The sequence below is a fragment of the Coregonus clupeaformis genome, chromosome 15 (genome assembly GCF_020615455.1).
Source record: "Coregonus clupeaformis isolate EN_2021a chromosome 15, ASM2061545v1, whole genome shotgun sequence".
Classification (NCBI taxonomy): Eukaryota; Metazoa; Chordata; class Actinopteri; order Salmoniformes; family Salmonidae; genus Coregonus; species Coregonus clupeaformis.
Genome location: NC_059206.1, coordinates 6,203,641 through 6,275,729, shown reverse-complemented (window position 1 = coordinate 6,275,729; position 72,089 = coordinate 6,203,641). Strand labels below are relative to the sequence as shown.

Genomic DNA, 72,089 nt, shown 5'->3' with positions numbered 1-72,089 from the left:
TGGTGGACATCTCTAAAAAAGGAAAAATAGCTGGATAGGTACATGGGGGCTGAGTCTGATAATTATGTGGACCAGACCATGTTGATTTAATACTACTATTTTTCCACAGATAGCCAGCCTAGCTGCATAAAATGCTCAACCTCCAGATGAGTATGAGGGGGGAGTTTAAGTACAATTCTTCCAAGCTTGTTTTGGCTGGTCTGTAGCTTATTCTTTAGATATTTGAGTCTGCTGGTGAACCATGACATGACACTGGACTAGGCCACTTGCCAGATTCTTTAGGGTGCACTAGGCTTGGTTTACATCCAATTGGTGACAGATTTTCAAGCAAATATTCTAAAATCTGCATAAACACTATGTGCATTTTTCCATAAAAGTAATTTGTGTAAATAGGTAGTGCACATAAAAATTACTTTTGAGGTTACATTCCCATGTACTGAATACAAATTAAATGAGTTTACATCCCATTTTCAACTCTAGGCCTGGTTTTGTCACAAAATGGCTGCATAGGTATAGGGCAGGGTTCTTCAATTCCGGTCCTGGAGGGCCGAAACACCTCTGTTTTTCATCCTCTCCTTCTAATCAGGGGCTAATTCAGACCTGGGACACCAGGTGAGTGCAATTAACTACCAGGTAGAAATAAAAAACAGAAGTGTTTCGGCCCTCCAGGACCGGAATTGAAGAACCCTGGTATAGGGTATGTGCCCACTCTGGTATTGGCACGTGCGCTCTAGCCAACAGCTCGCAGATACAGTGCGGGTATAGCGATTGTTATGGACAAAAGTGCAAGATTATTTTAAATTTGTCAAACTGCAGCCATGCATCGATCATCATGTCACCAGAATAAGACTCTCGAAATATAAAGGAGCATCAAGGTCATCACCGTGCACTTTCACCACCGTGTGAAGTTCATCATAATTAATTTAATCTGTAGCTTAATAAACTGCATGCTTTCCCATAATGTCGTGACATTTTTTATCCGACATGTACTTTACTCGCAAGGTTGAATCGAAAGGTTGCATGTGCGAGTTTGCTGATTCTCTCTATAGCCCTATGTGTCCATTCAGAACGTTTCCTAAAGTAGCCTGTCTGGACTACATCTCTTCAATAAGAATCAAACGCTCCTATCATTATTTCATTTGGTAAAATACCTATTTTCAGTAGCTTAGGCTACATTATTTCTCTCATTACGGCGTCCTGTCTTTGAAGAACGGTAGCAGCAGCAGGGTTTGTGACATTATGCGAATATTTCGGGAACAGTGGGAGAAAGTCGGAAGGATCAGGTGGGATCATTATAGCCAGTGAGAGGGCAGATACGCGTGAGATAGCACAGCCACAATGTCAAAATTGGCTATATCGTAAAAAAAAAAAGGTCTTAATTTAAGGTTAGGCATAAGTTTAGCAGTATGGTTAATGTTAGCTTGAAAATCACATTTTAAGAAGATACATTTTAGCAATAGGCGGGGTTTATGCCTTTTTGGCTGTGGTGAACAACAGGCACAACTCCAATACAACGGGTTTTTTTCTCAAAGCTGCCGGGATGTCACGTGTCCGATTTGTGTCAGTACACTCGTAACAACCTAATCATTACGAAATTTATATAAGATTAAATAAGCAATTACATTTTTTGTTGACCAAATTCGACACTCCATACAAAAACTCCTCCCTTGGTGAGCAAAAAAACACAGAAAAAACGCAACCTGCTCGAGAAGATTGATTATCCCTCAGTTATCCCTCTCGCGTCGTCTCGTCCTCTCGGTTTGTGATTTCGACGCATGGCCTTGAGCTCGGGTATCAAATGTAACATCACTATCCAGAAGAGACAGACCTGCGCATTACGCAGCGCCTCGGCCTTGTTTACGTAAGACCAGTGGTGTAAAGTACTTAAGAAAAAAATACTTTTTAAAGTAGTTTTTTTGGGGTATCTGTACTTTATTTATATTTTTGCCAACTTTTACTTTTACTTCACTACATTCCTAAATAAAATGATGTACTTTATACTCCATACATTTTCCCTGACACCCAAAAGTACTCGTTACATTTTGACAGGAAAATGGTCCAATTCACACACTTATCAAGAGAACATTCCTGGTCATCCCTACTGCCTCTGATCTGGCTGACTCACTAAACACAAATGCTTTGTTTGTAAATTATATCTGATTGTAAATTATATCTGAGTGTTCGAGTGTGCCCCTGGCTATTCGTCAATACAAATTCATAAAAAGACAGTTGTGCAGTCTGATTTGCTTATTATAAGGAATTTGAAATGGATTATACTGTTACTTTTGATACTTAAGTATATTTTAGCATTTCCATTTACTTTTGATACTTAAGTATATTTAAAACCAAATACTTGTACTTTTACTCAAGTAGTATTTTACTGGGTCTCTTTCACTTTTGAGTCGTTTTCTATTAAGGTATCTTTACTTTTACTAAAGTATGACAATTGAGTACTTTTTCCAACACTCGCCAATGTTATGTTGAAATAACACTTGGCCCTAAGCCCTTTATGGAGTGGCCACTTGCTGATGTGTTTGATAGTGATCTCTCGAGTCAGACACTTTTTGGGGCAAAATGAGAATTGAGATGATCAGAGTGCACTTGTATCCCAGCTGCAACTTTGCAATATTCCAAAACACATTTACGAGCATCTTGTGTCCCCCCGACTTGTTTTGTAACATGATTCGATATGAAACACTGCCAGACAGTGTAGCTTGTGCTTTATTTACGATAATTTGACAGCTTGCAAACAATGAAGTTGCTGACATGTTTTTGTTCTCAGAAATAAGTCCAGAGCGAGCAGCCAGACTTCCCCGACTCAAAAGACTGTATGCAGTGCACTGACACATTTTTTTACTTGAAAAATAAAACACAAAACACCTTAGCTAGATGTAAAATTGAGCGACTAAGATCTCCTCGGTAAAATGCCTAAATTACAGACTTAATTCTGACTATTTTGAGGAACATAACACACCCACATCAAACCACACCACAAAGACAACTCTCATTTGGCTTTGGTCATAGCTGCTAGCATTTCTTAATGAGCAATCTTAAAAACAGGGCCAAATCAGCAAACGCAGTTGTCCTTTAAAAGGAAAGATTCACCCATTTTGAATGCTATATTGATTTAATGCATCTCTGAGCGATGTTCTATCGATTTCCGTGGTCATTTCATGTTTTCATGTGTACCTGAGCTATTGCCGTTCAAGCAGGCAGAAAGTATGCCGGTATGATGTAGCATTGCAATAAAGTTGCCCTCAATACACTGGAAGTTAATAGAAATACGACTTTTAGATCACGAAAACGTCTATCATACATGTCAGATTTCAACACTGGCCGATGTCCTATGTGGGAGGTTGTCTTCTCTGGAATGAGTCATTGATCATATTTTTGCGTTATTCCTAACTGGAGAAATGGGTCCACCACATTTCTCCTATTTGTCTGCCTCTTCAGTCCAGGGTGCACTGCATGGTGCCTTTGCTAATGTCCCCACTCTGCGAGGCACATCGATCTGCAGGTTGAGATTGTAGACTCACCATGCAGTTTGTTTAGGCGATTTTACAGCTAACTAGCTAATTCACATGCTGATATTGACTTTGGCATTGTTGTGTGCTAGCTCGCTACCTAGCCAGCCCATAGAGAGACTTTAGCTACAACAGATTTCCACAACGATTTTCACATTGCTACCAACCTTATTATAATGACAAAATGAAACATTTGTTCACAAAAAATATGTCTCACATATTAGTGTTATTTAACTCTGTAAATTATAGGAATGAGTGGTTTTGGGTGGATTTTTCCTTTAAGGGAGTATGCGAGGCAGACATTCACTTCGCCTAGCCGAGTTCTGCTCAGGCCCCCAGTGTCCGGTCAGGATCGTGAAGTCACAAGCTCTGCTGGTCAGCTAATGCGTAGCAGCCTAGCGATGCCAAAAGCCCTGGTCTGCTCTTGAAAGCTTATGTAAATTACGATCGCCAGGACAGCCCCAAAAACATTTCAATGGCTGTTTTGGGCTTTAAAATTCGTGTATTATGATCAAGTTCGAGCCCCAAGGTGAATTTTAAAGTTTGCTACAAATAGAGATATTTTATTAAATAGTGATCCATTCTGACTACATTTGTCGTCACACAGGACCACATGCTGACACAGACCAATCACGGGCTGGCAGGCTACGAGGAGGCTCGCACCCTTATGCACGCTCTTTGCACGTGCACCTAAGGGGGCGTGGTGTGCTATCCAGATGAGAGTGCGGAGTCAACAAGCTGTCAAGTGGAGATGGAGGGCCTGACCAATGCCTATGGGACTGACAGAGGATGACAGAGCGGAGAACAGAGGATGGACATGGAGATGGAGGATTGGCTCACACTATGTTTGAAATATCAATTTAATATATATATATATAACTGAATACATTTTGAATTCCAAACTACAGTGAGGGAAAAAAAGTATTTGATCCCCTGCTGATTTTGTACGTTTGCCCACTGACAAAGAAATTATCAGTCTATAATTTTAATGGTAGGTTTATTTGAACAGTGAGAGACAGAATAACAACAAAAAAATCCAGAAAAACGCATGTCAAAAATGTTATGAATTGATTTGCATTTTAATTAGAGAAATAAATATTTGACCCCTCTGCAAAACATGACTTAGTACTTGGTGGAAAAACTCTTGTTGGCAATCACAGAGGTCAGACGTTTCTTGTAGTTGGCCACCAGGTTTGCACACATCTCAGGAGGGATTTTGGTTTCGAGGCTGACGTTTGGCAACTCGAACCTTCAGCTCCCTCCACAGATTTTCTATGGGATTAAGATCTGGAGACTGGCTAGGCCACTCCAGGACCTTAATGTGCTTCTTCTTGAGCCACTCCTTTGTTGCCTTGGCTGTGTGTTTTGGGTCATTGTCATGCTGGAATACCCATCCACGACCCATTTTCAATGCCCTGGCTGAGGGAAGGAGGTTCTCACCCAAGATTTGACGGTACATGGCACCATCCATCGTCCCTTTGATGCGGTGAAGTTGTCCTGTCCCCTTAGCAGAAAAACACCCCCAAAGCATAATGTTTCCACCTCCATGTTTGACGGTGGGGATGGTGTTCTTGGGGTCATAGGCAGCATTCCTCCTCCTCCAAACACGGCGAGTTGAGTTGATGCCAAAGAGCTCAATTTTGGTCTCATCTGACCACAACACTTTCACCTAGTTCTCCTCTGAATCATTCAGATGTTCATTGGCAAATTTCAGAAGGGCATGTATATGTGCTTTCTTGAGCAGGGGGACCTTGCGGGCGCTGCATGATTTCAGTCCTTCACGGCATAGTGTGTTACCAATTGTTTTCTTGGTGACTATGGTCCCAGCTGCCTTGAGATCATTGACAAGATCCTCCCATGTAGTTCTGAGCTGATTCCTCACCGTTCTCATGATCATTGCAACTCCACGAGGTGAGATCTTGCATGGAGCCCTAGGCCGAGGGAGATTGACAGTTATTTTGTGTTTCTTCCATTTGCGAATAATCGCACCAACTGTTGTCACCATCTCACCAAACTGCTTGGCGATGGTCTTGTAGCCCATTCCAGCTTTGTGTAGGTCTACAATCTTGTCCCTGACATCCTTGGAGAGCTCTTTGGTCTTGGCCATGGTGGAGAGTTTGGAATCTGATTGATTGATTGCTTCTGTGGACAGGTGTCTTTTATACAGGTAACAAAATGAGATTAGGAGCACTCCCGTTAAGAGTGTGCTCCTAATCTCAGATCATTACCTGTATAAAAGACACCTGGGAGCCAGAAATCTTTCTGATTGAGAGGGAGTCAAATACTTATTTCCCTCATTAAAATGCAAATCAATTTTTAACATTTTTGACATGCGTTTTTCTGGATTTTTTTGTTGTTATTCTGTCTCTCACTGTTCAAATAAACCTACCATTAAAATTATAGACTGATCATTTCTTTGTCAGTGGGCAAACGTACAAAATCAGCAGGGGATCAAATACTTTTTTCCCTCACTGTACATCGTATGTCTGAGGTTATTTTTTATGATGACAAAATGCAGTTAAAGATAGTCTACAATCATATAAAATACAGAATCGAGATTATACAATTATTTTAAGTCGCTCTGGATAAGAGCGTCTGCTAAATGACGTAAATGTAAATGTAAATGTTATATATATAGTTTTTCGTGGGGTAATCCAATCTATCTTAACCGAGTTGTGATCAGTTGTTGTGATGGTAGCCCATTAACTTTTTATTTTCAGGTGGAAGGATCATGGTCATATGATATCTTGACTAGATACGGTACTCTTTGGCACTTTGCGCCAATTTGAGTTTGATTTTACAAGAATCACCGGCATGTTCTGTATTTAACTGTACTAATCGTCACTCGAAAGAGTCTAATCTTAATTTATCCAGTAAATCAGTCGTAATTCTGATTATCATTGTTAATATTTGCTGTCCGTTTTGTTTTCCAATGTTGACCTTGCTAGGTTCTAGGTAACGCTGCGCTTTCAAATTAACTTTCTGCTGCAAAGGTTTAACAGTAGGCTAACATCAGGTTATTGCATGATTGTGCAGGTTATGGGCATACCTGATCAATTTAGCTAACTTAATTTGGTCGTTTTAAATTATTACTACTGTTCAAACGTTTGGGGTCACTTAGAAATGTCCTTGTTTTCGAAAGAAAAGCAATTTTCTTGTCCATTAAAATAACATCAAATTGATCAGAAATACAGTGTGGACAATGTTAATGTTGTAAATGCCTATTGTAGCTGGAAACGGCTGATTTTTTGTGGAATATCTACATAGGCGTACAGAGGCCCATTATCAGCAACCATCAGTCCTGTGTTCCAATGGCACATTGTGTTTCCTAATCCAAGTTTATCATTTTAAAAGGCTAATTGATCATTAGAAAACCCTTTTGCAATTATGTTAGCACAGCTGAAAACTGTTGTGCTGATTAAAGAAGCAATACAACTGGCCTTCTTGAGACTAGTTGAGTATCTGGAGCATCAGCAATTGTGGGTTCGATTACAGGCTCAAAATGGCCAGAAACAAATAACTTTCTTCTGAAACGTCAGTCTATTCTTGTTCTGAGAAATGAAGGCTATTCCATGCGAGAAATTGCCAAGAAACTGAAGATCTTGTACAACGCTGTGTACTACTCCCTTCACAGAACAGCGCAAACTGGCTCTAACCAGAATATCGACCATGATCCTTTGCTAGTTACGGCCACTTTCACTATTATCCGTAGCAATTTTTTGGTGCCATTCAGCAACATGGCGCGCTTCAAATTCAAATACTTCATCGGGAATTTTCCATAGGAATACATGGATGACTTCAGCGCTATCACTATTTACTGGCTTTAATGGGCGTGTTCGAGTGGATCACTTTTGATAAGACGTTGACCAACGTTGGTCATCGCCTTTCAAAGTGTGTTGCATTATGGGTATAAACATTTTGCCTTTCAAAGTGTGTTGCATTATGGGTATAAACATTTTCAGACATGCGACTACATGCCGACTGCATGACCTTTACAAGAACCATGTGATCAAAGGCCATGAACTTGACTGCAGTCGAATGGAAATTTCTGCAGTTGCTCCTCACTAGGGTTGAATATTTTCCAGGGATTTTACAAATGTTTCATCCCGAGAATAAATCACTTTTCTCACGGGTAACCCGGTATTTCCCGTCAAAATCGGAAGTGTCATTCAAAAGCAATTATAAAGCATATAAATGTCTAGATTCGATTAGAGCTTTGATCAGCATGAAAATTTAAACCTAATGCTACCTGAGCCTGATGAGCCATATATTAAATAGATTTTATGAGCCTTACATTAACGACATTTAATGAGCCCAAGCCAAAATGATTGTGCCGTTATCCAATAGTTAGCCTATATGATATAGGCTACTGCACATTACACACGACAGAAAAACATAAAAGCCCATAGATGTAGCTAGCTATATGCTCTCTTGGGTAAATAAATGAAACTAGCTACAGTAGGCTAATCTTTGTGTGTGGACTTTACTACTGTATTGTATTCTATTATACTGTATTATATGGACTAGAATTACATACATCGTTCAAACCATGATAAAGCAAAAGAGAAGATGCGATCGCATGCGATCGCATCACATGCGGCCTACAAAGTTACAAGTATAGGTTAGCGAATTAGATTTTCATTTTGAAATATAATATGGCCTATTTGTATAATTAGTAGGCTGACGCATATATACCTTTCATAATATTTCCCTAATGTTATTAGTCTACCTCCTATTTCTCTCTCTATTGTTGCTTCATTCCTTCCTCGCTTTCAACAGTTAAATGAAATTAGTTTTGTTGTCCTTATCGTAATCATTCTAATGACATCCTTGAATAACATAGGACTAGAATTAGATGCAGAAGGCTTTCGCTTTTCTTCACAAAGACTGAATGGTTACGGGCCTGAATAAATAACTGCTATAGCCTACCGTCATCGCACGTTCGCTCTTCTTTCAAACTACCCATGAGTTCTATTGGCTGCTGTATTTAACATTCAGCAAAAAAGAGCTTGTGTCACTCTTTGAATAGTCTATCAGTATAAGAAATGCACAAAAAAATTAAAGAATAGCATGCTGGACAACTATCTTTTCCTGCATGGGACTCCAAGAGCTGAGGAGTGTTTTTTAAGGAGCAGTGCACAGGTGCTTACATATTGCGCAAGAGACAGAGGCTATAAGTTAGAACCTTATTGTGCATAACCTCTCATTAATTAGCTAAATATAAAGCTAATACTGCATTGAATTTATTACCTGAAAGAGGTAGGCTAGGACATTGATATATAGGGCTATACAGTGCATTCGGAAAGTATTCAGACCCCTTGACTTTTTCCAAATTTTGTTAAGTTACAGCCTTATTCTAAAATGAATGAAATAAAAAAATCCTCATCAATCTACACAAAATACCCCATAAGGACAAAGCAAAAAAATGATTTTAGAAATGTTTGCAAATGTATTAAAAATAAAAAACAGAAATATCACATTTACATAAGTATTCAGACCCTTTACTCAGTACTTTGTTGAAGCACCTTTGGCAGCGATTACAGCTTCAAATCTTATTGGGTATGACGCTACAAGCTTGGCATACCTGTATTTGGGGAGTATTTCCCATTCTTCTCTGCAGATCCTCTCAAGCTCTGTCAGGTTGGATGGGGAGCGTTGCTGCACAGCTATTTTCACGTCTCTCCAGAGATGTTTGATCAGGTTCAAGTCCGGACTCTGTCTGGGCCACTCAAGGACATTCAGAGACTTGTCCCGAAGCCACTCCTGCGTTGTCTTGGCTGGGTGCTTAGGGTCGTTGTCCTGTTGGAAGGTGAACCGTCGCCCCAGTCTGAGGTCCTGAGCGTTCTGGAGACGGTTTTCATCAAGGATCTCTCCGTACTTTGCTCTGTTCATCTTTCCCTCGATCCTGACTAGTCTCCCAGTCCCTGCCGCTGAAAAACATCCCCACAGCATGATGCTGCCACCACCATGCTTCACCGTAGGGATGGTGCCAGGTTTCCTCCAGACATGAGGCTTGGCATTCAGGCCAAAGAGTTCAATCTTGGTTTCATCAGACCAGAGAATCTTGTTTCTCATGGTCTGAGAGTCCTTTAGGTGCCTTTTGGCAAACTCCAAGCGGGCTGTCATGTGCCTTTTACTGAGGAGTGGCTTCCGTCTGGCCACTCTACCATAAAGGCCTGATTGGTGGAGTGCTGCAGAAATGGTTGTCCTTCTGGAAGGTTCTCCCATCTCCACAGAGGAACTCTGGTGCTCTGTCAGAGTCACCATCGGGTTCTTGGTCACCTCCCTGACTAAGGCCCTTCTCCCCCGATTGCTCAGTTTGGCCTGGCGGCCAGCTCTAGGAAGAGTCTTGGTGGTTCCAAACTTCTTCCATTTAAGAATGAGGGAGGCCTGTGTTCTTGGGGTCGACACAATCCTGTCTTGGAGCTCTACGGACAATTCCTTTGACCTCATTGCTTGGTTTTTGCTCTGACATGCACTGTCAACTGTGGGACCTTATATAGACAGGTGTGTGCCTTTCAAAATCATGTCCAATCAATGTAAACGCTGCCAAAGCTGATTCTAACATGTATTGACTCAGGGGTGTGAATACTTACGTAAATGAGATATTTCTGTATTTCATTTTCAATCATTTTGCTACAAATTCTAAAAATATGTTTTCACTTTGTCATTATGGGGTATTGTGTGTAGATGGGTGAGAATTTTTTTTATTTAATCAATTTTGAATTCAGGCTGTAACACAACAAAATGTGGAATAAGTCAAGGTGTATGAATACTTTCTGAATGCACTGTACAGTCATATCTGACTAAGAGCATAACATGTCGTTAGAAGTGCTTCAACCTCGTCCAATATAGAACAGGAGAGATTATTTCATAGAAAATAATAATGTTCCTTGAGATTTGTCAGAGTTTAGAATAACAATAAGTAGCTAACAGCTAACTGCTCTCTCATGTCTCTTCATTGAGAAGAGCAGCCCAAGCAGAGCTGTTTACATTTACATTTTTACATTTTAGTCATTTAGCAGACGCTCTTATCCAGAGCGACTTACAGTTAGTGAATACATATTTTTTTATATATACTGGCCCCCCCGTGGGAATCGAACCCACAACCCTGGCGTTGCAAACGCCATGCTCTATCAACTGAGCTACATCCCTGCCGGCCATTCCCTCCCCTACCCTGGACGACACTGGGCCAATTGTGCACCGCCCATGAGTCTCCCGGTCGCGGCCGTCTGCGACAGAGCCTGGATTCGAACCAGGATCTCTAGTGGCACAGTTAGCACTGCGATGGATACTGTGTTGCTATGGATACTCACAGACTCAGAGGGCCATGAGCAGAGCTGCTTGCAGGGAGTAAGTGACAGACAGAGAGGAGCAGATATTGGATTTACTAACAGGAAGTTATTTCTTATTTCGAGCAGGGCCTTAAATTTGGCAGAAGCAATCAGCCTGGGTAGGACCTGAACATCGGGCATGGGTAGGGCTCTGGCTTAAAATTCTTGCCCGTGCAAGGCTTTACTATGCATTCTCTACCTGGTTATATTCTGAGAAAACCCATCACAAAAATACAAAACAAGTCTTGTGAATGTTAGAAAGAGCGTTGGCTGGTATCTAATTTGCTTATCATCAGGATATTCATTCCTTGGACCATGTTGATCATGTTCAGCTTCGTGTAGGAGAAGTGGAATTTCGATAGCATCCACTTTATCTGCAATAACAAAGGCGAATGCCATGTCTGCTATTGTCGCGTTTCCTAGAAAGAGCAGAAGTTGTCGAACTTGCTGTCAGTGCATATGTAACTCCCCCGGCTTTACTCGTCGACTTCTATCTACAGTCGGCTACTTTCGGCTTACCACTCAAACGCGCCCATTGTCTATGGTTCTGCTAGGAGCAAATCGAACCTAGTATGCCTCTAGGGTTAGCTAAAATGCAAAGATTCTGCTGTGACTCGATTTGACTTAAGTCGTATTCACCAACGCTCCATCAAATCATGTAGCCTATACGGTAGAAAGAGCATATAGCCTCTGTTGCCTTTTCTGTAGCCTACACTGCAACCACATTTATGACAATGTCACGAGATAGACACTTTTTACATTTTTCCGATCAAATAGCCTAAATGGCGGCCAATAAAATAAAAATGCGCTTCGATGTGAACATGACTAAAACATCTTAAACACACCATATCCTAAAAACAGGACAGGTCAGAGTAAAATGGACAATAGCCTATGGAATGAAATTTGGCTAATTATCACTGCTGTCTGGGAGTTTCACTCAGTGGGCTAAATTGTCATGATAATTAGCGATTTCAAGTTTGTAGGCCTATTCATCCATTTCTGATCTGATCATGGCAAAGAACAAAATAGGAACTGCATTTTCCAAGATAATGGAACACCTGATAAACTTGGGTAGCTGACATATGCAGCACGTGAGTTTCACGTTTGAGGGAGCTAAGAATGTATCCTACCATTTATACCTATCTGTTTGCTAGTTATGATTTTCATATTCGAATTTTCGTGGAACAGTTTAATTTGAATAATAACGTTTTCGTTTCTCAAAATCAGTCACATGGTTACAAAAAATGATTAGCTGAGAAGCTCAGCTAATTATTAGTGGTGGTCAGAAATCAGACTAAATTTGCGCGAAGCAGGCCAGGTAGCCTATATTATGCCTGCTCAGGCGCATGCACTCCATCAACAGGACAGAGAAACCAGACACATGCTCATTGCTCACATGGAGCGCTCCAAACAAAATACAATTTTAAAAACTCGTAAATGATGGTATGAAATAAACCAAAATGTCTTTCTCACAAGTGTAGCAGGTTGTGAACTCTGCAAACAACGTTAACACTCCGAGAATGAGAACGGTAAATTATTTTTTAGTCTCAACATTTCAAATTAATACTCAAGACACTATCTTCAGACATATTTGAGATGCTTTTCACTGACAGCCGCAAATCAATAATCAGCTACTATTGCCACGAGTGCTGCCCAAATTGCTGACTTCCCAATTAGGCATAGCACTACTCGCTTGTGACTTCAAACAATCCACAGGTGTTTTTTAAGAAGCTAATGATCCTCTCTGACTAAGTCATGCTTTCTAGTTAAGTATTTCGAATGATTGTATTTATTTCTGTAAAGTGTCGTGTATAAAGATTATGACTAGTCTTGAGGGACAAAGAAAAACTGTTTATCTTAGTTCAAATGTAGCCGTTTGGAGGGTGACGCCCCAGGGGAGACCGGTGATTGGACGAAAGAGGGAGCAACCCATTTTTGCCATTGTTTATAAGTAGGAGCTAGACAAAGGGGGAGTCAGAAGCATTCAGATTAATTTGGGACGGGGCTTCTCCAGACACCGCGGGTCTGTAACTGCTGTAAACGTGTGATATTAATAAAAGCCTCTAATCACGGTGCAGCCTAAGCGGACTCTTTGTTGACAGCAATAACCACCAACAGCAGACGCGACACGACACAATGGGGGCTCGTCCGGGATATTGATTACATCGTTCTTGGTTCCCTTCCTGAGTCGCGAGTTGACTACTGCTCAAGCCGGCTTTAAAGGTGAGATTACTCACAAAATTTGGGCATTAGTTATTCCGCTGATTCATGAGAGGGCATTGAAGGTGTACAGTTAAAAGTACTTGGGTCGTTGTTGATGTGGCGCTATTGTGGTCGACTAAGAGTCTGTAATAATATTCTAAAATGTGGTTCCATTGGTAAACGGTAGATAATTGGAATTTTAGAGCACAAAACGGTAGGAATTAAATATTGGCAGGTGTACAATTAAGGCAGATATGCATACATTAGAGCACTGTACCGCTTAAGACCCCAGGGGGGCCATTTAGAAATGGGCCGACAAATCCGGTTGCACGATAGAATGTGCAAGTCGGTGTGTTTTTAAAGAAAAACTCGGGTTGATGGAATTTATCTGATTTGTGATTATTGCTCGACTTTCGTCCGACGGGGGGTCTGTTGGGTGTAATTTCTCGGTGAATGGTCATTAAAACCCACGGTAGCACAAACGGTAGGAAAATAAGTCAAAAAGAAAAAGGGCAGTGCAGGATGCTTATTTGTGTGGGGTAGGCCGCAGTTAGCTAAAGGCTAATGCTAATGCTAATGCTAAATGTTGGTTCAGGCCACATTGTACATAAAGGCTAATGCTAAATGCTAAGGCTAAATGCTAATTGTGTTGCGTGCTACATGCTAACGAGTGTCCTTAGAGGTCCCATTGCGATAGGATAACCCTCTTAAATGTGTTTGTGTGTGTGTGAGCTCTGTTAAGTTATTGTCTGACTATAAGTGTAAAATAGAGAACTGAGGTAGAACGCTGGCGTTCTATTGTGTGGCAATCGTATTGTTAAATGGATTTGCGCATGCGCTTGATTTTACGGCGCTAAAACTACAACATGAGGAGATTGGTTAAACTACAACACGGGATTGTGGGTAAAGGGTCATATTTCTGTGGGGTTGCGTGCTCAGGGGGAGACAGAGAAATAGCCACAAAGAGGAGAGATTTGGACACGAATCTTCTAATCGTTAAAGTGACTAGTGTTCGAAAATGGAACTATTTGTTGAGAGGTAGTGAATTTATAAATTAGATATATGATGACGGATTATAATGAATTAAATTAAATGACGGATTTAAATAAAATAAAAATGTTTTTGAGCGATCTATTTAGACCTGAGTTAAGTCTTAAAGCGAATGTGAGTGGGGGAATATTGAATGTGGTTGAAATAACTCAGTGATTGCATTAACTACAAAAATCTTTTTGTGTCTCTGTTCTTTTGTCATATGAGAGGAACAATGGAGAGAGAAAGAGAAGGGGTGCTGACGTACACGTCACGTGACGCGACAGAGGATCAAGTCAAAAAGGTTTTGGTACTGGTCTGGTTACAAAATCTTCCCCTACAGGATATTTGATGTTATGACAATTTCACAGAGGCTTGGCAACAGACTGATCATTTGAATAAAATTTGCATTTGGGAGGCTCTGTGCATCACTGGGGTTAATTACAGTTGTGTTGGGAATCAAGGACTGACATTACTCTGTAAAATTTAAATAATTAGGTGCTTATAGAGCAAGGGGGTTTATGGGAATTGTAGTGTTGTAAGGTTAGAAGGCTTTGTTTTTGGGATTGTTTTGAAGTTGACTAACTTACATTTACTTTCCTGATGGGTTGTGGTAACATAACCACCACTAATATTAGAACATATAAATTGGTAAGATATAGAAATAAAATTGGTTTTAATTATTCATAATGTTTAATTGATTTTTTAATTGATTTTTTATTTTAATTAGAAATGGTTTTTGAATAAAAATTTTAATTGAATGTTTTTCATATTCATTATTATTATAATTTTTTTTTTTTTGGGTTGTTAGGTTTATATTAATAATTAAAGGGGGGAAGCCATAGGCTATATAGTCTAAAATAAAATAATTCACAATAAAGGAATATAAAAGGGTTGTTACAATGGGGGAGAAAGGACAGCAAGGCTATGAAGGTGATTACACCTTGATATAGTACAAAATAGTAATCCTTTAACTAAAGTAGGGCTAGGTTATCCGGCAAATGAAACAAAAGTTGCCCTTCATTCTCAAACAAAAACTGATAAAAGATTCCAGCGATAAGATAAACAAAGGTATAGAGAAGGTGACAGGAAAACTAATGGCAGAAGTTAGTACACCTTTCTCACATACGGATTCAGCAAAAAGACACCCACCTTATGAGAAGGAAGTAGAGCTTAGGGATGTTTATCCTCAGCTTCCAGTGATCATCCAGCAGGGTGATTGTTGCATCGGAGAGGAAGATGAACGAATAATAGATAGAGGACAAGCAGAAACGACGATAAAGATGAATCCAAAACTCCAGAAGGAAGAAAATGAGATGTCTGGAAGAGAAGAGTGAGGTTAAGGAAGATGGAACTTGAAGAAGATGATGAAGATGAAGATCAGAGTGATTGAGAAGAGATCATGGGTGGATATGACTCTGTGATCAGAAGGAAGTTGGCAAGAGAGGAAAGAAGGATACTAGAGATTTGATCTCTGATGGAAGTTGAAGGAAGAAGGATACAAGAGATTCGAGTTCAGATGAAGACAGCGATAAAGAGGAGACTAAAGGTGCTGTGTATTCAAAAGGAGTTTGTCCTACAAGGACTGGCACAGAAGAAATAGAAGGAGATATAGACCGATGCTTATCATGCCTGGATAAAGCGACTAGTTTAGAAGAAGTAACACAACTGGATGAACAACTCAAGAAGAGAAGATACAGAAGGAGAAAACCTGCTGAGAAAATAATCCCAAGCATTGAAGGAGAAGAATACATTGAGGTCAAGGAAAGGCCAATAGTAAGAAGATGATGGAAGATGATATTTCGAGGACAGAACTTAGAATATAAGCTGTTGAAGAATCCTGATATGTCAACACCAAGAAAGAACAGGACCAAGAAACTCTCAGAAAACTCAATCATAAAACTGGTGGAGAAGAGAAGCTTTGGTTATGAAGAATCAGAGTGAACCAAATCAACAATCACTGTTACAGCTTAAACTGAACAATATCAAATGCAATTGTACCAGCCACCAAGGGGGGTACCAGGTGTTTCATATCCACAGCCAGTTTCTGGACAGACACAGAATTGGAGAGGAAGAGGACGAGAAGACTTAGAAGGAGGAGGAAGATTTCAGCTACACTTCCAGCAACTTTCAGAAGAGTGTTATAATTATGGACAGATTGGTCACTTTATCTGTGAGTGCAATGGGCCAGGAGGAAACAACAGAGAACATTTTTAAGGAAGATACAGGGGCCATTCAAGATCACCTGTTCTCCAGGTGAACCCTAAGGATTCTAGAGCCTAGAAGATACGAAGGGAGGTGTCAGCTGATAGCACCGATTAGAGAAGAGGAAGAAAATATCTAACAATTGAAGTAAAAACAGAGGACTATGAGAAATAATGGTGAATAGGGGAAAAACTTATCTGTGTTCAGCCTAAAGAGGTTAAACATCTCACTATGTAAAATTAACTAATTAGGATAGGGATTTGAGGTAGTAAAACAGTTAATTACTCTTAAGGAACCAATTGAGCTCTGCTATAGAACTCAAAGAGAAATTAAAATAGACATACTAATATTAGAACATATACCTATTGCATTGTTGGAAAGAGATGCATTGTGTAAATTGAACTGTACAATAAGATGTACACTAGACGGCTGTCTGGTAGAAGATTTTAAAAAGAATAGGGTTTTTGGGAATCATATTTGCTTAAAAAGATAATATCATAGGAAGGATGATAATCTATTAGACTGCCTATTAGACAATCTGTCTGGAAAAATAAAGTTAAAAGGGGTGACTGTTATTCTGGGTTACATTCTTACACCAAGAGATTTCAGGCTAGGCTAAAAGGTGTTTAGTCGTTTGCCAAGTCTGTGTGTAAAGAAGTCAGAAGCATGTGGGGACTTCCCAATCACATATCCTAAAAATTTGGTGGTAAAGGGATTTTGTGAATAAATCAGTGGAAAAGGTTTTTAAAAGTTAGGAGAAAAGATTAGATTAAAATAAGTTAGGAGAACTAGGTTGAAGGAACTCTAAGACAGTAAGCTAAGTTTCAAAGTTAGTAGTAAGAGAGAGAACAGTGGTGAAGGACACTTTAGAGTAGGAAGATCAAGGTAATTGTAGGTGTATTTTTTATAATCAAAAGTTTGAAAGTGAGGGTTTAGAGTAGGAAGAGAGAGTGAATGTAAGTTACATTTACGTCAGTTGACACTAGTGGTAATAGATGGAAGTACAAGCAAAGAGTTCAAAGCTTTGGGGAAACTAGATGAAGTAACTAAGGACATTAACACTTCAGTCTATTAAAACAACAGTGAGAAGCAATTTAACTCTTTCAACATTGATAGTTATTAAAGACATAAATATATCGCATTTGATTATAAGGGAACCAATAGCTCCAGCACCAATTTTAGGGGAAAAATACTTATTAGGGTTAGGATGGGGACGTTCCTCCCACATGGAGAGATAATTATGGAGAAGAAGTATTGTTATCAGGACCAGGAGTAGAAGCTGTTGCACCTAGTCAAAGGAAGTATAGTTTGTACAACGATATGAAGTGGAAGAGGGTTATGAGTGACTGTTCACTTATTTTGCGTAAATGATAAGAGAAGATTAGGGAGAATATGTGTACTTATCTAGTGCAAGCATTAAAATTTGTTCCGGTTAAGAATTATTGGTTAAAGGGCTATGTAATTCGTAAAGTGACGCTTATAATGGAAGATTTGAAGTCTGTTGAAGTTTCCACGGTCACCAAAGGAGTTCAGGATAAGTTTATCACAGTAGTCACTCCAACAATAAATAATGCATATAGGATATCGGTAGCTTTCCCACTAGAAATAATTAAGGTTAATACATCAACTAAATCAACTACTTTAATGGTAACTTTGGAAAGGGATTAATGATACGATGGCAATAGCAAATGTAGGAAGTATGACACCGACAACAACTTTTCTGAAATTAAAGGGGGTAGCAAGAAGGACTCAGGGGTTTATGATACGGATAGAGAGTCAATATAGATTCATCTGAAATAGTGAAGGATACTATCATGGAGGTACAGGATGAGGTCTTTGATTTTAATGACAGACAAGGAGAGGTATCTGATCAGTACCACTCGTTAGGGAAGAGAGAAACTAAATGGATGGGTTTGATTTTTCTGTTGTGAAAATTAGAGATAGATGGGCAGGGAGAAATCTTTGGTTCCAGCAGTTAACTCATTCTGTAAGATCAGTGAGGAATCTTGAGGGTCCATGTCTGTTGAGAATTCCAGCCAAACATTTTAGAGACGGTCGTTCGACCTCTATCAAGTATGTGTCAATCTTATGCTTTGTCATGACTGTTGTATCAGCAACGAGCATTGACAGATAAAGTAATGTCGTTGTCAAAACATTTGTTTAAGCCTAGTTTTAGGTGTTCTTGGTTAAATGAATTACCCTATGTGAATTTGTTGGATGGTAAGGAAAGTCAGGTAACAGCGAACCCTGAAGCATTTGAGGTGAAAGCAGTGAGGGCTAAAAGTTGTTTTTGTTCTAATAAAACATATGATGTAAAGGGTATGTTCATGGGAGTATCAGATTGTGATGATTATATGATGACTTTGGATAAGCACGAACATAAGGTTAGAGAGGACAAATATAATGTAACTTCTTATGTACCAGGTAGTAAGAAGAGCAGGACTTTGATGGTGAAAGATCAGCTTTTGCCTGTCAATGTAACTATTGGAAATTTTAGAGATATTTGGTGGGTTTGTGGTGATAAAGCATATATATTCTTACCCTATGGATGGATAGGAGGTTGTTACATGTCAACGTTGAAGCTTCCATATGAGGTTTCTACCATTAAAAGAGGGGTAGCACTGGACACAGATAAATCTAGGGTTGGAAATAGGATGAAAAAGACATGGAGACATGTCATAGTCTTCAAGCCTATAATTGAAGGATGAGTCCAAGAGAGAAGGGGGGACTTTTTCCATGGTATGGTGTAACATTTGGGAAGATCATATTGATAATATTAGTTATACTTTGAGTCCAGATAGTTCAGATATTATCACTAGGGTTATATATGCATTGAAGAATATAAGGGATGCGTTTGGTAGATCTGAAGGAGCTGGATGGTCAGCGAAGTCTTGGTTGCAAGATCAGTTAGGCCCAATAGGAGCAGTGATGGTTCAGATTTTAGTTGCAGCGCTGATAGCGTTGTGTGTGATGTTTTGCTTTTGTACTTTGTTACTGACCTTTGAGAAAGCTATGATATTGAGATAGGTTGGAGAGTGATGCCTGGAGACAACACTCAGATGCCGTTGTTGACTGTTCCTGATCTGGATGAAGATGGACAAGGGGGTCTGGATGGAGTATTAATGGATAAATATCCTTTTTGATTATTTGATCATTTTTCAATTTTTTTCAATATTAGGGTGATTTTAGTATGATTTTATGAATCAAAGGGGGGGAATAGGATAATGTATAGGATAATGTGATTCATACATCATTTATATATCATTTTTATATTCTTAGTTGATATCATTTATATATCATTTTTATATTCTTAGTTGATATTGATGTTCAATTTGAAAGTGTTGTTTTGCAAAAGATACTGTTTGGTCTTTTCTTTTCTTCCAGAAGCATTTGGGGGAATATGTGGAGATTGAAATACTCAAACAAGGACAATATGAAAGGACAATGACTGGAGGAGATGAAACAAGGAGGGGTGTGGAAAGGTTCCCATTCCATCATCAACAATCCATTGGAAGTCGAGACTACGGGGAGATGAAGTGTAGTGGACTACATTCCAGTGTCTGCAATGAAATATAGACATATTTGCATGTGTAATACATAATTTGTGTCATATTCTTAGGTATTAATTTTTGTAGAAGGATATTTGATGTTTTTGAATACATGTGAGGATCTTAGATGTTTTTGTTTATTTCGTTGATGCTTAGGGACAGGGAGTCTAGGCAGGGAGAGGTCCACTGTAGGGTCCAATGGGTTGACCAGCCTTAGAGTGGACATTTTTGGATAGTATTTTGTTTGCAGGGGCTTACATGTGTATTTAATTGCATCATAGTTTCAAATGCATTTACATGGTTTATGAGTTTATCTGGAGTATCTAGGTGGTTGCCTGGGGCAGAGGGACCGTGAGAGAATTTTACTGTCTTGATTGATGGATGGATATCTGGAAAGATGGCTGCCGGACAGGTTTTTCGCTCTCACACTCCATAAAGATTTGTTCATATTTCATAATAATGTATTCACACTCCATAAAGATTTGTTCATATTTCATAGTAATGTATTCACATTTCATAAACAGTTATTCATATTTAATAGAAAGGTATTTACACTCTAGAGGAAAATGTTTTTTTGGTTTAATGTTAAAGATACTCAATAAGATAAATTGTTACTAGTCATAATCCTATTCTGTTTGTTTTCGAGACTTTTAGTTAGTCTCGAAGGGGGGATATGTCGTGTATGAAGATTATGACTAGTCTTGAGGGACAAAGAAAAACTGTTTATCTTAGTTCAAATGTAGCCGTTTGGAGGGTGACGCCCCAGGGGAGACCGGTGATTGGACGAAAGAGGGAGCAACCCATTTTTGCCATTGTTTATAAGTAGGAGCTAGACAAAGGGGGAGTCAGAAGCATTCAGATTAATTTGGGACGGGGCTTCTCCAGACACCGCGGGTCTGTAACTTATGCTGTAAACTTGTGATATTAATAAAAGCCTCTAATCACGGTGCAGCCTAAGCGGACTCTTTGTTGACAGCAATAACCACCAACAGCAGACGCGACACGACACAAAGACAGGAGTAATTATAATTTTGGAAAATGTAATTCAATTTACTTTAGGACGCTCTGCCTACATGGAAGCTGATATTCAGAGCTTGAATAGACAAAACGAAGTCTGTCAGCTATTAGGACTATGAAGCCAATGCAACTGCCGGTTTGTAAACCGTAGGCTACCACATGGATAGGCATTCATTAAAGTGCATTGTGGGCCAACACTGTATAGCCTAAACTACTATTCTACTTTGCGGGTATAGGAGGAGGGCGGCAGTTTTTTTGTCTAGCCTAGGGCAGCATATCTGCTGGGGACCGAGCCTGACGTCGAGATGTTATAATTTTGGTGACCTCGTTGAAGTGGGAGTGATGTTCTAGTAAATTTATCTGACAAGAAAGTTACAATTGGATAGACCAAAGTAATGAAACTGGGGATTATTGGCAGAAAGACAGTAATAATGACAACCCTGTTCGATGTAACTTTATTTCAGGTTTAATGACGATATCCAGCAGTTTCTGTAGACGGTCGTTCTCCTCCTTTGTACGGAATAATTATTCCTGGTACTCTGCTATCGTTCGTTCAACTGCCTCGAATATCTCCTCAGCAGCCGCTGTTAATCGCTGGTTGAGAAACCATCTCAACAACTGAGTCAATATCACTATGAGGTGCCTTTGGTGTCCTCATCAGACTCACTCAGTCATCATGAAAATGTAGCAGAATAATGAAAGTCTGAGGTCTTATTATAAGTGGCCAAACATTTGCACACATATCAGTAGAATGATACGTCTCTAAAAAAGTGTTTCCTTCATTTTATTAAATTTTTTTCATTGGATGTACGTGATTTTGGCATGTCCCACACACTGCTCTGCTAACTACAGTGTGTGTAATAAGTGGTTAAATGATACTAAATCCAAAAAAAACTTACATGGTTTTACTGTCCACAATAAGTTATTTGATAAAACAAGTAATTTTGATCATGTATATTGTATTTTCATAATCATATTGAACATTTTGCATGTGTCCCTGAAATTGCTGTCCACCCTGTCATTATGGGGTAACTGCCCCTTTAAGAGACCCACTGATGTTTTCAGTGACATCACTACGAGCATTTTGTCTTTCTTCAATGAAGGCTGAAGCAGTGTCTAGTTGCAGAGTAAGTATTTACACTTATGTTTCATAATTTTCATCATATTATGTGTGTAGTTGGATGTTGTCAAGCTTAACATGTCCACTCTGTCATAGTGAAATATCAATTGATAGAAAAACCTATCAGAACATTGAAATATATTTGTAAAACAGTACACAGTCAGCTTGCTAACTGTAGTATGTTGCTTAGTGAAGGTCCACCATGTGCTCATTAAATGCTAACATTAGCCAAATGGCAGTTTGATGCCTACAGGGAGCTCAGGAGGAGTCTGAAGCACAATGAGTCCCTCTTGCATATAGATTTTAGCGAAAATTACTCATGTAAGTACAGCGAAGAAATACAATCTGTGCATTTTGGAGGCTCACACAAGCAGGCCAGTCTGCACACTGGAGTGCTCTACACCACTGGTGAACAAGCGCCACACACCTTCTGCTCCATATCACCCTCCAGAAGACACAACCCTGTGGCCATCTGGGCCCACCTTGATCCAGTTCTGAAGGTAGTGAGAGAACGACACCCTCAAGTCAGCACACTTCATTTTTTCAGCGATGGGCCTGCAACGCAGTATCGACAAAAGGGAAATTTCTTCTACCTCTCAACGGAACCCTACAAGTATGGCTTCAAAGAAATAACGTGGAATTTCTTTGAGGCTAATCATGGGAAGGGGGCACCAGACGGTGTGGGTGGGGCCCTCAAGAGGTCAGCAGACCGGATTGTAGCCCATGGAGGAGACATTCCTGATGCCCAGAGCTTGTATAACAAGCTGAAAAGCCTGGACACATCTGTCGAGCTGTTCTTCATCCCAGAGAGGGATATTGAATCAAAGCCTGAGGTACCTGCAATAGCTGCCATAAAAGGCACTATGAGAATCCACCAAGCTATCAGTCTGACACCCGGCCAACTGAAATACAGAGACATTTCATGTCTGTGTAAAAGGGAGGAAGGTGTTTTGGACTGCCCCTGCTTTAACCTTCAAGAGGTCACTCTAGCTAATGTTCCTGTTTCATCTGACAAGTCCCCAGCATGTGGAAAGACACCAGATAATCCTAGGAGACCAGAAATGATTGAGGTAAAGCACATTGGAGAGTGGTGCGTCGTTAATTATGACAATGAAGCATACCCAGGTATCATCATGGATGCAGAAGGGCACAGTGTGAAAGTTAAGTGTATGCAACGCCATGGCATAAACAAGTTCAAATGGCCAAGTCTTCGGGACGACATCTGTTGGTACATTTACATTTACATTTTCGTCATTTAGCAGACGCTCTTATCCAGAGCGACTTACAAATTGTCATCACAGTCGTATTGGCACTGAAAGGTATAGATAGTTAGACATAAAGCTGGTGCTAAACTGTAACATCCTGCTAAGTGACCAATAAAGGAGCTGCTATAGAAGGAGAAGGGATGTTATTGGTGCCAGAAGCAGACTCAGTCAAGACAGCCAATAGGCTACAGATGGGGACATGCATGGCTGTTCAATATTTACATTTGGTGCATTATCCCCCCCCCTTCCCCTGTACTGCTGTTTGGAAGCAGGTTGAGACTAGGTGAGCCATGCATTGAGTCTGGATTTTGAAAACCTTAAGAAATGTTTTGTGAATCCAGACCCTGCAACTTTGGTATTAGGTAAGAGAATGCCACAAGGCCGGCTTGAGCAATGAACGGAAACGATGTGCAACAACTAGACAAACAGAGACACAGCCTGAGAGAAAGTCTGTTTGGGCCATCCAGACAGATCTGTGACCAGGCAACTAGAGACATATCTGGGACCAGGCAACTAGAGACAGATCTGGGACACAGACAACACCAGTTAGACAGTTCTCAGTAGAAACAGAGCAGATGTTCAGGCTAGGGCCCATTGGTGTCAGTGTGCCCCATAGGGTCAAAACTATTGCGCTATAAAGGGGATAGGGTACCATTCAGGAGGTTTAGTCTTTGGACTGTACCACTGTTGCCAGACTGGTTTGTTCAACACCCCCAGAGCTCTCTGTTTATCTAAAGAGAACAGAAAACACACCACTGACTGATGTTACTACACCCTGTTAGCTACTACGGCCACAGTGAGTCAATGCAGGTTTAGCTACAGCCACAGTGAGTCAATGCAGGTCTAGCTACGGCCACAGTGAGTCAATGCAGGTCTAGCTACGGCCACAGTGAGTCAATGCAGTTTTAGCTACGGCCACAGTGAGTCAATGCAGTTTTAGCTACGGCCACAGTGAGTCAATGCAGTTTTAGCTACGGCCACAGTGAGTCAATGCAGGTTTAGCTACGGCCACAGTGAGTCAATGCAGTTTTAGCTACGGCCACAGTGAGTCAATGCAGTTTTAGCTACGGCCACAGTGCTACCATGAAGAATGATGTACAGAGTTTAACGCTAGAAGGCCACATTAATGTCTCATTTTGGGCATCTTTATTCAGTGGCTGCATGCAGGTAGAGTGGATCAAAAACAGTCTGTTCAACTTGTAATTTCCCCCTACATGGGAAAAGGCATTTTTTACATCATTTTCTTGCATTGTTCCTTGCATTTATGAGGCCATTCAATTATATTTCACAACGTGTCCACCCTGTCATGCCCAGGGTCCACCCTGTCATGTCACTGTCCACCCTGTTATTTTCATGTTCTATGAAAATAAACAAATTATTTTCACAAGTTAGCAAAATCTTTTGTGTGATTCCTTTATAAACAAATGAGGGCCAAATAGTATTGTTTGAAAGTTTGACCAGATATCTTTTTTGTTAGATTTTATTTAGAAAAGAAAGTGCAACTCTCGCAGATTTTATAGAGAAACAAATAGTTTGCCATAATTTCATTATTATCCAAATACTTTTCCCATAAACTAAAATATATTGTTGAGAAAGTGACTAAATAGTTTTCTGAAAATGTACGTTTTATAATCACTATGTAATTACAATGTATTTATTCTGCTTTGAAATTGTCCATGACAGGGTGGACATATTTTGCTGTTTGCATGTAAATTGTCTGCTTGCAGTTAATTTATGAAAAGTGTGGGAGCTTGACCAATATGCATTTCTAACAGCATAACATATACTTAATACAATGAATATGAAGTTCAATGGAAAATCTCAGCTTTTTGGGGGGGAAATGGGGAAGTCTCAAAGGCACCTTATGGTGATATTGACCCAACTGTATTTTAGACATTTTAGAGAATTCTAGTTTTGGTTGCTAGTGTTGTGTCGAGAAAACGTTGCTAATTATGCTGTGAGAACAAGGAAATCCGCTGACGCTGTACTTCGATCATAAAGGTTTATTTATATCAAAGGGTTACAGCTTCAATTTACAGATACCTGCAGGCATCTGGAGAACAGCCAACCCAAATTCTAAATATGCTATTCTGACCTCCTTTGTCTTCACCAAGTATTTATCCTATGTAATCTGATATGGGTGTTTCCCCTACAGACCAATCCCAGGAGGTCACCTAACAGACTTCCTCTGCTTTAGGGTACTCGTCTAAAACTGCTCTCCAGATGTCTCCCTTGGCCAAATCAACATTCTCTAAGCTACCATTTGCAAACATTAACAAAGTCATAAATTCCTCAGATACTACACTAGCTAACTCGTTATCTGATAAAGATTATTTTACCCAGTGTTGTTGTTGCTTAGTACAGTAAAACAAAAATAAATTAAACTTGTCATGGCTGTGTAGCGTATAGATGTTGTACTATCGCCACCTGCTGGAGTGGAGTGCAACAACGTCGGTTTGGTTTTTGAGAAGACGTTAATTCAGCAGGGATGGGCAACTCCAGAGCTGCGTTAAGTACATAAAAACGTAATAGAACGTTGAATTGAACAGAAACGGTGCTGTACTGAGCTACCAGTTGAAAAACGAGGAATGGGTTGTGTTCCCAGGAGGTTGGTGGCACCTTAATTGGAGAGGACGGGCTCGTGGAATGAGTGGAATGAGGGGAATGGTATCAAGGGAATTGTTGATATGTTGTCAATTTTGTATTTATTCGATATAACATTATCTTTGGAAAAATGCGGCAAAAATGCATTTTACATATGTCTTTAGTATTTACATTTACGTCATTTAGCAGATGCTCTTATTCAGAGCGACTTACAAATTGGTGCATTCACCTTATAGCCAGTGGGATAACCACTTTACAATATGTATTTTTTTTTTTTTTTGTTATTATTATTATTATTATTTTTATTTTTTTGGTGGGGTAAGGGGGGGGGTAGAATGATTACTTTATCCTATCCCAGGTATTCCTTAAAGAGGTGGGGTTTCAAGTGTCTCCGGAAGGTGGTGAGTGACTCCGCCGTCCTGGCGTCGTGAGGGAGCTAGTTCCACCATTGGGGTGCCAGAGCAGCAAACAGTTTTGACTGGGCTGAGCGGGAACTGTGCTTCCGCAGAGGTAGGGGGGCCAGCAGGCCAGAGGTGGATGAACGCAATGCCCTCGTTTGGGTGTAGGGACTGATCAGAGCCTGAAGGTACGGAGGTGCCGTTCCCCTCACAGCTCTGTAGGCAAGCACCATGGTCTTGTAGCAGATGCAAGCTTCAACTGGAAGCCAGTGGAGTGTGCAGAGGAGCGGGGTGACATGAGAGAACATGGGAAGGTTGAACACCAGACGGGCTGCGGCATTCTGGATGAGTTGTAGGGGTTTAATGGCACAGGCAGGGAGCCCAGCCATCAGCGAGTTGCAGTAATCCAGACGGGAGATGACAAGTGCCTGGATTAGGACCTGTGCCGCTTCCTGTGTAAGGCAGGGTCGTACTCTCCGAATGTTGTAGAGCATGAACCTACAGGATCGGGTCACCGCCTTGATGTTAGCGGAGAACGACAGGGTGTTGTCCAGGGTCACGCCAAGGCTTTTTGCACTCTGGGAGGAGGACACAACGGAGTTGTCAACCGTGATGGCGAGATCATGAAACAGGCAGTCCTTCCCCGGGAGGAAGAGCAGCTCCGTCTTGCCGAGGTTCAGCTTGAGGTGGTGATCCGTCATCCACACTGATATGTCTGCCAGAGATGCGATTCGCCACCTGGTTATCAGAAGGGGGAAAGGAGAAGATTAGTTGTGTGTCATCTGCGTAGCAATGATAGGAGAGGCCATGTGAGGATATGACAGAGCCAAGTGACTTGGTGTATAGCGAGAATAGGAGAAGGCCTAGAACTGAGCCCTGGGGGACACCAGTGGTGAGAGCACGTGGTGCGGAGACAGATTCTCGCCACGCCACTTGGTAGGAGCGACCTGTCAGGTAGGATGCAATCCAAGAGTGAGCCGCGCCGGAGATGCCCAACTCGGAGAGGGTGGAGAGGAGGATCTGATGGTTCACAGTATCAAAGGCAGCAGACAGGTCTAGAAGGACAAGAGGGGGGGATTCAGCAGGGAGGAGAAGGTGGCAAAGAGCTTCCTAGGGTTAAAGGCAGATGCTTGGAATTTAGAGTGGTAGAAAGTGGCTTTAGCAGCAGAAACGGAGGAAGAAAATGTAGAGAGGAGGGAGTGAAAAGATCCCAGGTCCGCAGGGAGTCTAGTTTTCCTCCATTTCCGCTCGGCTGCCCGGAGCCCTGTTCTGTGAGCTCGCAATGAGTCGTCAAGCCACGGAGCAGGAGGGGAGGACCGAGCCGGCCGGGAGGATAGGGGACATAGTGAGTCAAAGGATGCAGAAAGGGAGGAGAGGAGGGTTGAGGAGGCAGAATCAGGAGATTGGAGGGAGAAGGATTGAGCAGAGGGAAGAGATGATAAGATGGAAGAGGAGAGAGTAGCAGGAGAGAGAGAGCGAAGGTTGCGACGGCGCATTACCATCTGAGTAGGGGCAGAGTGAGTAGTGTTGGAGGAGAGCGAGAGAGAAAAGGATACAAAGTAGTGGTCGGAGACATGGAGGGGAGTTGCAGTGAGATTAGTAGAAGAACAGCATCTAGTAAAGATGAGGTCAAGCGTATTGCCTGCCTTGTGAGTAGAGGGTGAGGTCAAAAGAGGAGAGTGGAAAGAAGGAGGCAGAGAGAAATGCGTCAAAGGTAGACGTGGGGAGGTTAAAGTCACCCAGAACTGTGAGGGGTGAGCCATCCTCAGGAAAGGAACTTATCAAGGCGTCAAGCTCATTGATGAACTCTCCAAGGGAACCTGGAGGGCGATAAATGATAAGGATGTTAAGCTTGAATGGGCTAGTGACTGTGACAGCATGGAATTCAAATGAGGAGATAGACAGATGGGTCAGGGGAAGAAGAGAGAATGTCCACTTGGGAGAGATGAGGATTCCTGTGCCAAAAATGAAAAGTATTGATCCACAATATGCTCTGGACAAGTCTGGTCCAGGGGCCTCATTTATTTTGCATACGCACAAAATATGCTCCAAAACATGCATGCACCAATTTTCATGCAAAAGTTGGCATTTATAAAAACTGAACTTGACATGAATGTGCTTATCCTAGAGCAAACTTTAGACCATGCATGTGCACAGTTTCTAGTGGTTGAAGTCTTGCATTGCATGAAGGCAAAAGTATCCTAGTAGTAGCCTTGTGCAAATGGGGAATATAAATCTGAACAAAAATCTAAACGCAACAATTTCAAAGATTTTACTGAGTTACAGTTCATAAGGAAATAAATTAGTCAGTATCTGTTGTGACCACCATTTGCCTCATGCAGTGTGACACATCTCCTTCGCATAGAGTTGATCAGGCTGTTGATTGTGGACTGTGGAATGTTGTCCCACTCCTCTTCAAATGGCTGTGCAAAATTGCTGGATATTGGCGAGAACTGGAACACGCTGTCGTACACGTCAGTCCAGAGCATCCCAGACATGTTCAATGGGTGACATGTCTTGGTGAGTATGCAGACCATGGAAGACCTGGGACATTTTCAGCTTCCAGGAATTGTGTACAGATCCTTGCGACGTGGGGCCGTGCATTATCATGCTGAAACATGAGGTGATGGCGGCAGATGAATGGCACGACAATGGGCCTCAGGATCTCGCCACGGTATCTCTGTGCATTCAAATTGCCATCAATAAAATGGAATTGTGTTTGTTGTCTGTAGCTTATGCCTGCCCCTACCATAACCCCATCGCCACCATGGGGCATTCTGTTCACAATGTTGACATCAGCAAACCGCTTGCCCACACGACGCCATGCACGCTGTCTGCCATCTGCCCAGTACAGTTGAAACCGGGATTCATATGTGAAGAGCACATTTCTCTAGCGTGCCAGCCACCATAGAAGGTGAACATTTGCCCACTGAAGTCGGTTACGACGCAGAACTGCAGTCAGGTCAAGACCCTGGTGAGGATGAGGAGCACACAGATGAGCTTCCCTGAGATTGTTTCTGACAGTTTGTGCAGAAATTCTTTGGTTGTGCAAACCCACCCTCAGCTGTCCAGGTGGCTGGTCTCAGACAATCCCGCAGGTGAAGATGCCGGATGTGGAGGTCCTGGGCTGGCGTGGTTACACGTGGTCTGCAGTTGTGAGGCCGGTTGGACATACTGACAAATTCTCTAAAACGACGTTGGAGGTGGCTTATGGTAGAGAAATTAGCATTCAATTATCTGGCAACAGCTCTGGTGGACATTCCTGCAGTCAGCATGCCAATTGCACACTCCCTCAACTTGAGACATCTGTAGCCATGAAGTGCTTTGAAAGGCTGGTCATGGCTCACATCAACACCATTATCCCAGAAACCATAGACCCACTCCAATTTGCATACCGCCCCAACAGATCCACAGATGATGCAATCTCTATTGCGCTCCACACTGCCCTTTCACACCTGGACAAAAGGAACACCTATGTGAGAATGCTATTAATTGACTACAGCTCAGCGTTCAACACCATAGTGCCCTCAAAGCTCATCACTAAGCTAAGGACCCTGGGACTAAACACCTCCCTCTACAACTGGATCCTGGACTTCCTGACGGGCCGCCCCCCAGGTGGTAAGGGTAGGTAACAACACATCCGCCATGCTGATCCTCAACACGGGGGCCCCTCAGGGGTGCGTGCTCAGTCCCCTCCTGTACTCCTTGTTCACTCATGACTGCATGGCCAGGCACGACTCCAACACCATCATTAAGTTTTCCGATGACACAACAGTGGTAGGCCTGATCACCGACAACGTCGTGTGGTGCCAGGACAACAACCTCTCCCTCAACGTGATCAAGACAAAGGAGATGATTGTGGACCACATGAAAAAGAAGAGGACCGAGCACGCCCCCATTCTCATCGACGGGGCTGTAGTGGAGCAGGTTGAGAGCTTCAAGTTCCTTGGTGTCCACATCACCAACAAACTAACATGGTCCAAGCACACCAAGACAGTCGTGAAGAGGCCACGACAAAACGTATTCCCCCTAAGGAGACTGAAAAGATTTGGCATGGGTCCTCAGATCCTCAAAAGGTTCTACAGCTGCACCATCGAGAGCATCCTGACTGGTTGCATCACTGCCTGGTATGGCAACTGCTCGGCCTCCGACCGCAAGGCACTACAGAGGGTAGTGCGAACGGCCCAGCCCAGTACATCACTGGGGCCAAGCTTCCTGCCATCCAGGACCTCTATACCAGGCGGTGTCAGAGGAAGGCCCTAAAAATTGTCAAAGACTCCAGCCACCCTAGTCATAGACTGTTCTCTCTGCTACTGCACGGCAAGTGGTACCGGAGCGCCAAGTCTAGGTCCAAGAGGCTTCTAAACAGCTTCTACCCCCAAGCCATAACACTCCTGAACATCTAATCAAATGGCTACCCAGACTATTTGCATTGCCCCCCCACCCCCCCTCTTTTACGCTGCTGTAACCCTCTGTTTATTATCTATGCATAGTCACTAAAAACTCTACCTTCATGTACATGTTATTTTTACTGCTGCTCTTTAATTATTTGTTACTTTTATTATGTATTATTTTATATTGTATTTCTTTTTTTCTTTTTTGGTATTGTTTCTTAGAACTGCATTGTTGGTTAAGGGCTTGTAAGTAAACATTTCACTGTAAGGTCTACACCTGTTGTATTCAGCGCATGTGACAAATAACATTTGATTTTGTTTTGATTGTGTTGTGACAACTGCACATTTTAAAGTGGCATTTCATTGTTCCCAGCACAAGGTGCACCTGTTTAATCAGCCTCTTGATATGCCACACCTGTCAGGTAGATGGATTATCTTGGCAAAGGAGAAATGTTCACTAACAAGGACATCAATACATTTGTGCACAAAATATGGGAGAAATAAGCTTTATGTGCTTCTGGAAAATTTCAGGGATCTTTTATTTCAGCTCATGAAACACAGGACCAACACTTTACATGTTGAATTTATATTTTTGTTCAGTGTAGAAATAGTTAGATTTCCTATTATTTATTTCCTTTCCATGATCATTGCAGAATAAATTCCTCACCTTTTCTGATTGTGATGGTTTCATAGGATACTCGCGAAATAGTTTTATAGGCCTACAACAAGTTAGGATAGGCATGCATCCCATCGCCATTTAATTGGACCAACTTCACAGTAGCAAATAGATAAGCTATTTCAAGCAGCCTATTTTGCTCTATGCGATCCGATCCGAAGCACAGTTTAACGGTAGAACAGACGGTTCACCTTTTCCATTGACGTTTGTAGGCTACTTCTGAATACTGTAATGTAACATTTCTTGCATAGACAGTATTTAATTTATAAACATAATACATATCACAACCAGTGCAGAATACCTTCTTCACCTTTTCTGGCCATGATGACTTCATATTCCCGAAGTAGCCATACAACAAATTTACCATGCGCATCTCTCATTTAATTGGGCCTATTAGATAGGATATTATCATTTCAAGTTTTTGCTCTATGCAGACAATACCGTGCGCGGTTTAAAACATACAGGTGAACAGACAGTGGATATTTTGCATTGAAGTGTGTAGGCTACCACTGCAAGTAGGCCTACTGTAGTTTATTTTTTGTTTCAGAATTCGTGGGCAGTGCAGAATATTTAGGTTCGGGAAAAAGTGAATGCAAAACATAATTGCATTCAAACTATCTGTTTACAGGTCCACAACAATTTGCAATTGTTTTTGTCTTTCAGAAACGGTCAGATAGGCCTACAGCAAATGTCACTGCAAAATAAAAAAGTTTCTGCCAACATCTCCAAAGACATTTAATCAAGTTTGCCATTGTCTTGGCCTAATTCCAATACTTCCAAACTATAAAGCAAATAAGGGTGTTATTGTCACCATAAAAGGTTTATGATGGGCTAGTTCACGTTTTACGACAGGTCTGAATTATAGCGCGAAACATGCGAATGTAGGCCTATGGCATGCGCCAAGTTGATAAATCTCAGTATTGTGCAGTTTTTTCAGAAATGGCGCATGCAGATATTTAGTGTTAAATGTATGCAGAGGTTATAAATGAGGCCCCTGGAGTGTCTTAACAAAATGAAACCAAAATATTTAGGCAGACTTCATCCAGTGTCCAGAAACATCGATTTGCGTTATATGCAAACATGTGCATATGTAATGACATCACATTATTTGCATATTTTAATACAATATTTCAGAAGTAATGTAATAAACTATTATTTGTGTCAATATTCAACTGGTAAAAGTTGATTGTGATATGATTAAAGGGGGAAATTACCCTATAAGGGTGTGGTGCCTGGCCTTTAAAGCTAATTTCCTGCAATTCTACACACATTGCCATTGGGCAGAGAGAAAAATGTGTAGTTTTCAAATCAAATTTGATGTCACATGCTTTTGTCGTATCGGGTAAATGCTGGCAATTATTGCTGATAAACAAAGGAGTCCGCTCATACTGAACCTTGATCATAAGTTTATTCATATCACAAGCTTTCAGCATAAGTTACAGGTGTCATGACACCCGGAGAGCGACGCCCCAGATTTCAATGGTCGCTCTGCCCCCCTGTGCCTCCAGCATATACTTATAAACAATGTAAAAATATGGGTTGCTCCCTCTGCTGTCCAATCACCTGTCTCCCCTGGGGCGTCACCCTAAAAATGGCTACTTTTGAACTAAAATAAACATTCTTTCAGTTCCACTTAAAAACCCATTAACAAAGACATAATCCTAATACACTACATTTCCCCCCTTCGAGACTAAACAGTCTCGAAAACAAACAGAATAGGATTATGACAAGTAACAATTTATCTTATTGAGTATCTTTAACATTAAACCAAAAACATTTCCCTCTGGAGTGTAAATACCTTTCTATGAAATATGAATAAATGTTTATGAAGTGTGAATACATTACTATGAAATATGAACAAATCTTTATGGAGTGTGAGAGCGAAAAACTGTCTGGCAGCCATCTTTCCAGATATCCATCCATCAATCAAGACAGTAAAATTCTCTCACGGTCCCTCTGCCCCAGGCAACCACCTAGGTACTCCCGATGAACTCATAAATCCTTATCAATGCATTTGAAACTATGATGCAATTAAATACACATGTAAGCCCCTGCAAACAAAATACTATCCAAAAAATATCCACACCAAGGCTGGTCAACCCATCGGACCCTACAGTGGACCTCTCCCTGCCTAGACTCCCTGTCCCTAAGCATTCACGAAATAAACAAAAACATCTAAGATCCCCACATGTATCCAATAACATCAAATATCATTCTACAAAAATTAATACCTAAGAATATGACACAAATTATGTATTACACATGCAAATATGTCTATATTTCATTGCAGACACTGGAATGTAGTCCACTACACTTCATCTCCTCCGTAGTCTCCTCTTCCAATGCATTGTTGATGATGGAATCGGAATCTTTCCACACCTTCCTTGTTCCATCTCCTCCAGTCATTGTCCTTTCATATTGTCCCTTCATATTGTCCTTGTTTGAGTATTTCAATCTCCACATATTCCCCCAAATGCTTCTGGAAGAAAAGAAAAGACCAAACAGTATCTTTTGCAAAACAACACTTTCAAAATAACCATCAATATCAACTAAGAATATACAAATTATATATAAATGATGTATGAATCACTATAAATGATAGAATAATGAACTAGGATAATACGATTCATTCATACACTTCCCCCCTTTGATTCATAACATCATACTAATATTGAAAAAAAGTTGAAAAATGATCAAATAATCAAAAAGGATATTTATCCATTAATACTCCATCCAGACCCACTTGTCCCTCTTCATCCAGATCAGGAACAGTCAACAACGGCATCTGAGCGTTGTCTCCAGGCATCACTACTCCAACCTATTTCAATATCATAGCTTTCTCAAAGGTCAGTAAGAAATTACAAAAGAATAACATCACACACAGCGCTATCAGAGCTGCAACTAAAATCTGAACCATCACTGCTCCTACTGGGCCTAACTGATCTTGCAACCAAGTCTTCGCTGACCATCCAGCTCCTTCAGATCTACCAAACGCATCCCTTATATTCTTCAACGCATAGTGATACTATCTGAACTATCTGGAATCAAAGTATAGCTAATATTATCAATATGATCTGCCAAATATGTTACACCATACCATGGAAAAAGTCCCCCCTTCTCTCTTAGAATTATCCTCCAATGATAGGCTTCCCAGACTATGAAATGTCGCCATGTCCCTTTCCACCCTACTTCCAAACCTAGATTCAGATTTATCTGTGTCCGGTGCTACCCCTCTTTTAATGGTAAAAGCCTCATATGGAAGCTTCAACGTTGACATGTAACAACATCCTGTCCATCCATTGGGTAAGAATATATACGCTTTATCACCACAAACCCTCCAACTATCTCTAAAATTCCCAATAGTCACATTGTCAGTCAAAAGCTAATCTTTTAACCATCAAAGTCCTGCTCTTCTTACTAACTGGAACATAAAAAGTAACATTATATTTCTCATTACTACCCTTAAGGTCATGCATACCCAAAGTTATCATATATGATATATATTCATCACAATCTGATATTCCCATAAACATACCCCTTACATCATATGTTTTATTAGAACAAAAACAACTTTTAGCCCTCACTGGTTTCACCTCCAATGCTTCAGGGTTCGCTGTTACCTGATTTTCCTTCTTATCTAACAAATTCACACAAGTTAATTCACTTAACCCAATAACACTTAAACCTAGGCTTAAACAAATGTTTTGACAATGACATTATTTTATCTGTTACTGATTGTTGCTGATACAACAGTCATGACAAAGCATAAGACTGACACATACTTGATAGAGGTCGAGCGACCGTCTAAAATGTTTGGTGCTGGAATTCTCAACAGACATGGACCCTCAAGATTCCTCACTGATCTTACAGAATGAGCTAGCTGCTGGAACCAAAGATTCCTACCTGCCCATCCATCTTTAATTTTCACAACAGAAGAATCAAACCACATGCCTCCCATTTAGTTTCTCTCTTCCCTAACGAGCGGTACTGATCAGATACCTCTCTTTGTCTGTCATTAAAATCAAAGACCTCATCCTGTACCTCCATGATAGTATCCTTCACTATTTCAGATGAATCTATATTGTTCTCTACTACTATCTGCTCTCCTATTTTAACCCTATCCTTACTATCATTGACAGCACTCTCTATCCGTACCATAAACCCCTGAGTCCTTCTTGCTACCCCCTTTAATTTCAGAAAAGTTGTTGTCGGTGTCGGTGTCATACTTCCTACATTTGTTATTGCCGTCGCATCATTAATCCCTTCCAAAGTTACCATTAAAGTAGTTGATTTAGTTGATGTATTAACACCCTTAACTACTTCTAGTGGGAAAGTTCCCGATATCCTCTGTGTATTATCTACTGTTGGAGTGGCTACTATAATATACTCCTCCTGAACTCCTTCGGTGACTGTGGAAGCTTCAACAGACTTCAAATCTTCCATTATAAGCGTCACTTTACGAATTACATAGCCTTTTAACCAATAATTCTTAACCGGAACAAATTTTAATGCTTGCACTAGATAAGTACACATATATTCTCCCTGATCTTTCTCTGTAACATTACGCAAAATAAATGAACAATCACTCATAACTTTCTTCCACTTCATATCGTTGTACAAACTATACTTCCTTTGACTAGGTGCAACAGCTTCTACATCTGGTCCTGATAACAATACTTATTCTCCATAATTATCTCTCCATGTGGGAGGAACGTCCCCTCTCCACTCCATCTCTCACATCTACAATGAAGATGAGCTGGATCACTCATCCTAACCCTAATAACAGTATTTTCCTCTAAAATTGGTTCCCTTATAATCAAATGCGATATATTTATGGCTTTAATAACTATCAATGTTGAAAGAGTTAAATTGCTTCTCACTATTGTTTTAATATGCTGAAGTGTTAATGTCCTTATTGTTACTTCATCTAGTTTCCCCAAAGCTTTGAACTCTTTACTTGTACTTCCATCTATCACCACTAGTGTCACTTTTTTTTTAGCTCTCAGTCCTACCTCCAATCCCTGACTTTCAAACTTTTGATTATAACAAAATACACCAATAATTACCTTGATCTCCCTGCTGGGAACTGTAAATATAGATACTCAATCACCCTCAATCTTCTCTTATCATTCAGCAACGCATACTTTCTCAATGCATCTGCTCCCAACAGATCTAAACTCCTACCATATCTATCTTTCCACTAAACTCTAAAATGTCCTTCACCACGGTTCTTACTACTAACTTTGAAACTTAGCTTACTGTCTTAGAGTTCCTTCAACCCTAGTTCTCCTAACTTTTTTTAATCTAATCTTTTCTCCTAACCTTTAAAAACCTTTTTCCACTGATTTATTCACAAAATCCCTTTACCACCAAATTTTTTGAATATGTGATCGGGAAGTCCCCACCTGCTTCTGACTTCTTCACACACAGACTTGGCAAACGACTAAACATCTTTTAGCCTAGCCTGAAATCTCTTGGTGTAGGAATGTAACCCAGAATAACAGTCACCCCTTTTAACTTTATTTCCCAGACAGATTGTCTAATAGGCAGTCTAATAGATTATCATCCTTCCTATGATATTATATTTTTAAGCAAATATGATTCCCAAAAACCCTACTTTTTTTAAAATATTCTACCAGACAGCCGTTTAGTGTACATCTTATTGTACAGTTCAATTTACACCATGCATCTCTTCCCAACAATGCAATAGGTATATGTTCTAATATTAGTATGTCTATTTTAATTTCTCTTTGATTTTCTATAGCAGAGCCCAATTGGTTCCTTAAGAGTAATTAGCTGTTTTACTACCTCAAATCCCTATCCTAATTAGTTAATTTTACATAGTGAGATGTTTAACCTCTTTAGGCTGAACACAGATAAAAGCTTTTCCACTATTCACCTCTCCTAGTCCTTTGTTTTTACTTCAATTGTTAGATATTTTTCCTTCCTAATTGGTGCTACCAGCTGACACCCCCCTTCGTATCTTCTAGGCACCTCTAGAATCCTTGCTCCGGACCCCTGTAGGGGTTCACCTGTCCTCCAGATGATCTTGACTGGCCCCTGTATCTTCCTCTGAAATTCCCTCTGATGTTTCCTCCTGACTTATTGCACTCACAGGTAAAGTAACCAACCTGTCCACAATTATAACACTCTTCTGAGAGTTGCTGGAAGTGTAGCTGAAATCTTCCTCCTCCTTCTAAACCTTCTCGTCCTCTTCCTCTCCAACTCTGTGTCTGTCCAGAAACTGGCTGTGGATATGAAACACCTGGTACCGCCCTTGGTGGCTGGTACAATTGCGGTTGGAACTGGTCCTGTTGAAGCTGTAGCAGTGATTGTTGATTTGGTTCACTCTGATTCTTCATAACCAAAGCTTCTCTTCTCCACCAGTTGTATGATTGAGTTTTCTGAGAGTTTCTTGGTCCTGTTCCTTCTTGTTGTTGACCTATCAGTATTCTTCAAAAGCTTATATTCTAAGTTCTGTCCTCGAAATATCATCTTCCCTCATCTTCTTACTATTGGCCTTTCCTTGACCTCAATGTATTCTTCTCCTCCAATTCTTGGGATTCTTTTCTCAGCAGTTTTTCTTCTCTTCTGTATCTTCATCCTCATCTTTCCGAACCTCATTCTTCTCTTAGTTTCCAGACATCTCGGTTTTTTCTTACTTCTGGAGTTTTGGATTCATCTTTCTGGTCGTTTCTGCTTGTCCTCTATCTATTATTCGTTCATCTTCATCTCTGATGCAATAATCACCCTCCTGGATGATCACCGGAAGCTGAGGATAAACATCCCTAAGCTCTACTTCCTTCTCATAAGGTGGGTGTCTTTTTGCTGAATCCGTATGTGAGAAAGGTGTACTAACTTCTGCCATTAGTTTTTCTGTCGCCTTTTCTTCCTTTAGCCTTTTCTCTATACCTTTGTTTCTCTTATCGTTGGTATCTTTCATCAGTTTTTGTCCTTCATCTTCAAACAGCTTAAGAACACCCAGCTCCCTTTGTCTCTTTTCTTTACGTCGTTCCTTTTGTTTTCCCTTCTTTCGATCTGCCTTGTAAATTGACAGAAGCACTTTCATGATGTTGATGACGTCAGGGTTAAGAGTCCCTTCCACTGGCCATGGTTGTTCAATGTCAGGCCAACGTTTGTTCCATTTGCCGGATAACCTCGCAATACCCTTAACTAAAGGATTACTATTTTCAACTATATCAACCGGTTTAATGACTTTCATAGCCTTGCTGTCCTTTCTCCCCATTGTAACTACTCTTTTATATTCCTTTATTGTGAATTATTTTATTTTAGACTATATAGCCTATGGCTTCCCCCCTTTAATCAATCAACAAAAATATGAATATTAAAAAATTCAATTAAAATTTTTATTCAAAAAATATTTTTAATTAAAATAAAATTAAAAAATTAAAAATAAATTAAAAATTATGAATAATTAAAACCAAAAATAAAATTATATATCCTATCTTACCAATTTATCAATTAGTGGCTATCTTACCACAACCCATCCGGAAAGTAAATACAAGTAGTCCACTTCACAGCAATCCTAAAAACAAAGCCCTCTAACCTTACAACACTACAATTCCCATAAACCCCCTTGCTCTATAAGCACCTAATTATCTTAATTTTACAGAATAATGTCAGTACTCGATTTCCAACACAACTGTAATCAAACCCAAGTGATGCCAGAGACTCTAAAATGCAGATTTTATTCAAATGATCAGTCTGTTGCCAAGCCTCTGTGAAATTGTCATAACATCAAACATCCTGTAGGGGAAGATTTTGCAAACAGAACCAGCCTCAAAACCTTTTGACTCGATCTTCCCCTTGTCACGTGATGTCACGTCAGCACCTCTCTTTCTCCCTCTCTCTCCTCTCGTCTCGTCCTATCGTTCCTCTCATATGACAAAAGAACAGAGACACAGAAAAAGATTTTAGTAGTTAATGCAATCACTGAGTTATTTCAACCATATTCAATATTCCCCCACTCACATTCGCTCTAAGACTTAACTCAGGACTAAATCGCTCAAAAACATTTTTATTTTATTTATTTATTTAATTTATTATAATCCGTCAACATATATCTAATTTATGAATTCACTACATCTCAACAAATAGTTTCATTTTCAAACCACAGCCGCTTTAACAACTAGAAGATTCGTGTCCAAATCTCTCTTTGTCTGTGGCTATTTCTCTGTCTCCCCCTGCAGCCCAGTCTAACAGAAATATGACAAATTTACCCACAATCCCGTGTTGTAGTTTTAGCAAACAACGTGTTGTAGTCTAGTGCCGTAAAACAAAACGTCTCATAATCTTGTGCCGTAAACTCCCCCGTTTTGTAGTGTAGTGTCGTAAAATTAAACAAATGCGCAAATACATTTAACGATACGATTCCCAGACAATAGACCGTTAGCCTTCCGCTACAGCCCCTCTATTTTACCCCTTATAATCAAACAATAACACTTAACAGAGCTCACATTCACATAGAACCTGAATTCTACACACACTTACATACTTTAAGAGGCTTTATTCCATCGCAATGGCCCTCTTAGGTAACACGTTAGCATGTAGCACGCAACACAATTAGCATTTAGCATTAGCATTTAGCCTTTATGTACAATGTGGCATGAAGCACAACCAGCATTCAGCATTAGCATTTATCATGTGGCGTGCAACATGTAACAAGAAGCCTGCATTGTGCCTAAATTATTTTCCCTTTTCCACTAACTTTATGCTGCCGTGAGTTCATGGATATCCTATGAGAGGTTACATCAAACAAAATGCTTCGTCAACCACCCGCTGAGCGGTAACATGCAATTGAACATATTCCAAAAACCCGTGTTCCCAGAACACACCTTCAACACCTAATGCGTTAGAGGATTTTATGGCCCATCCTATGATGGCCTCGTTTCGAGGTCTTATCAGATTCACAATGCCCTAATTGTGTATACGTATCTTGGCCTTTATTCACTACCAATCAATTGTTCTAGACTTCCTATTATTTGCCGTTTACCAATGCAACCAAATTTTAGAATAATTATTACAGACCCTTAGTCGACAGCAATAACGCCACACGAGGCACATTTCGGTCCTAATGGTACATTTCTCCAGTGCACAATCACATAGCATCCAAACTAACAAACTTCCAAAGCGGTGAGGAAAAACTCACCCTTTTCTGGCCATGACTTCAGAACGAGTTAGCTTGGCGGCAACGAATGAAACGAAGAAGAGATGCAGACCAGCCCCACGTTGGGCGCCATTTGTCGTATCGGGTAAATGCTGGCAATTATTGCTGATAAACAAAGGAGTCCGCTCATACTGAACCTTGATCATAAGTTTATTCATATCACAAGCTTTCAGCATAAGTTACAGGTGTCATGACACCCGGAGAGCGACGCCCCAGATTGCTATGGTCGCTCTGCCCCCCTGTGCCTCCAGCATATACTTATAAACAATGTAAAAATATGGGTTGCTCCCTCTGCTGTCCAATCACCTGTCTCCCCTGGGGCGTCACCCTAAAAATGGCTACTTTTGAACTAAGATAAACATTCTTTCAGTTCCACTTAAAAACCCATTAACAAAGACATAATCCTAATACACTACACTTTGTAAACAACAGGTGTAGACTAACAGTGAAATGCAGAGGGGGAAAATAGAAATAATAGAAAAATAATAACATGAGGAATAAATACACAATGAGTAAAGATAACTTGGCTGTCTACACGGGGTACCAGTACTGAGTCGATGTGCAGGAGTACGAGGTAATTGAAGTATAAATGTACATATAGGTAGGGGTAAAGTGAGTAGGCAACAGGATAGATAATAAACAGCAACGGCAGTGTATGTGATGAGTCAAAAGAGTTAGTGCAAAAAGGGTCAATGCAGATAGTTAACCAATAGCTACCCGGACTAACAATTTAGCACTCTTATGGCTTGGGGATAGAAGCTGTTCAGGATCCTGTTGGTTCCAGACTTGGTGCATCGATACCGCTTGCTGTGCAGTCTATGACCTGGGACTTTTATAGCTAATCTCATGCTATTCTACACATTTTGCAATGAGGTTGAGAAAATGTAGCATTTTTTATTATATATATTTTTGCCATGGCTTATGACGTGTTCATATCCGATCTGGGGAGGGGGTAGTGTGTGGTACACCAGTGAGAGATCTGAATGTACTCCAGTCACTGGGGGCCTGATTGGTGTCACACTTTTCCCCCAGTCCTATAGCTAACACGTCTGATTAAATGAATTGCATTCTAAACTGCAGACCATGTGTGCGTTCCTCTGCCCAGGCGTTGCTGACGCATGCTAGATCTTACAACGCCTGGATAGGTATTTTACGTATCAGCTAACCACATATGTTATAGCTCCACAATGAGATGGGGTGCAGGCCGGCCAGGCAGCAAGGGGTGCAGGCCGGCCAGGCAGCTTAGCAGAGTCTGCCACTAGCACAGTCAGTGTAGTCAGCTCAGCTATCCCTATTGAGACAGTGTCTGTGCCTCGATCTAGGTTGAGCAAAACAAAACATGGCGTTGTTCGCCTTAGCAATCTCACTGGAATAAAGACCATCTATGTCATTATTGAAAGATATTGTGATATCTCACATCTCAAAATAGGGTTACTTAATGTTAGATCCCTCACTTCCAAGGCAGTCATAGTCAATGAACTAATCACTGATCATAATCTTGATTGGCCTGACTGAAACATGGCTCAAGCCTGATGAATTTACTGTGTTAAATCAGGCCTCTCCTCCTGGTTACACTAGTGACCATATCCCCAGCGCCTCCCGCAAAGGTTCCTAGATGCCCTTCCAGATTCCCTCCACCTACCCAAGGACGTCGGAGTACAAAAATCGGTTAACCACCTGAGGATCAAAATGTAACCTTACATAATACCCAATATGGAAGAGCCCTCACTGCTGCTCGATCATCCTATTTTTCCAACCTAATTGAGGAGAATAAGAACAATGCTAAATGTATTTTTTATACTGTCGCAAAGCTAACTAAAAAGCCGCATTCAACAAGAGAGGATAGCTTTCACTTCAGCAGTAATAAATTCATGAACTTCTTCGATGAAAAGATCATGATCATTAGAAAGCAAATTACGGACTCCTCTTTGAATTTCTCCAGGACCTAGGATCAATGGAGACACTCAAGTTTTTTAATCCTATATCTCTTGACACATTCATGAAAATAGTCATGGCCTCTAAACCTTCAAGCTGCATACTGGACTCTATTCCAACTAAACTACTGAAAGAGCTACTTCCTGTGCTTGGCCCTCCTATGTTGAACATAATAAATGGCTCCCTATCCACCGGATGTGTACCAAACTCACTAAAAGTGGCAAGGTTTGGCTTTTTCAAGAGAGGCTTTATTACTATCAGCCTATATCGCGGCCTCCTGTAGCTCAGTTGGTAGAGCATGGCGCTTGCAACGCCAGGGTTGTGGGTTCGATTCCCACGGGGGGCCAGTATGGAAAATGTATGCACTCACTAACTGTAAGTCGCTCTGGATAAGAGCGTCTGCTAAATGACCAAAAACAATGTCGAAACTCCCATTCCTCTCAATTTTTGGGGAAAAAGCTGTTGTGAAGCAACTCACTGCCTTCCTGAAGACAAATAATGTATACAAAATGCTTCAGTCTGGTTTTAGACACCATCATAGCACTGAGACTGCACTCGTGAAGGTGGTAAATGACCATCGATCACCACATTCTTTTGGAGAGATTAGAAACCCTAGTTCTTGCCTGGTTTAGATCTTATCTGACGGTAAGATATCAGTTCATCTCTGTGGATGGTTTGTCCTCTGACAAATCAATTGTACGTTTCGGCGTTCCTCAAGGTTCCGTTTTAGGACCACTATTGTTTTCACTATATAGTCTACCTCTTGGTGATGTTATTCAGAAACACAATGTCAACTTTCACTGCTATGCGGACGACACACAGCTGTACATTTCAATGAAACATGGTGAAGCCCTAAAATTGCCTACCCTGGAAGCCTGTGTTTCAGACATAAGGAAGTGGATGGCGGCAATTTTTAAAACTTTTAAACTCTGACAAAACAGAGATGCTAGTTCTAGGTCCCAAGAAACAAAGATCTGCTGTTGGATATGATAATTATTCTTGATGGTTGTACAGTTGTCTCAAATAAAACTGAAGGACCTCTGCGTTACTCTGGACTCTGATCTCTCTTTTGACGAACATGTCAAGAATTTCAAGGACAGCTTTTTTCCATCTTCGTAACATTGCAAAAATCAAAAACGTTTTGTCAAAAAATGTCTGCTTTTGTCACATCTAGATTAGACTACTGCAATGCTCTACTCTCCAAATACCCGGATAAAGCACTAAATAAACTTAAGTTAGTGCTAAACAAGGCTGCTAGAATCCTGACTGGAACAAAATATTTGATCATATTACTCCAGTGCTAGCCTCTTCCTGTTAAGGCTAGGGCTGATTTCAAGGTTTTACTGCTAACCTACAAAGCATTACATGGGCTTGCTCCTACCTAACTCTCTGACTTGGTCCTGCCGTACATACCTACACGTACGCTACGGTCACAAGACGAAGGCCTCCTTATTGTCCCTAGAATTTCTAAGCAAACACCTGGAGAAAGGGCTTTCTCCTATGGAGCTCAATTTTTATGGAATGGTCTGCCTATCCATGTGAGAGACGCAGACTCGGTCTTGACCTTTAAGTCATTACTGAAGACTCATCTCTTCAGTAGGTCCTATGATTGAGTGTAGTCTGGCCCAGGGGTGCGAAGGTGAACGGCAAGGCACTGGAGCGATGAACTGCCCTTGCAGTGTCTGCCTGCCCGGCTCCCCTCTCTCCACTGGGATCCTCTGCCTCTGACCCTATTACGGGGGCTGAGTCACTGGCTTACTAGTGCTCTTTCATGCCGTCCCTAGGAGGGTTGCGTCACTTGAGTGGGCTGAGTCACAGACGTGATCTTCCTGTGCGGTTTTGCACCCCCTCGGGCTTGTGCGGTGGAGGAGGTATTTGTGGGCTATACTCAGCCTTGTCTTAGGGTAGTAAGTTGGTGGTCTGTTGATTTCCCTCTAGTGGTGTGGGGGCTGTGCTTTGGCAAAGTGGGTGGGGTTATATCCTGCCTGGTTGGTCCTGATCCCCCCCCGTCCCGTCCCCCCCGTCTCAGCCTCTGGTATCTATGCTGCAATAGTCTATGTGCCGGGCGGCTAGGGTCAGTCTGTTATATCTGGTGTAATTCTCCTGTCTTATCTGGTGTCCTGTGTGAATTGAAGTATGCTCCCTCTAATTCTCTCACTCTCCCTCTCTCCCCCCCAGAGGACCTGAGCCCTAGGATCATGCCTCAGGACTACCTGGGCTGATGACTCCTGGCTGTCCCCAGTCCACCTGGTCATGCTGCTGCTCCAGTTTCAACTGTTCTGCCTGCGGCTAGGGAACCCTGACCTGTTCACCGGACGTGCTACCTTGTCCCGGACCTGCTGTTTTCCACTCTCTCTCTCTACCGCACCTGCTGTCTCGACCTCTGAATACTTGGCTATGAAAAGCCAACTGACATTTACTCCTGAGGTATTGACCTGTTGCACCCTCTACAACCACTGATTATTATTTGACCCTACTAGTCATCTATGAATGTTTAAACATCTTGAAAAACAATCTGGCCTTAAATGGCCATGTACTCATAAAATCTCCACCCGGCCTCCACCCCTCAGAGCCTGGTTCCTCTCTAGGTTTCTTCCTAGGTTCCTGCCTTTCTAGGGAGTTTTTCCTAGCCACCGTGCTTCTACATCTGCATTACTTGCTGTTTGGGGTTTTAGGCTGGGTTTCTGTATAGCACTGTGACATCTGCTGATGTAAAAAGGGCTTTATAAATACATTTGTATGATAGCAATCTGACAGTCGATGACGTGGCACGGTTCATACATGCAACGTCTGAGCAGGGGAACGTGACCCATGGTTATTAGTTGATTATTGGAGTCAGGTATGTTAGCTGGGGCTGGGACTAAAGTATGTCAGCAATCAGGCCCCCGAGGACTGGAGTTGCCCGTCTGTAAACCAATGCATGGTGCTGTGGTTCTCAAACCTCTCATCTGTGACCCCCAGATATTTCACAACTTTGTTATAATAATAATAATATGCCATTTAGCAGATGCTTTTATCCAAAGAGACTTACAGTCATGTGCGCATACACTTTTACGTATGGGTGGTCCCGGGGATTGAACCCACTACCCTGGCGTTACAAGCGCCATGCTCTACCAATTGAGCTACAGAGGACCCTGAACTCAACGAGTTCAAAGCATATGAATGCATCCAACTGGTATTTACGACTTCACAACTGGTAAATTCCCACCTCCCACTTGGTTACGAACGCAGCATTAGTTGACAAGTTGAATCAGGTGTGCTAACTCTGGAATAGATCAAATACATGGATCGGCTGGGAGAGGTTTGAGAACCACTGGATAGAGGATGAGATTTATCAAGTCTTCATAGCCCCCATCTGTCTGCAAACTCAGTCAAGTGCCTATTTCCAAATTGATCTCCCTTTTCACTTGTGGATATTGGAAAATAACCAAGATAGTAAATATCCAGTCCACCTTGCTGTCTTCTTGGAATTGTAGGCATATTGCTCTTCAGTGCAGGGGTCGATTTTGGACGGGGCAAAAGTTTCTTCATGAGCCATTAGAATATGTTAGATGTGGGCCTCCCAAGTGGCGCAGCGGACTATGGCCTGAATGCCAAGCGTCACGTCTGGAGGAAACCTGGCACCATCCCTACGGTGAAGCATGGTGGTGGCAGCATCATGCTATGGGGATGTTTTTCAGCAGCAGGGACTGGGAGACTTGTCAGTATCGAGGCAAAGATTAACGGAGCAAAGTACGGAGAGATCCTTGATGAAAACCTGCTCCAGAACGCTCAGGACCTCAGACTGGGTGAAGGTTCACCTTCCAACAGGACAACGACCCTAAGCACACAGCCAATACAACGCAGGAGTGGCTTCGGGACAAGTCTCTGAATGTCCTTGAGTGGCCCAGCCAGAGCCCGGACTTGAACCAAATCGAGCATCTCTGGAGAGACCTGAAAATAGCTGTTCAGCAACGCTCCCCATCCAACCTGACAGAGCTTGAGAGGATCTGCGGAGAAGAATGGGAGAAACTCCCCAAATATAGGTGTGCCACGCTTGTAACGTCATACCCAAGAAGACTTGAGGCTGTAATCGCTGCCAAAGGTGCTTCAACAAAGTACTGAGTAAAGGGTCTGAATACTTATGTAAATGTGATATTTTTGTTTTTAATAAATTAGCAAACATTGCTTTGTCATTATGGGGTATTGTGTATAGATTAAGGGGGGAAAACAATTTAATCAATTTTAGAATAAGGCTGTACACCTAACAAAATGTGGAAAAAGTAAAGGGGTCTGAATACTTTCCGAAGGCACTGTAGGTAGTTTATTAAGTGTGCATGAAACATTACAAAAATGACTTTGCATTCCTTGAATCAGATTATAGTTGAGTTGTGCAAGTTATCATTCACAGCATTGATAAAATGGTATGATCATGAAACACATGCTCATGACAGACGAGAAAGAAGAGACCAGGTAAAAACTATTCTGAATGTAAACAGACATTTATTCTGTGATACCTTCTGGACAATTACAACCTCTAGGTGCCAAGTAAAAAATTCATAACATACAGCTGGTACATTTTTAGACCCCTAGAACAATATGTGTAGATTTCAACACCAACACACTGCACCCAGAATCAGATGGGTCCATGCACGCAGGATTTGGTCCTGGACTACCAGATTAACCTGTGCCTTATAATGGGCACTGGTCAGTGACTCCTGTTACTCAGAAATCCACCAACTGCTCTCTGTTTGACATGTGGGCTTCTTACAATGTTCCGCCAGTTAAACGAATTCAGTCAAATCTTATTCAACCAAGAGCAGTGAACTGAGTATCTCCTTTCACAGATTGTAGTTACAATGTTTCTCTCAGTCCTCAATGATGATGTTTTCCCCCACAAAGCATTTATTTATTCCCACTGGTGCCTTCATTAGGACTCCTTTGTAGTGAAGCATTTGCCGCAACCATAACACCTACACTGCTTTTACTTTTAGTATGCCGTTTTTTGTGGGCCTTTAAATTACTTGCTGACGTAAAGCCTTTTTTGCATAAAGGACATATATATGGTCTCTCCCCTGTGTGAGTCCTTGTGTGAACTGTCAGACCAGAGTGACTGCTAAAACATTTATCACAAAGACTGCAATTATATGGTTTTTCCCCTGTATGGGTCCTCATGTGCACTTTAAGATGAGGGCCATTGCTAAAAGACCTGCCACATACACTGCAGCTATGTGGTTTCTCCCCTGTGTGAATCCTCATATGCATCCCCATATGGGCACTCTGAGTAAATCCTTTGCCACAGTCAGGACACTGATACGGTTTCTCCCCTGTGTGACATCTGATGTGTTTTTTCAGATTAGATTTACAGCTGAAACATTTCGCACAATCCAGGCACTGATAAGGTTTCTCGCCTGTGTGGGTCCTGATGTGTACTTTCAGATTAGCAGCACTGTTGGAATATTTACCACAAAAAGGGCATGGAAGTAGATTCCGTCTGTGGCACCTCATATGCATTTTCAGTTTACTACTCATAGTAAAACATTTACTACAAACATCACAAGAAAATCTAGTGTCAATATGAGTTTGGAGGTGATCTTGCATACTCTCTGTGGAATCAAAGTGTTTTTCACACACACCACTATTGTCTGCATCCTTCGTATGCATTTTCATATGATAAACTAGAGAACCGATGGAGTTAGCTGCAAAACAGTCTGGATTAACTGCAGCGAGGGTCTGGGAGTCACTGGTTGGTTCTAATACTCTGTAGTCCTCTCCATCCGATTCTGTGTTGATCTGTTCATTTGAGGTGCTGGGAAAATGTGCGGTCCAACTTGAAACCTGATCATAGTGACTTTTCACAACGCCAGGAGAGAATATGAACTCTTCCTCCAGCCCTTGAAGCTGCTCTTCCCCCTGACTGGTCCTGAGTTCCTCCTGTTCCTCTTTTATCTGTGTGAGTTCTTGGTCCTCCCGCCCCAGATTGGGGCTCCATTCCTTCTCACAGTGTTGCTGCTCAAGGGGAACTGCTTCCTTAGAGACAATGAGCTGCTGGAGGTCTGGAGAGAAAAAGAAAAATAGAGGATGAAACCGCAAACGCTGATTTTGGCCTAGGCCTGTACTAGCACAATAATGGACTACAGGAGCCTACCTAACATTACTCCTTATAGTCTTATGTTTATTTGGATCCCTATTAGCTTTTGTAGATGTCTTCCCGGGGTCCACAAAAAAACCACTGTACTGTCCACCAAACATACTATTGTCAATAGGCGCTAAAGGTAGTTAGCGTCTATTAATGGGCTAGGCTTGTACTATAACATTTATCTCTAGCAAGGAATTAGGCTATATACCAGTTTATAGACATTGATCTGGGCCCGGTTCCCAAAAGCATTTTAAGGATAAATGTAACGTTAGAACCATCGGTCTGTAGTCGATCTGGGCCAGGTTTCCCCAAAGGCTAAATTCATCGTTAGAACCATATCAATGTGTCTATAAACTGGTATAATTCCTTGCTAGAGGAATGTTCTATTGACGCTTTTGGGAAAAACGTGCCACTGGGGATTATTTACAGAAAATGACAGCTAAAGCGACAAACCTGCTCGATGTACCTTTATTTCAGGTTTAATTACGATATCCAGCAGCTTCTGTAAACGTACGTTCTCCTCCTTTGTAAGGGAACATTCTTCCTGGTACTCTGCTATCGTTTGTTCAACTGCCCCAAATATCTCCTCAGCAGCCGCTGTTAATCGCTGGTTGAGAAACACTTTGAACAACTGTATTTTAGACATTTTCAGAGAATGCAAGTTTAGGTTGCTAGTTAACTGAATTACAAGCTTGTTTGCACTGATTGCTAGCTCCGGAACAAAAAAACAGCGTCTCTTCAGTGACACTAAAAAAGCACTTCCGGGCGTCTTCTTTAGGCGTTATTGGCGAATCGCAACCAACTGACAGGTGCATACAACGCCACCTACTGTACTGGAGTGTGAGGCTTGTTTGTATAGTGAATAAGTATAGTCAAAACACTCCAGGCAGACTACACGAGCTTTTCAGTGGTGATCAGTAGCGTTTTGCAGCTCGTGGTTGCACTTCCTGTGCTTGTGACCACAGAAGAAGACAACAGGACTAGGGTTGAATAGTGGGAACCTGGTTACCGAGATTTACCCGGGATTTAGCGCCCAAAACCACTCCCTTTTCCCGGGATAAATAACTGCGAGAAACCGGTAAAATTATAATAAATTATTTATATGAACAGCATGGTGTGAAATTGAACTATTAAATTATATGTGATGTCTAAATAGGGCTTCTCTACAGCCTCTGCATGATGAATCAACGCTCAGGGTGGGGACAGACCATCTCAGTATAGAGCGCAGTTCACAATGCATGGAGACCTACATTTGCTGCAGCATAGCCTAAACTACAGTAATATAAAGACTGAATGCGCGTCTCATTTACCCATCTCCATTTGGCTTTCGGGGGTGACCTTGTTTTTTTATTTAAAGATTATACTTTTTTAAATTGCAGCTGCAGAGTTTTAAAACGCGTATCACTCGAATATTGTTGCTTTAAATCAGTGCACATGCGAGCACTCTCACAGTCTCTCTCTCGCCCTCTCCATCAACTCCATTAAAATTGCATCCAAAATAGATAATCCTGTTCTAGATTTATATATAGCCCTATATATAGTGCATTAGGAAAGTATTCAGACCCCTCCACATTTTGTTACGTTACAGCCTTATTCTAAAATGTATTAAATAATTTTTTCCCCTCATCAATCTACACACAATAACCCATATTGACAAAGCAAAAAACGTTTATTTTTATTTTAAATGCCAAATTTATACAAAAACAACAAACTGAAATATCACATTTACATAAGTATTCAGACCCTTTACTCAGTACTTTGTTGAAGCACCTTTTGGCAGCGATTACAGCCTCGAGTCTTCTTGGGTGTGATGCTACAAGCTTGGCACACCTGTATTTGGGGAGTTTCTCCCATTCTTCTCTGCAGATCCTCTCAAGCTCTGTCAGGTTGGATGGGGAGTGTCGCTACACAGCTATTTTCAGGTCTCTCCAGAGATGTTCGACCGGGTTCAAGTCCGGGCTATGGCTGGGCCAATCAAGGACATTCAGAGACTTGTCCCGAAGCCACTCCTGCGTTGCCTTGGCTGTGTGCTTAGGGTCGTTGTCCTGTTGGAAGGTGAACCTTCGCCCCAGTCTGAGGTCCTGAGCGCTCTGGAGCAGGTTTTCATCAAGGATCTCTCTGTACTTTGCTCTGTTCATCTTTCCCTTGATCCTGACTAGTCTCCCAGTCTCTGCCGCTGAAAAACATCCCCACAGCATGACGCCGCCACCACCATGCTTTACCATAGGGATGGTGCCAGGTTTCCTCCAGACGTGACGCTTGGCATTCAGGCCAAAGAGTTCAATCTTGGTTTCATCAGACCAGAGAATCTTGTTTCTCATGGTCTGAGAGTCTTTAGGTGCATTTTGGCAAACTCCAAGCGGGCTGTCATGTGCCTTTTACTGAGGAGTGGCTTCCGTCTGGCCACTCTACCATAAAGGCCTGATTGGTGAAGTGCTGCAGAGATGGTTGTCCTTCTGGAAGGTTCTCCCATCTCCACAGAGGAACTCTGGAGCTCTGTCAAAGTGACCATTGGGTTCTTGGTCACCTCCCTAGTCACCTCCCATAATACAGTATAATACAATAATAATAAGCCATTTAGCAGACGCTTTTATCCAAAGCGACTTACAGTCATGTGTGCATACATTTTTACGTATGGGTGGTCCCAGGGATCGAACCCACTACCCTGGCGTTACAAGCGCCATGCTCTACCAATTGAGCTACAGAGGACCACACAGTACAGTAATAAAGTTCACACTCAAAGATTAGCCTACTGGAGCTAGTTTAATTTATTTACCCAAGAGTGCATATATAGCTAGCTACATCTATGGGCTTTTATGTTTTTCTGCCGTGCGTAATGTGCAGTAGCCTATATATCAAATATGTATTGGATAATGGCACAGTCATTTGGGATTTTTTTGGGCTTGGGCTCATTAAATGTTGTTAATGTAGGGCTCATAAAATGTATTTAATATATGGTTCATCAGGCTCAGGCTGATCAAAGCTCTAATCAAATCCAGACATACAGTAATTCATAATTATGTTTGTTTAATTTGGAATAAGCTTTTATTTTAATATTTACCACTGTAGAGGTACATCAAACTATCATGGTCCAAACACACCAAGAAAGTTGTGAAGAGGGCACGACAATGCCTTTCCCCCTCAGGAGACTGAAAAGATTTGGCATGGGTCCCCAGATCCTAAAAGTTCTACAGCTGCACCATCGAGAGCATCCTGACCGGTTGCATCACCGCCTGGTATGGCAACTGCTTGGCATCCGACCGTAAGGCACTACAGAGGGTAGTGCGTACAGCCCAGTACATCACTGGGGCCAAGCTTCCTGCCATCCAGGACCTATATAGTAGGCGGTGTCAGAGGAAGGCCCCAAAAATTGTCAAAGACTCCAGTCTCCCAAGTCATAGACTGTTCTCTCTGCTACCGCACGGCAAGTGATACCGGAGCGCCAAGTCTAGGTCCAAAAGGCTCCTTAACAGCTTCTACCCCCCAAGCCATAAGACTGCTGAACAATTAATCAAATGGCCACCCGGACTATTTGCATCCAAATCGAGTTATGATGATTGGAGAACAATATTTGCTGGCTCTTTTAATTTAGGGCTACGTGCTACATCATGGACTACCTTTATGACATCACAAATAGGTTTTTATGGTCGACCACAGGAGAGGCTACTTGGATCCCTCAAAAGTTGTCACTGTCTTGCATCCTTTATTAGGCTAATAAATTAGTCATCATAAGTCAAACTAGTACGAACCCAAGACGCTAGAGTCATGAATAAATAAACAATAAATAAGCTTCATCTACATATATTCGAGGAGGTTACATCATATCTTTCTCTTCTGTATCTTTTTTTTTGTTCCTCACGCAAAGCCGCGGGAAGTAGGGGTGCTGAGGGTGCTGCAGCACCCCCAACCAATACAGCCGTCTGCAGCCCAGGAAAAAAGTTATTTGAAAAGGTTTTGATTGAGATAGTTTTCATAAGTTTTCCTAGTAAACAGTCAGATCCACCATTTTATATAAAAATGCTTGCATGTCGGGTTATATGATTTTTTTTTTTTAATAAGATCTCATTAAATGAGTAGGGTGGCAGGTAGCCTAGCGGTTAGCGCATTGGGCCCTTGAGCAAGGCACTTGCTCCAGGGTCGCCGTTGATAATGGAAGACCCTGGCCGTGATCCCACTCTTCCGAGGGTGTCTCAAGGAGAGTTGGGATATGCAAAAAACACATTTCCAATTCACACGTGCATAGTAATGCACACTACTACATGTGTAAAATAGGACATATACAGTGGGGAGAACAAGTATTTGATACACTGCAGATTTTGCAGGTTTTCCTACTTACAAAGCATGTAGAGGTCTGTAATTGTTATCATAGGTACACTTCAACTGTGAGAGACAAAATCTAAAACAACAATCCAGAAAATCACATTGTATGATTTTTAAGTAATTAATTTGCATTTTATTGCAAGACATAAGTATTTGATCAACTACCAACCAGTAAGAATTCCGGCTCTCACAGACCTGTTAGTTTTTCTTTAAGAAGCCCTCCTGTTCTCCACTCATTACCTGTATTAACTACACCTGTTTGAACTCGTTACCTGTATAAAAGACACCTGTCCACACACTCAATCAAACAGACTTCAACCTCTCCACAATGGCCAAGACCAGAGAGCTGTGTAAGGACATCAGGGATAAAATGTTAGACCTGCACAAGGCTGGGATGGGCTACAGGACAATAGGCAAGCAGCTTGGTGAGAAGGCAACAACTGTTGGCGCAATTATTCGAAAATGGAAGAAGTTCAAGATGACGGTCAATCACCCTCGGTCTGGGGCTCCATGCAAGATCTCCCCTCGTGGGGCATCAATGATCATGAGGAAGGTGAGGGATCAGCCCAGAACTACACGGCAGGACCTGGTCAATGACCTGAAGAGAGCTGGGACCACAGTCTCAAAGAAAACTATTAGTAACACACTACGCCGTCATGGATTAAAATCCTGCAGCGCACGCAAGGTCCCTCTGCTCAAGCCAGCGCATGTCCAGGCCCGTCTGAAGTTTGCCAATGACCATCTGGATGATCCAGAGGAGGAATGGGAGAAGGTCATGTGGTCTGATGAGACAAAAATATAGCTTTTTGGTCTAAAATCCACTCACCGTGTTTGGAGGAAGAAGAAGGATGAGTACAACCCCAAGAACACCATCCCAACCATGAAGCATGGAGGTGGAAACATCATTCTTTGGGGATGCTTTTCTGCAAAGAGGACAGGACGACTGCACCGTATTTTGAGGGGAGGATGGATGGGACCATGTATCGCGAGATCTTGGCCAACAACCTCCTTCCCTCAGTAAGAGCATTGAAGATGGGTCGTGGCTGGGTCTTCCAGCATGACAATGACCCGAAACACACAGCCAGGGCAACTAAGGAGTGGCTCCGTAAGAAGCATCTCAATGTCCTGGAGTGGCCTAGCCAGTCTCCAGACATGAACCCAATAGAAAATCTTTGGAGGGAGCTGAAAGTCCGTATTGCCCAGCGACAGCCCCGAAACCTGAAGGATCTGGAGAAGGTCTGTATGGAGGAGTGGGCCAAAATCCCTGCTGCAGTGTGTGCAAACCTGGTCAAGACCTACAGGAAACGTATGATCTCTGTAATTGCAAACAAAGGTTTCTGTACCAAATATTAAAGTTCTGCTTTTCTGATGTATCAAATACTTATGTCATGCAATAAAATGCAAATTAATTACTTAAAAATCATACAATGTGATTTTCTGGATTTTTGTTTTAGATTCCGTCTCTCACAGTTGAAGTGTACCTATGATAAAAATGACAGACCTCTACATGCTTTGTAAGTAGGAAAACCTGCAAAATCTGCAGTGTATCAAATACTTGTTCTCCCCACTGTATAAGCACTCATCAATGTATTATTAAATGAGTCATCACATTGCAAAGATCTCAAGTTCTACCATTTATCCACTAGGTGACAGCATGTCTCTACCTGACACAGACACCTGAGCTCCCAACCATCCAAGACGTTCATGCCAGGCGGTGTCTGAGAAAGCCCCGAAAAACTGCCAAGGACTCCAGCCTCCTGAGCCATGGACTGTTCTCTCTGCTCCCGTCCAGCAGGTGGTACCGGAGCATCGGTTTGAGGATCAACAGGCACCCATGCCCACACACTCATGCACCCATGCTCACACACTCCCCACTGACACCTCACACATACACTCACACTCATGCACCCATGCTCACACACTCCCCACTGACACCTCACACATACACTCACACTCATGCACCCATGCTCACACACTCCCCACTGACACCTCACACATACACTCACACTCATGCACCCATGCTCACACACTCCCCACTGACACCTCACACATACACTCACACTCACTCATTACCATGCACCTCATACGCTGCTGCCATAATTGATTGATTGATTGAGGGATTAATATTACCATCCGATGCTGCTATATTGTTTATCACGATTATTATTATCCTTTAGTATTTATCCTGCTACCAGCCACTTTAACCTTTTACTGCAGTAGGCTAAATCAGGGTCACACAGAGTGTTTATTGGTAAACTTCAACAAATCTACTTTGAAACAAAAGTATACACCTCACACACGGTTATGGCCTTAAAAAAAAGAAGACACCGTACCCCATGTCAGATATGGAGTTGAAATGTATTACATTTTGAGTTTGCATCCCAATATTACACTTTATATACATGACAGAAGTCTGAAATATAACAAAACCGTTTGACATAGAAACAAAATAATGTCTATTAAATATGAAATTATGAAAAATATTAATAACATTCCACCCATGAGGCCACTAGGTCATTTGACTGCAGGAAAGGGCTACCCCTTGTTTACATGTACATTCCTACCTCAATCACTCCAGTACCCCTGCACATTGTAATAATGTTACTGGCACTGCACTCACCTGTATACAGTATACTTTAACAGCATTCTAGTGTTTATTTTCTTTCTTTTTTTTTCCCTCGCAGTTCACGTGTTTTATTTTATATCTATATTTCTATTTCTTATCTATATTAACGTTTATTGTGCATTGTTGGGAAAGACCTCATAAGTTAAGCATTTCACTGTACGGTTTTACACCTGCTGTATCCTGTGCATAGAAACTAAAACTGAGTGGCGACAAAATAAATGTTGATACTGTTGATCACTCACTGCTAATTCAGAGGCTTTCTTCAATTGGCCTAGACCAGGCTGCATGTAACTGGTTTAAAAATGACTAGATTGAACTCAATGTGTATCTACTGATGGTGTTAAATCAGGTTTCCTGGATATTATGAAAGGTGTCCCGCAGGGGTCGATTCTGGGTCCTGTACTTTTACAGTGAGGGAAAAAAGTATTTGATCCCCTGCTGATTTTTTTGTTTGCCCACTGACAAAGAAATGATCAGTCTATAATTTTAATGGTAGGTTTATTTGAACAGTGAGAGACAGAATGACAACAAAAACATACAGAAAAACGCATGTCAAAAATGTTATAAATTGATTTGCATTTTAATGAGGGAAATAAGTATTTGACCCCCTCTCAATCAGAAAGATTTCTGGCTCCCAGGTGTCTTTTATACAGGTAACGAGCTGAGATTAGGAGCACACTCTTAAAGGGAGTGCTCCTAATCTCAGTTTGTTACCTGTATAAAAGACACCTGTCCACAGAAGCAATCAATCAATCAGATTCCAAACACTCCACCATGGCCAAGACCAAAGAGCTCTCCAAGGATGTCAGGGACAAGATTGTAGACCTACACAAGGCTGGAATGGGATACAAGACCATCGCCAAGCAGCTTGGTGAGAAGGTGACAACAGTTGGTGCGATTATTCGCAAATGGAAGAAACACAAAAGAACTGTCAATCTCCCTCGGCCTGGGGCTCCATGCAAGATCTCACCTCGTGGAGTTGCAATGATCATGAGAACGGTGAGGAATCAGCCCAGAACTACACGGGAGGATCTTGTCAATGATCTCAAGGCAGCTGGGACCATTGTCACCAAGAAAACAATTGGTAACACACTACGCTGTGAAGGACTGAAATCCTGCAGCGCCCGCAAGGTCCCCCTGCTCAAGAAAGCACATATAAAGGCCGTCTGAAGTTTGCCAATGAACATCTGAATGATTCAGAGGAGAACTGGGTGTAAGTGTTGTGGTCAGATGAGACCAAAATCAAGCTCTTTGGCATCAACTCAACTCGCCGTGTATGGAGGAGGAGGAATGCTGCCTATGAACCCAAGAACACCATCCCCACCGTCAAACATGGAGGTGGAAACATTATGCTTTGGGGGTGTTTTTCTGCTAAGGGGACAGGACAACTTCACCGCATCAATGGGACGATGGACGGGGCCATGTACCGTCAAATCTTGGTTAAGAACCTCCTTCCCTCAGCCAGGGCATTGAAAATGGGTCGTGGATGGGTATTCCAGCATGACAATGACCCAAAACACATGGCCAAGGCGACAAAGAAGTGGCTCAAGAAGAAGCACATTAAGGTCCTGGAGTGGCCTAGCCAGTCTCCAGACCTTAATCCCATAGAAAATTTGTAGAGGGAGCTGAAGGTTCGAGTTGCCAAACGTCAGCCTCGAAACCTTAATGACTTGGAGAAGATCTGCAAAGAGGAGTGGGACAAAATCCCTCCTGAGATGTGTGCAAACCTGGTGGCCAACTACAAGAAATGTCTGACCTCTGTGATTGCCAGCAAGGGTTTTGCCACCAAGTACTAAGTCATGTTTTGCAGAGGGGTCAAATACTTATTTCCCTCACTGTACATGAACAATATCGACTTGTTTGTAAAATGTTGTAACCTGCACTTGTATGCCGATGATACTGTTGTGTATGCTATTGCCCCCACAGTTGAAAAGGCTCTATCTGAACTAAAGTCTACTTTAATTATATTACCGAAAATTTTTATTGACCTGAAATTAGTATTGAATGCAAGTAAAACTAAGTATACAGTCGTGGTCAAAAGTTTTGAGAATGACACAAGTATTGGTCTTCACAAAGTTCGCTGCTTCAGTGTTATGAGATATTTTTTTCAGATGTTACTATGGTATACTGAAGTATAATTACAAGCATTCCATAAGTGTCAAAGGCTTTTATTGACAATTACATTAAGTTTATGCAAAGAGTCAATATTTGCAGTGTTGACCCTTCTTTTCTTTTGCAAGACCTCTGCAATCCGCCCTGGCATGCTGTCAATTAACTTCTGGGCAACATCCTGACTGATGGCAGCCCATTCTTGCATAATCAATGCTTGGAGTTTGTCCGAATTTGTGGGTGTTTGTTTGTCTACCTGCCTCTTGAGGATAGACCACACATTCTCAATGGGATTAAGGTCTGGGGAGTTTCCTGGCCATGGACCCAAAATGTCGATGTTTTGTTCCCCGAGCCACTTAGTTATCACTTTTGCCTTATGGCAAGGTGCTCCATCATGCTGGAAAAGGCATTGGTCGTCACCAAACTGTTATTGGATGGTTGGGAGAAGTTACTCTCGGAGGATGTGTTGGTACCATTCTTTATTCATGGCTGTGTTCTTAGGAAAAATTGTGAGTGAGTCCACTCCCTTGGCTGAGAAGCAACCCCACACATGAATGGTCTCAGGATGCTTTTGTCACGGTTCAGACAGACGACAAGAGGACCACAATTGCGTCACACCAGAAAGTTTATTTAAACTTAAGGGGAAAGGGATGTAGGGAGTGAGTGAAGGCTCCAGGGGTTATCCCGTCCGATGTGCTGGGTCTGTGCCTCCCCCCAGTGGCAGCGATGCGTCCGATGACGCCGGTGGTTGGTGGTCCAGAAGTCCTGGGGGGGGGAGGAAACACAGACACAACGGGGCGGATAAAAACAGGCAGAAGTACAGTTCAAGGGAAATCCAAATACGTTGTAGCAAGGCAGAAGGCTGGTCAGAGTTACCGGGGTCGAAGAGTAGTCAGGAGTCGTAATGGCAGAAAGCAGGTCTGGTTTTCCTGGGGCAGAAGAGTATCCAGGAATCAGGCAGGTCCGGGGTCACAAAACAGGGGTGAGCCAGAAGCGCGAGCACAACAGGTTCGGGTGTGAGCTTTGCAGACGATCTGACAAAGGAGAGCTGAAAGACAGGGCTATAAATACTGGGAGAGGTTAGTGGGTAATGCAGCGCAGCTGGCAGAGTAATTAGAGCCGAGCAGAGCAGGGACAGGTGGAGCTAGTTAGGCTGAGTAGAGAGAGAGTGGAAACAACTTAAGGTGGTAACCCAGTGGAGTGAGAGGGCTCATGACAGAACCCCCCCCCAAGGGACGGCCCCAGAAGTCCCAAGAGCAACACCACGCCGGGCGGGAGGAGGGGAGCCGGAGGAGGGCTAGAACTCCTCCGAACGGTCCGAGCGAACGTCCTCATCCTCGGAGGAAGCCGGAGGGCCGTGGTCGGGAGATGGGACAGGTCCCGAGACAGGATCAGGCACAGGACAGGAAGCCGAGCGGGCAGGACGGTTAGGGATCCCTCTGGGGCGGCCCCTACGGATTGCAGGTTGATCAGGATGCCGTTGGTGGAAAGCGGTGATGAGAGTCCTATCCACAATCCGACTAGCTGGCACCCAGGTCCTTTCCTCAGGTCCATAGCCCTCCCAGTCAATGAGGTACTGGAGACCCCTACCCCTCCGTCTGGACCGAAGCAGGCGGCGGACGGTGTAAACCAGACCACCATCGACGAGCCGTGGAGGAGGAGGACCAGGCGCAGCAGGGACCAGCGGACTCTCATGGATGGGCTTAATCTTAGACACATGGAACGTGGAGTGCACCCTCAGGGAATCAGGCAGTTGGAGCCGGACAGCAGTTGGGCTAATCACTCTTATGATAGGGAATGGGCCAATGAACCGAGGTGCCAGCTTCTGCGACTCCACCCTGAGTGGCAGGTTCTTCGATGACAACCACACCCTTTGACCAACATGGTAGGTGGGAGCAGGAATTCTCCGACGGTTGGCCCCGGTAGTGTAGCTGGCAACGGATCTGAGGAGTGTGGCTCTAGCTTTGTTAAACACCTCTCTGAGGCCATGGTAGCATTCTGGGACATTGGAGAGGTCAGGAGCGGAGTTAGTAGGTACTGGCCGAGGGGGTAGTGCGGCAGCAAGCAGGCAGGTTCGGTGGCAGTCCTCTCCCCACTCCCTGATCACCCCGGTCACCCAGTCGAGCTGAGGGTTGTGCCGGCGGAGCCATGGGTAACCCAGGATGAGGGGTTGGCCTGGAGAGGGGAGCAGGTGAAACTGGATAGTTTCTTGATGGTTTCCGGACAGACCCATCGAGACCGGGGCCGTGACATGAGTGACCGATCCGAGTAAGTGTCCGTCCAGTGCCCGGGCAGGAATAGGAGGTGTCAAACGGAGGTTCTCCAGTCCCAGTTGGCGTGCCAGCTTGATGTCCATTATGTTGGCTTCGGCGCCAGAATCCACCAGAGCAGCCAGGGTGTGAGTTGAGTCAGAGAGGCGGAGGTGAACTTGCAGCAGGGGTTTGCGGTCGGAGGACTGGATGGTCATGGAACTCAACCGGACTCCCCCTATGCCCGGTGAGCTTCGGCCCTTTAAAGGGCAGGTTACCACACGATGTCCATCACCTCCACAATAGAGGCAGAGGTTTGAGGTGAAGCGTCGCTGGCGCTCTGCAGGAGTGAGAGAGGCTCGCCCAATCTCCATAGGCTCAGACTGATCAAGCTGACCTGGGTGAGTGGCAGTAGATGACAGGAACCCAGTCGGATCTCTCCGAATGCCGGTAGTAGGTGGACCTTGGCGCCCCCTCTCACGACGACGGGTCTGTATCCTTCTGTCGATCCTGACAGTCAGTGCGATGGCTTCATCAAGAGTGGAAGGCAGTTCCTGGGAGACCAACTCGTCCTTGATATAGTCAGCCAAACTATGGAAGAACGCGTCCACCAACGATGGTGTGTTCCAAGAACTTCGTCTAGCCAGGGTTCGGAAGTCGATGGAATGGTCTGCGACTGTACGTCTGCCTTGTCGAATACTGAACAGTTCACGAGACGCCTCTGCGGTTGGTGAATCCAGGTCAAACACCTTCAGCATCTCCTCAGCAAACCGGTCGAAGGTTGCACATGCGGGGGTTTGACGTTCGAACTCTGCTGTTCCCCAGAGTCGAGCTCGGCCCGTCAGGTGAGTGATGGCATACCCAACTTTAGCCCCCTCCGTGGCGAAGGTCCTTGGCTGCAAGGAGAACTGAAGTCGGCAGCTAGTCAGGAATGGCCGGACCTGGGTTGAATCGCCGTTGAACCGCTCGGGGTTTCCAATCTTGGGTTCCGAGCAGCGGCTGCAATGACCGGGGCAGGTAACTCGGGGGCAGGGCTGGTGGGCAGACTGGCTGGGGTCAGGTTGGTGAGGAGCTGAATGATCATGGCGAGTTGTTGTTGCTGCTGCTGGGACTGCTGCTGGTGCTGCTGGAACTGCTGATGCTGTTGGTGGCCGACCTGAAGCAGAGAGGTGATGTCGCCGCTCATGCGGCCTAGCTCTCTCTCAGTGTGTTCCAGGCGTAGCATGGCGGTGGGTTGCTCAGGTTCTTCGGTTTCCATGTCGGGGGAAGTGTGCGCTGAGTCCATGATGGTCAGATCGTACTGTCACGGTTCAGACAGACGACAAGAGGACCACAATTGCGTCACACCAGAAAGTTTATTTAAACTTAAGGGGAAAGGGATGTAGGGAGTGAGTGAAGGCTCCAGGGGTTATCCCGTCCGATGTGCTGGGTCTGTGCCTCCCCCAGTGGCAGCGATGCGTCCGATGACGCCGGTGGTTGGTGGTCCAGAAGTCCTGGGGGGAGGAAACACAGACACAACGGGGGCGGATAAAAACAGGCAGAAGTACAGTTCAAGGGAAATCCAAATACGTTGTAGCAAGGCAGAAGGCTGGTCAGAGTTACCGGGGTCGAAGAGTAGTCAGGAGTCGTAATGGCAGAAAGCAGGTCTGGTTTTCCTGGGGCAGAAGAGTATCCAGGAATCAGGCAGGTCCGGGGTCACAAAACAGGGGTGAGCCAGAAGCGCGAGCACACAGGTTCCGGGTGTGAGCTTTGCAGACGATCTGACAAAGGAGAGCTGAAAGACAGGGCTATAAATACTGGGAGAGGTTAGTGGGTAATGCAGCGCAGCTGGCAGAGTAATTAGAGCCGAGCAGAGCAGGGACAGGTGGAGCTAGTTAGGCTGAGTAGAGAGAGAGTGGAAACAACTTAAGGTGGTAACCCAGTGGAGTGAGAGGGCTCATGACAGCTTTACTGTTGGCATGACACAGGACTGATGGTAGCGCTCTTTACCCCAGTCCTCAGCAGTCCAATCCCTGTACCTTTTGCAGAATATCAGTCTGTCCCTGATGTTTTTCCTGGAGAGAAGTGGCTTCTTTGCTGCCCTTCTTGACACCAGGCCATCCTCCAAAAGTCTTCGCCTCACTGTGCGTGCAGATGCACTCACACCTGCCTGCTGCCATTCCTGAGCAAGCTCTGCACTGGTGGTGGCCCGATCCCGCAGCTTAATCAACTTTAGAAGACGGTCCTGGCGCTTGCTGGACTTTCTTGGGCGCCCTGATGCCTTCTTCACAACAATTGAACCTCTCTCCTTGAAGTTCTTGATGATCCGATAAATGGTTGATTTAGGTGCAATCTTACTAGCAGCAATATCCTTGCCTGTGAAGCCCTTTTTGTGCAAAGCAATGATGACGGCACTTGTTTCCTTGCAGGTAACCATGGTTAACAGAGGAAGAACAATGATTTCAAGCACCACCCTTCTTTTAAAGCTTCCAGTCTGTTATTCTAACTCAATCAGCATGACAGAGTGATCTCCAGTCTTGTCCTCATCAATACTCTCACCTGTGTTAACGAGAGAATCACTGACATGATGGCAGCTGGTCCTTTTGTGGCAGGGCTGAAATGCAGTGGAAATGTTTTTTGGGGATTAAGTTCATTTTCATGGCAAAGAGGGACTTTGCAATTAATTGCAATTCATCTGATCACTCTCCATGACATTCTGGAGTATATGCAAATTGTCATCATCAAAACTGAGGCAGCAGACTTTGTGAAAATTAGTATTTGTGTAATTCTCAAAACTTTTGACCAGGACTGTATGTTGTTCTCTAGAGCGCATAAAAATAATGCTGATGATTTAGCATATGAACTTTGGATGGTGTCCATATTGATCAAGTCCCTGTTTACAAATATCTGGGTATCTGGATAGATGAAAAGCTGTCTTTTAAAAAGCATATTGATTAGTTCGTTAAGAAGCTGAGAATTAAAATGGGCTTCTTCCATAGAAATAGGTCTCGCTAAATAGTAGAAAGCATTCCTATTGGTCCTAGACTATCGCGACATCATCTATATGAACTCAACTGTCACTTTATTAAAGCCATTAGATGCAGTTTATCACAGTGCACTGTGCTTTATTACGGGCAACAATTTTAGTACTCATCACTGCATTCTCTACCAGAAAGTTGGTAGGCCCTCTTTGATGTCACGTAGGTTGATAGATTGATATGTTTTCATTTATAAAGCCGATAACGCTCTTAACCACTAAGCTACCAGCTGCCCACTGCTATGGAGGACTGCTTCTTCTTGGGAGTGCCAATATGGCCGACCGGTGGCTTCAAAGCCTCTCATTGGCCAATACAGAGCATCAGCAATCCAGGATTTATTGACATGTTCATGTGCTAGTTCTAGGATACTCTGACATTTCCGATTTGCTAACTGGTTGTAGTTATAAATGGCATATTATTATACACATGCCACGTGCAACTAGTTAGCAAGTCGAACATTTTTGAGTTTCCTAGTTTCGACTAGAACGTGAATGTGGCACATATAAATCATTGAAAACATTTTTACTACATACATTTTCCCTGACACCCAAAAGTAGTCGTTACATTTTGAGTGCTTAGCAGGACAGAAATGGTCCAATTCACACTGTTAGAAATTGCGTAATTCAAATCTGGTATTGGAATAAGAGAAAACATAATCAAGAGATATTCAATCCAAGCTAAATTTATTATATGCAAAATGTATGTATGATAAGTATGATGGTTCATATACGGGCTCACTGAAATACCACGCAGGGCAGACAGAGAACTGATCCATTGTTATGAGTTCTTCTTAAAATACTCTGACAGAGATAGTTCCCACTCCCTGCTGGCCAATCAGAGTAGAGACTGAGCGTGGTTTAGACTTACTCAGCCAATCCGTTGGCGCACCGGCTGGTCTCAGCCCCTTGGCGCTCCACTGTTGCACACTGTTGCCAGGCATCTAGTTGTTTTGCAACTTATCCAGAAAGTCAGCACTTTTTTGCAGTACCCATGTCCTTGGACGGTTCACAGATCACAAAGAAGCAGTGTAGTCTAGTATTTTGAGACACAAGTTCTTATCTCATCCTACCCCCTAACGTTCCTCACATGAATCACAGCTTGTTATGTGAAACAATTTATATCAGTACAGTACAAACCTTCTATGTTTTAATCATCAATGCATTCCTTCTAAGCTATTCATCACATCCAGATCCAGTTATGAGAAAATAGACCCCCACAATCCCCCTTTTCACACCCACTGGGTGTGAACCCAAAATAAGAAAACCCAAATAAGAAATTTCAGGGAAATTTGGATTCCCCCTTTTGACACCCATTATACACCCAAATAACATAGTTGAACAACACATAAGTAAGCATGAGGATAACAGCATAACAAAAATTGATTCACACTAAAAATGTATTATAAGAGAAAATAAATGTTAAAAACCTTCCATCCTCCCCTACACCTAACATGTACTGAGTTGGCTACCAGCCACCCAGGAATCCTTTACCTTCACATCAGGAGGAATAAACAATCACAATGGTTAACTTGATTAATAAAGCATAAAACACAGGATTAATAGAACACAAAACACAAGATTATTAAAACATAAAACACAAACAGGGAAGTAAATTTTGGCCCCCTTTAGAAACCCTCTAGGGTGTCACTCCACCAAGCCTGGTAGGTCATATCCTTCATTCCTTAGGTTGGAGTCCGGGATTGGGCCGTATCTCACCATCTGTTGGGAAACCGCCTATTCCATCTCCTTTCTCGCCAACCCTCAGACACAGGGAATAAGACAACATCCACAAAGAACAAGTATACCCATAGAAGCTATAACTTCACCCAGAATAGTTACAACAATAGTTTTCCATTTACCAAATATGTTATCAAACCAACCGTTAAGGGAGCTATCAATACCAGAGTTCTCAGCCAGTTCGTTCGCCAGCGTGGTGAGTCCCTGAAGCGCTTTGGTCATGGACCCGTCCGGTGCTGTATTGTTTGGGGATGAAAGTACAGCACATAGATCCAAACAGAACACAAACTCTGCCCCGCTCAGCCAAAAGCATATCTAAAGCTATTCTATTCTGCCATGCCATTAAGCTAATTGCCGCTGTCTGCTCAGCCAATCCCTTTATTGCAGCACGAGTGTGGTTTATAAATCTTTGCTGGTTATAGTAAATAAAATGTATCCAATCTACGTTCTTATTAATTGTTGACCACCAAAAAAGACTTGATTCAAACCCAGCTGCGATCTGATTCCTAGCTTTGAATTCTTCTGGAACCCCTCGAGGTACTCCTATCCCATCAATATATATCCTTTCATCAAAGGATCCCGGGAGGAGGTCCCACTTTCTACGTGACAACTCACCAGTCTCTGACACGTTTGATTGTTTGCGTATGTAGGTGAGTTCACAATCAGTTATCACCACACAACCATCAGATGTCAGCACAGGCCTGGTTTTGGTTCCTAAAATCCTCTGGCTGCAACAAAGAGGAGAGATTAGTCATGGTCTCTTTAGTTGTGACATTCTCTGTGTGGGAGCAGGAGCTAAGATGCCCTACCCTGTATCCTATCTTACTAGTCCTAGAAAAACAATAAGAATCCCCTGAGACTTCAAACGGAGGCAACCTAGGTCGAGGTGACTTTGTTATCGGGGGATACAGATAGTGCAAGTTACTACAAGACTCCTTCACCACATTCCCAGGTGGCTTGAACAATTTAATAATGGAGGATAAACCTGACAGAGAATTAAAGCCTGTCAAGGGGAACGGAGTAGTTGTTAAACCTTGGTTTGGCTGTCCCACAGGCATAACAGTCCTCTTTAGACATAGTTCTTGCCGTATACTGAACCCATTCCAACCACAGGTCCAGATCTCCTTACCCCGTCTCCACCTGTACTACTTCCTTCAGGTCTATAGTTTGCACTATCTTCACCACAGCCCCGGTCTCACTACCTCCATCAGAGAGGTTTACTCTATAGGGTGCCCCAGTTGAAGAGGATATCTCACTTGTTCAGGTCTGTAACCTGTTTTAGTGTAATTCAGACTTTCAGACAGTACCTACCCTTATATGGGTCGCACTGCCATTTCTGGTAATTCCCTACTTTCACAATACTACACCTGTCCTTAAACTGTGTATGGAGATTGACATATTCCCCCCCGCTTGGTATGAGCAACTACATAGTCCCAGGATGTACATGGTGACATACATATGGTGATGTCCTTCCCTAAAGTCCCTAGTACTTCCCCTTTCCCTACGTCTAGCTGTCTCCTATGCCTTCGTAGACTGTGCTCAGGTATTATTTTATCAACTTGTGTTAGGTTAACTACTACTTCTGGCTGATCAGGAGGGTTTGAGTGTGTTAGGAATATGGCCCCCACAATCAGACAGCTACCTACCGTCAGGAGACCTGTGAATCCCCACCCTCGCCCTGAGAACATGTCAGACGCCAGAGGCCAACCCATTGCTTTACCTTCTATCGAACTCACACAGGAATGATCAGACAGGGTAAGGGAATCTTCGTTAAGGAGCCAACCCCAGAGCCCTAGTGGTGATCGGTTCTTTCTCCTAACTCTGTGTTTGTTCGTCAGGTGTAACTGGGTTTACCTTTTTGCAGTGTGTGACATGCACCCAGGTGGATCTAATAGGACTTGGTAGGGCCCTTCCCAACAGGCCTGCTTCCAGTTTTTCTTCTTTTAGGGACTGGATGCTCACCAGTCTCCTGGTTAGATAGAGTGGGTCACCTTCTCCTTTAGTTCACCTGTGGGGCACAAAACCTCTGACATACGGGTGTGGTTAATAAACTATCTTCACACATACATGTTCAGCTCTCAATTTCTATTGTTGTTGTTTTTTTGTTTGATTTTTAAGTATTTTGTCCTCTCCTTCGTATATATTTATTATTTAATCCTACCATCCCCCTTTTGACACATGATTTGCCCATGTGTCAATATTACCACCGACCTAAACAATCACTTAGGTAATATTGGTAATTCATTATCCAATTGCCATCCTTCCACTCTCTCTTCTGTTATTTTATGGTTCAAATCATATATATTATTACCAAATACTTTTCACAGTATTATAAATTACTCTCACGATCTTAAAGTCCTCCTCTCATGCCTTTAGAATTTACTAGTGTGGATGATTAATTAACACCAGAAAGTTAAAACAGAGTTCAGAGGCAATTGAAATTATTCAACGAACTGTTTCATCCCATAGTATACCAAACGTTACCATTATTCTAAATATTTCATAAATGTTAGTTATCCCAAGTGTTCATTAAGTCCTCATGACATTCATTCTCATAAGAAATCATATGTACCCCAAACTCAGCCAAAACCTAAAAAACTCCATAAAATTCACTGTGCGTGCTCCTCTAAGACCTATCACCCTTGACCTGCTGAAAACCCAATTTGAAACAACAAGGCTTTATAAACATCATGTGTGTTTTTTGTTTGAAAAACCCAATTTTAAAAACAACAACCACAAATAGCCAGGCCTCACTTGATTTGGTAGCTCACTTTAATGACCTAAATACTGCCTAACTTCACTACTGCTCCCCCTAGCCCTGGGCAACATTCCAATGAGATGAGCTAATGTCACGATCGTCGTCAAGAGAGGAGGACCAAGGCGCAGCGTGATGAACGAACATGTTTATTTATCATTAGCTATAAACACGGACAGTAAACAAAAACAACAAACGACTCGTAACGTCCTAGGTAACATAGACCAACACGGAACAAAAACCCACAACCACAAAGGGAAAACAGACAGTTTAAATATGGCTCCCAATCAGAGACAACCAGCCCCAGCTGACACTCGTTGCCTCTGATTGGGAGTCACTCTAGCCAACATAGAAATAAACACAACTAGAACTCCCAACATAGAAATATAACACATAGAAAGAACACACCCTGGCTCAACATATAGAGTCCCAGAGCCAGGGTGTTACAGTACCCCCCCCTAAAGGCGCGGACTGCGACCGCGCCTCAACTAGAGCAAAACAGGGGAGGGCTGGGTGGGCATTCCTCCTCGGCGGCGGTTCTGGCTCCGGTCTTGCCCACCACCCTCCAATAAACCCCCCATAGCGCCCCTGGTCCGGTCTGGCCCCGCTGGCTGGAGCTGAACTGGACTTAGCAGGAGCGGTTAGCTTCAGCTCTGTAGTGGAGCAGTTGACCGGTACCTTACCAGGCACCGGTGACCCAGGCATGGGTTGTGCGGGACTGACGACGCGCACCCCTGGCTTGGTGCGTGGAGTAGGAACGGGCCGGACCGGGCTGACGATGCGCACCCCTGGCTTGGTGCGTGGAGTAGGAACGGGCCGGACCGGGCTGACGATGCGCACCCCTGGCTTGGTGCGTGGAGTAGGAACGGGCCGGACCGGGCTGATGATGCGCACCCCTGGCTTGGTGCGTGGAGTAGGAACGGGCCGGACCGGGCTGACGATGCGCACCCCTGGCTTGGCGCGTGGAGCAGCAACGGGCCGGACCGGGCTGACGATGCGCACCCCTGGCCTGGTGCGTGGAGCAGGGACAGGCCGGACCGGACTGGCGATGCACACCGTAGGCTTGGTGCGAGGAGCAGGGACAGGCCGGACCGGGCTGGCGACGCACACCGTAGGCTTGGTGCGAGGAGCAGGGACAGGCCGGACCGGGCTGGCGACGCACACCGTAGGCTTGGTGCGAGGAGCAGGGACAGGCCGGACCGGGCTGGCGACGCACACCGTAGGCTTGGTGCGAGGAGCAGGGACAGGCCGGACCGGACTGGCGACGCACACCGTAGGCTTGGTCCGGTCTGGCCCCGCTGGCTGGAGCTGAACTGGACTTAGCAGGAGCGGTTAGCTTCAGCTCCGTAGTGGAGCAGTTGACCGGTACCTTACCAGGCACCGGTGACCCAGGCACGGGTTGTGCGAGACTGACGACGCGCACCCCTGGCTTGGTTCGTGGAGTAGGAACGGGCCGGACCGGGCTGACGATGCGCACCCCTGGCTTGGTGCGTGGAGTAGGAACGGGCCGGACCGGGCTGACGATGCGCACCCCTGGCTTGGTGCGTGGAGTAGGAACGGGCCGGACCGGGCTGACGATGCGCACCCCTGGCTTGGTGCGTGGAGTAGGAACGGGCCGGACCGGGCTGACGATGCGCACCCCTGGCTTGGCGCGTGGAGCAGCAACGGGCCGGACCGGGCTGACGATGCGCACCCCTGCCCTGGTGCGTGGAGCAGGGACAGGCCGGACCGGACTGGCGACGCACACCGTAGGCTTGGTGCGAGGAGCAGGGACAGGCCGGACCAGGCTGGCGACGCACACCGTAGGCTTGGTGCGAGGAGCAGGGACAGGCCGGACCGGGCTGGCGACGCACACCGTAGGCTTGGTGCGAGGAGCAGGGACAGGCCGGACCGGGCTGGCGACGCACACCGTAGGTTTGGTGCGAGGAGCAGGGACAGGCCGGACCGGGCTGGCGACGCACACCGTAGGCTTGGTGCGTGGAGCAGGGACAGGCCGGACCGGGCTGTGGAGACGGATAGGAGACCTGGAGTGAAGAGCTGCCACAACCCGTCCTGGCTGAATGCCTACCTTCACACACTCTGTGTGAGGCATCAGCACAGGACGTACAGGGCTGTGTACCCGTACTGGCATAACAGCACGTGACACTGGCGCAGGATATCCGGGACCGAGGAGAGGCACTGGAGGCCACGAGCGCTGAGCCGGCACACTCCGTCCTGGCTGCATGCCCACCTTCGCACAACACGTGCGGGGTGCTCGCACAGGACGTACCGACTATGCCCGGACCACTCGTGGCACAGTGCGCAGCTCCGCATACCGCGGAACCTGCCCAGTCTCATGCTGCCATGCCTGAGTACGGGGAGTTGGCTCTGCTCTCCATCCAGGCTCCGCCAACCTGCCTTCTGGCCCCCAAAACCCGGTGGCCTCCTCTCCAAATCGCCCTGTGGCAGCCTCCTGCTGCCCAGTCGCCCATGCCGTGTGCCCCCCCCCTAAAAAATGTTTGGGGTTGCCTCTCGTCCGTCCGACGATGACACTGCTGACGCCGCTGCTCCTCTCTCGCCAGGGCCTTAATCCTAGCCCATGGCCCTTTGCCCCCGAGCATGTCCTCCCAGGACCACGATTTGCCCACCTGGGCCATCGCCAGCCTCTCCATCTCCTTTCCCGGCGCTTCCTCCCATGTCCAGTCTGCCTGCTCCTGGACACGCTGCTTGGTCCTTGTATGGTGGGTTCTTCTGTCACGATCGTCGTCAAGAGAGGAGGACCAAGGCGCAGCGTGATGAACGAACATGTTTATTTATCATTAGCGATAAACACGGACAGTAAACAAAAACAACAAACGACTCGTAACGTCCTAGGTAACATAGACCAACACGGAACAAAAACCCACAACCACAAAGGGAAAACAGACAGTTTAAATATGGCTCCCAATTAGAGACAACCAGCCCCAGCTGACACTCGTTGCCTCTGATTGGGAGTCACTCTAGCCAACATAGAAATAAACACAACTGGAACTCCCAACATAGAAATATAACACATAGAAAGAACACACCCTGGCTCAACATATAGAGTCCCAGAGCCAGGGTGTTACAGCTAATCTCTTTCTCCTGGTTATAATCTAAAGATGGTAGTACACACAAAACATGATACAGAGATCCCCAGTCCTAACCCATCAATAATTGTTTGTATCAATCTAATTCCTCATAACTAATCCATAAAACCACTCAAAATTCCTCGAGTATACAATGATTATTTAATTGATTACCCTAACTCTGCTACATGTGATCTCATCTCAAATGATCCATTATCAATGATTTGTTCAACCCCCTAGGAAAATCTGTCTCCCCTTCTATTGTTCCTTTCCCCCCTGTAAATGTCATATTTCAGTTTTTAGCCAATACAATCACGGTTACATCAAAAGTAATGCAATGTCTATATTAGGGTGTAAGGTAAATTATTCCTGTTTTCTTTTCAGCTAAACGTTTTATATCCCTCAGTTAATAGTATTTTCTCCCTAATATATCTTCATACTCTTCTGCTTTCCCTAAATTAGATTTAATCCCTTGTCTTTCCTCTACTATCCTTCTATCATTACTGGATCAATGATAATAACTGTAATGACTATCAATAATAATTGTAATAACTATTACACATTATGTTGTGCCCTTTTTCTGATAATGTTATAATTGTAGCCTATTCCATCACTTAAGTTTAAAATATAAGTTTGTTTATGTAACAAATCCAGAACCCACCACAGGCTGGCGCTATTCCCCCAGCACAACAGCCAATGCCACTTGCTTCCCCGTAACGAAAATAAATTATCGTTCTAAAATTTACCAACTATTTGTATTTTCCCGCTAACCCATTTCAGTTCGCTATTCAATTTCTTTAACTGTTCTCTCTGATTAGGCCCTAATTAATAAAACAAATACTTGCTATCGTTGATAAGCATACATTTAATGATGTTCTTAACATTTGAACTATCTCTCACCCCTCCCCTTGCTCCTTTCTATCCAACGGGGAAGGGGCGGGGACCTAGTAACATATTTTCATAGACCTTTCTAGAATACCTCTACTTAAGCTATCTAATTCAACCTTTCACATTTCCCAATCCACATAGTAATCTAGGTCTATAGCCCCAATGCGAAAGCTTTACTTACTGTCCCTACCTGTGTTCGAACCAGGAACCCTCTACATACATCGCCAGTCACTCCACACCATCTGCGATTCTCTTAAAGCAACTACTTCCAGTTCATAGAGCAAGTGACGTCACCAAATGAAAATCGCACTAGCTTTCACCTCAGCAAAAAACTCTCTCCCTTCACCCATTCCCTATTGAATAAGTGAGTTTTTCTATTTAACCCCAAAACACGCTACAAATAGTCCATTCAACATTACCAAACCAAATACTCAGTAGCATCCGGTCACCACCCACACCAGCCGTTGAATTCACTCATACACACAGACTTCACCTCATGCCACCGAAATGCCAAATAAACCATAATAGTTCAATGGAGCCCCCTATTGGCTCTCCACTATCTATACATGACTTCCATAACCACACCAGTCATAGTCCGATCACCCATCAAACCTTATCACATGATCAAACAACGGCACAACCTTAAACTCATATGGGGCGGCAGGCAGCTTAGTGACCAATAGTGCCGCGCCAACAACCGTGAGGTCGCCGGTTCCAATCCCCGAGCCGACCAGGCGAAAAATCTGC

The 72,089-nt window shown here is 43.1% G+C and overlaps 1 protein-coding gene across 1 annotated transcript; it reads right to left on the bottom strand.

Annotated features, from left to right (window-relative positions):
* Window positions 1-46,895: 46,895 nt before the first annotated feature.
* Window positions 46,896-49,279, bottom strand: LOC121583195 (zinc finger protein 664-like). The gene is made up of 2 exons (XM_041899389.2): window positions 49,010-49,279; window positions 46,896-48,473 (listed from the first exon to the last, which is right to left on the bottom strand). The coding sequence occupies exons 1-2, from the start codon at window positions 49,200-49,202 to the stop codon at window positions 47,323-47,325; spliced, it is 1,344 nt and encodes a 447-aa protein (XP_041755323.1). The 5' UTR covers window positions 49,203-49,279; the 3' UTR covers window positions 46,896-47,322.
* Window positions 49,280-72,089: the final 22,810 nt, after the last annotated feature.

Excerpts from the sequence above, each read along its gene's own strand:
- LOC121583195 (XM_041899389.2), bottom strand. The coding sequence starts at position 49,202 with ATGTCTAAAATACAGTTGTTCAAAGTGTTTCTCAACCAGCGATTAACA. Across the intron at positions 48,474-49,009 it reads AATAAAGGTACATCGAGCAG|ACCTCCAGCAGCTCATTGTC; the intron begins GTTTGTCGCTTT and ends TTTTCTCTCCAG.